The sequence below is a fragment of the Equus caballus genome, chromosome 17 (assembly GCF_041296265.1).
Source record: "Equus caballus isolate H_3958 breed thoroughbred chromosome 17, TB-T2T, whole genome shotgun sequence".
Lineage (NCBI taxonomy): Eukaryota > Metazoa > Chordata > Mammalia > Perissodactyla > Equidae > Equus > Equus caballus.
Window position 1 is genome coordinate 94690603 of NC_091700.1, and position 72089 is coordinate 94762691.

A 72089-nucleotide genomic window follows, 5' to 3' on the forward strand; every position below is an offset into this window, starting at 1 on the left:
CTAATACATCCTCTTCCCTCCACCACTCCTGGCCGGTTGTTCTATTCCCTGGGTGTGACTTAATTAGAACATTCTTACTGGTTGCAGTGTTTCTCTCCCGGAGGGAATTCTGAGTGAACATAAGCAGTTCTTTTCTGGCCTGTATTAGATTGCGCCTGGGAATGAAAACCATTACGAATCTTGTACCTTAGAATAAAGTTCCTATTTACTTGTCCGTGAATAAGTAGTTGCAAATGATTACATCTGCAAAGGAGATTTGCAACATTCTACCTGGTCCAGGAGTCGGATGTGAACTGTTAGAAGCCAGAGAGAGAGAGAGAGAGAGAGAGAAATGAGTATTGCTTGTTTTAGAGAGTAATAAAAGTGACAACTACAGAATATGAAAACCTTGACCAAGTGTACCTAAATTGTTTGTTGTAGGACATTATTGACAAATATCAATAAATCTATGTTCTTATGGTAATCCCATATACAATTTGATTTATTTGCTTTATTGCTTTTTCTACTTCATAACTGGTTGATTTCTTGATGTGATTTTTTAGTCCTAAAGAATTCGGAAGGCAGGGTCAAATGTGATACTTGTAAGACTAAATAAAACAAAATAATATGACTAAATATCAGACAGGTTATGTTGCAAGGACACACAGAAAGTGTTGCAGAGACACGATTTCTTTCTGAGGAAGGAATCTTCACACTGTCAAACTCAACCTGGAAGAAGCTCTTAATTTTTACTGCCTCTCCCATCACAAGAAGGACAGATGAGGTGTCTGGAACACGGGCAGCCTCCTGAGAAGTATTAGTCTGAGCATCCTGGAAGAAAGCAAGTTACTTTAAAATAAAGTTAATGATAACTCTGTAACAAAGGATTGAACTTGAGTGAACTAAGATAACTTTCTTGAAATTATCACTAAAAGTCTTAACGCTAAGAAAAGAGTGGGCAACCTTGAATGACGGAGCAGATCGCAAACAGAGGAGATAATCTGAGAAAGAGAGGAGCTAGTTCTCTGAGCAACAGCTGGCCAGAGGGCTCAGCAATCCCTAGAGACAGATCAGGCTCAGCCACACAACTGCAGCACGCAGCAGCAGCAGCCCTAAGTCGACCACATAGTTATGCTTAAGGACACAGATGCTAAAATGTGTAGGGTTCCCATCCTATAGGATGGGTGCATCGTCTACTAACCCTTTTGTTGTTTTAGCAAAGCCCCAAGTTTAGAAGACTTTTGTATATTAAAAATGATTGCTTGGAACAGGTCCACCTCACCTAACAAAAACCAAGTGATGCTGGTCCACAGAACTAGTGCATTCTCTCCCGGAGAATGTCGACTTAGCAAAGCTCTTTCCTTTCAGAATATGCTATACCTCATGTTTGCACCGAGGAAGACAATACATTGGCATAGCCACAACCTAAATTCTTCATTAGGAAGAGAAATCTTAGGGCTGAGTATTTTTATAAATATGCCAATAGATCCTGACTTTTTTGTGTGATTCTAATGAAACTTTGGTGAGGCAGGAAATGCAGCCATTAATAGAGCAGGTATGATGCTTATGTAGAAGGTATAATTTAGCAATAAATTATCCCCCTACAAGAAAAATCCCATTTCTTTGTTGTTGTTTTTCTTTGATAAACTTGTACCTGACTCTAACCTCCCCATCTGAGCTCACTGGCAGGACACTCAACGCTCATTACTCCTGGGATTCCTCTCAGGGATTTGCTAAGATCCCGGAGTTCTATGCATGACCAGATACCTGGAGAGCAGTTTAGAAAAAGGTTACCAACCCGCCCTTGTTATCATCAAGTGTCTCAGTCTGCCTGGTCCTTTACGTCTGGCAGCTCTGCTACCTCCAAGCCGTGGGCTGAGGCATTGGAAGTCTTTGGGAAGCCTGGGAGATTGTCCAGGGGCTAGCTTGCTAGATGCATCCATCTCTTACCCTTATACAGGGCCTTGCTTCCCCCTACACTGTACCTAGGACCCCCTACTTTTTCATCCCTCGCAGTCTGAGGGGAACATTGCTCCTCTACTGGTCCTCAAAAGCATTATTCCCTAACATCCTCACTTTAATAAATTTAAGCTGTTACAAAAGATAGAAACTGTTGTATTTAAGCAGTGTTTGCTTTGAGGTCTATAAATATCCAAGGCAAGAACAAAACCTAAATCCTCAAAAGGAACCTGGTTACCTTATAGTCTTGAGGGGTGGTGTGAGAAGAAGGGCTTGTGCAAGGTGTGCCACAGAGAGAAAAATATCAGAAGGACAAATTAATTTATCAACAAATTACCCCCCACAGTAGAGCCTGCCTTGCCCCCAATTGTAGGACCCTGAAAAGGCATTGGTCTAGTCTGCTTCCCCATTTTCCTCTTTGTCATAAGTGGGAATCAAAATTCCTGCCCTTTAGGGTTAGGGTTAGGGTTAGGATTAGGGTTATATACCCTCTTGGGATATAATCTCTTTTATTTACTCTGGCTCTCTTGTTTAAAAACTTACTACTCAAATCCATATATATTTTTTACAGCATTAAGTAAGAAGTCAAATACAGTATGCAGAGACGTGGAGGCACTGCTGGCTTTATATTACCGCCATGCTTCTGTCGATTAATTTAATCATTGAATACTTACTATGAGCTGGACGCTGTGCCACCTATGTGCACCTCCCCATCAGGGCAGCCACGTCCCCTGCCCTCAGGGTACTCACAGTCCTCCATGTTGCCCAACTCAATCCACCTCCAAAGCGGCCACGAGGAAGCAAGGAAGAAGAATTAGGAATGATCGCTATGAATCTGTCTGTAGAGAGATGATTTAATATCTCAATATTAACAAAAATGAAAAATGATGTTGAGGCAAGAGTTTTAAATACACGAGACTATGTTTAAACTTATACCAAGATATGTCACTGTAAATGGAAGACTTCCTAGATAGTAAAGGAAATGTGTATTTAAAACGTAGAAAGAAATTTAAAAATTGAATATAAAATATTAAGGTGAAAGTTAAAACATAATGTGAAGCTTGATGTTCATGAATAAATGCATAAAGTTAACATTCTTGAACTTAAAAATCTGCTTATAATCTTCTGAGAGCAAAATACAGGACAGTTTCTAACACAGGGTGTGGGAAGAGACTCAAAAACACTTCATCAAAAATGGTTAGTGGCAAGAGACTTCTGAAAGCAATTAAGAGAGGAAATTGGAAGATCAAAGACTGAAGAGAAAAGTGTGATGATGGTATGAATGCAAAGGTGGTCTTACATATGGAGAGAGAGTGCCATGTCAACATGGGGTAGGAAGGAACAGAAAGATGAAAAGTTAGCCAATGACTGCCCTGGGAGTTCCCGGCCCACGGCCCAGCTGCAATAGCAAACACATCAGAAATAAGATAGGACCAAGGAAACAGCAATCATTTTAATTCAAGTAAGTGGAGGAATGGAATTAGAAAGATGACCATTTCTACAGATGAGAAGTAGAAGAAAAGTTAGAGCATAAGAAAGGAAAAGGTGATAAATTAAAACTTGATAAAAGTCTTCATCAGTTCAAATAGATTTAGTTTTGTCTAGATTGTAATTTTGCATATGTCCTGGTCATAAAACTATAGGCTTTAAAGTGATTAAAGCAAGTTAAGGTTAAGTGAAATAATATGTATACTGGGCTTGTTTCAATTATTTCATAATTTTATGTGAAATACCTCCAAAATCTTCTAAAAATTTTGTTTGGAAAGGATAAGGTAACACATGAAAAAGCACTTGATATTTCCAAGAAAAAAAGGGATATAAATAATTAGGATAGTATTATAATACAAATTTATTGTGAAGTTAACTCCAACTTAACTTAAAATTTTTAAGAAAATTTTTTTTATAATTCTATAGTATTTTAGAATATATATCTTTTTTAAATAACTAAGTATTTGTATACAGTAGATATTCTGATATTCAAATATTTTTAAATGTTTGATTACTACCTATCCAAGAATAAAACCAAGCTACATGAAACATATTGTTTCCATTTCTCTGTGAAGTGGTAGCCTTTCTAACTATTCTGCTTTTCAGACAATAAAAGATTTAAAATATGTTAAAGCCAGAAACCTGTGATTTATTATGATTAGTTACTATCATTTATTATCAAGAAACTCTCATAATTCATGAAGTTGTAACCAAACTGGTCTATGTTCCATCAACAGAAACTCCGAATCCACAGAAGCCTTGAGTCTCTTTGAAGGAAGAGGATCAGAATATACAAATACACCAGCATTTTCAACAACTACAACCTTAGCAATTCTTTCACTCTTTTTAGACCGCAGTATGAAAATTCAGAAAAGAAAAAACAAAATTCTAGGACCCTGATAGGTATCTTTTCCAGGGTGAGAGAGGACAACCGATAGAGAAATAGTTTTCAGCTCCATTTTACTACTTGTTGCTTCTTGTTCAAAAAAGAATATGCATAAATCTAACACCTTTATTGAGTAAGTTTTATGTTCCTATCTTAAATAACTCTTCCTTCAAGGCAAGAATAAAGAACAGCCCTGTGGACTCATGGGTGTTGAAAGAGGCGTCTAACAGCAAATCAATAGGGTAGTGACTGCTGAACAGTGAGTGTGAAATGAGAGGAATTCTGAAACACAGCCTCCTTATACCGAGTATGTAAGATTATTCACACATATTTGCTAAGAAAAGGATGATAAGTGTAGGGTCAAGTTTTCATTTCTTAAGCAGTTATGTTACTGATTTGAAACTCCCAAACAGGGCCATGTTTGGAATTACAATGAGTTTTAAACTGGATCAGAGTTAGAATTGTATCTCTGAAAATTTTAAACATACTTCAAATGATTTTAAGAATAATTAACTTCCCCTATAAAATGAGCCTAAGTCTTCAATATGTGCCTTGAAGCTCTGTATGGGCCCCAATACTGATTTAATCTAATGAACTCAAGTTACACAGAAAATAATCTTAGTTACTCTTCCTCCGTTTACATGTTTAAACACAGAGGAGAAGTTTGTGGGGCTGCCGATATTCATCCTAAGGAACATTCTATAGACAAACAGAAGACTTTGTTCACTGGATCTTTTTATTCAGAGCCTTTCACGAGCTGTGAATTCCCTCTAAAAGCACCTATCAGCATGAATAAACTGATGAAAGCAAATGTGTGAAATGCCTTTCACTTAACTAACAGGCATGACTCCAAATTCTAGAACTCCCACTGCTTTCATCTGAAACCCTAACCCATGATGATAGTAAACATGATTTGATGGAAGGTCCTTCACTAACGTTACAAGATCTTTGGCCTATTGTGAAGTGATAGTTAATGGAAAGCTTTGTCAAGCATAATCCATTCCTGTACAGTCTTTCAGATTATCCCTTGTGACTGTGGTATTCCATTTTGCACAAAAAGTCAGACTGATAAATCCGTTCAGCCTTCCCAGAACATTTATTCATTCATCTGTTCATTCAGCAGCTGCCACCCTGGGGGACAAGGAGGTGACAGTTATGCCCCATGCCTTCAGAGTTCAGTAAAGACATTATGCGTAGAAACAGCTTTATAAAAAATATGTGGGAAAAACTGAGAACTATAGAGAGATACATATTGGCAAATTCACCATAGTGGGATATCTCAATTATTGATAGGTCAAGATGACAAAAAGATTAGTAAAGACACACAAAACTTGTAAAAGGTAAATTAAAAGCTTGTTGCAATGAATTTGCCTAGAACCTTGCACAGAGACGATATGCATTTTTCTCAAGCATACATGGAATTATTTTTTAATTGTCACACACTAGTTCACAAGAAAGTCAAAAATTTCAAAGGATTTATATCCCAAAGAAAAATAAGCTAAAAATAACAAATAGGTAACTTAAAAATCCCCATGTTTGAAAAATCTGAGACACTTCTAAATAATTGATTAAAAAGAAACAATGGAAATGAAAAAATGCTTAAAACCAACAACGAAGATAGATTTTAACCCTTGTCAGGTTCAGCAAAATAGCATTTCAAGGAAAATTAGATCCTTAAATTATTACAACAGAAAAGAAATCATTGGCGCTGGCCCTGTGGAGTAGTAGTTAAGATCACGTAGTCTGCTTTGGCAGCCCAGGGTTTGCAGGTTCAGATCCCGGGGGCGGACATAACACTGCTTGTCAAGCCATGCTGTGGTGGCATCCCACATAAAATGGGGAAAGATTGGTATGGATGTTAGCTCAGTGACAATCTTCCTCAAGCAAAAAGAGGAAGATTGGCAACAGATATTAGCTCAGGGCCAATCTTGCTCACAAAAAGAAAAAGAAAAAAGAAATTACAGGATATATATCTTAACTAACAAGTTAAAAACAGTATAACAGAACCAACCTAAACAGATTTTTTTAAAAGGAGATAATGCAGAAATTAATAAAATAGAAAGAATATGCAATACAGAGAATTGACAAAACCAAGAAGCTGGCTTTTCAAGAAAACTGATAAAGCAGACAATCTTCTGGTGAGAACGGTAACATGAAGAAAGTAGAAATGCTCCATACCATGTCTGAAAGGGAGGCATACTCACAAAGAGGAGACTAACTGGATAATAAGAGAACATTAAGAACAAATCTATATCAGTAAATTAGAAAATAGACTAAATGCACAAGTTTATTGGAAAAATATAATTTTTCAAAATGGATTTAAGGAGAGATAGAAAGCCTAAAGAGTTCTTATTTTACAAAAAGCTTTCATAAGTAGTTTAAAATCTTTCCACAAGAGAAACATCTGGCCCAAATGGTTTTATAGGACTTTCCATATTATTCCACTTTTAGATAAATTCTTCCAGATAGTAAAAAGGATTCCCTCTCCAACTTGTATGCTGAAGCTTGTATAACCTTGATCCCAAAGCAGACAGGACAGAGCATGGCAGGAGAAGCTCAGAGCAATCTCACTCAAGAGCTTAGAAGAAAAATTCCTAATAATGTATTAGCGAACCAAAGTGAGCCATGAAATTGAAAAAAAAAAAAGACAAACAAGTTGGGTATATAACAGGAAAGCAAAGGAGGGAGGTTTAAATAAGGAAAATTTATAAATATAATTCACCACATTAAAAGATCACAGCAAAAATCCACATGCATCTTAATAGATGCAGAAAATGTTTTGGATAAGAAAACATCGATTTTTGCTACAAAAATGTTACCAAACAAGAAGAGAGATCTCTGAATGAGGTAAGGCACCTCTGAAAACCTACAGTAAATGTAATTCCTAAACATTTTGAAGCATTCCCGTTAAAATAAGCCTCTAATAAAATTGAATTCTGTACATTAGCACAAGAATATGGAAGACATAAAATAAACTGAGAGATGATATTTTCAATACATATAACAAAAAAGTATTAGTTTCTGTAACATATAAGAGAATCCAAAATATCTCTAAAAGACAATCCTATGGAAGTCCTACAGCGATGGTCATGAACAGCCAGCCAGCCACGCAAACAGCCCAAAAGTGAAGATTCTTAATAGCCATTAAAATGTAAATTAAGACAACAACAAAATACTTTTTACACACCCCTTAGATGGCAAAAATTATGAAATTTGGCAATATTAAATTTTGGAGTGTATGGACCAATGGAAATACTGGTACAGTGTTGGCGGAAGTAGAATTGAGTGCAACTGCTTTGAAACTCAATTTGACATTAATTTTTAATACTTGTTTATCCTACAACCCAGCAAGTTTTCTCACATATGTATGTATAACCTACAGAAACCTCAGCACATACGTGTTAGGAGACAAGTACACTAAACTTTATGGTTGGTTGTGACATCAAAGAACAAAAAGTGGAAACAACCCAAATGTTTTTCAACCACACAATGGATAAACTGGAATATATTCACATAATAAGAAGTATTACATAATGAGAAATATAAGAAATTCTTTATTTACCATAATTTTTTTCCTCCTGGGAGTACTAGCCCTGACCCATAGGTTCAGAGCAAGTGAGATGCTCAGCAGGAAATGCTGAACCTTGCCAATCAAAGAGTGGGCCATGGGACCACCTGGGAACTTGGTAAAAACGCAAAACCTCTGGCCTCATCTCAGACTTATATTTTAACAAGATTTATATGCACGTTAAAACTTAAGAAATACCACCCTATAGTAGTTATGCTCGTTATTCAGTAGAGCATCAGCTACTTAGACCCTCTGCTGCATTCAAATAGTATTTTCAGCAATTATAGAGTGATTCAAACATGCATGAATGTGTGAAACAGAGCTCCTACTCTGTGCCCGGTAACTTATTAACTGCTAAGAACACAAGTAAAGTACTCCTGGGCCTTAGTCTGAAGGAGCTCACAGACTCATATTTACACATACACATACATACGTGCACAAATTATATAACCCTGCATGAACAAATTGAATTTTTTCTTACTTTTCCTAATGTTATGGTAATTTTACGTAATATTCGTGTAATTGCATGCACATATTCATTTTATTCCCATCTTTTGTCTTAATGTATCACTAAGATGAGTAGTGATCATGGCTCTTTCTAGTGATATGAAATATGTTTTGCCTAAGTTTGTATGTCACATCCCATTTAAGCAATGTGAGAGCTTAGGCTATAACCTAAGCTCTGGTTACCTTTTGCTCTTAGACTTGGAACAGAGCACAGTTTTCCCATAGATCTGCTGGGCTGCCTGGATCCGCTTGGCCTTTGAGTTGATTTCAGGATGACTAGCTCAAGCACTAACTCAGGCACATTTTGAAAGCGGACTGTAACATCCCTAGTATAAGTTCTACTATACTGCATAATGCCTCTTTTCCCATCCTGAAATAAAATTCACAATACACCACGCTGGCATGTGTACTACCCTTAAAAATTCCTATAGTGTTTGCACTCTACATAGAAACACGGCGGCTGCAACACTTACCAATCCCGACTGATCCAGGTGTGTAACGTTAGACCATGAGTGCTGCTGCTAGCCCTGACTGGGATGGTGAATGGCTCTTGGTAAGGTTTTGAACCAAAAAATGCAAATATATCTCAATTGACACAAGAATCACATTCCTAGAAAAATCCACTATTTATATTAAAGCCAATCAAAAATAAAAGACACAAAATAGGTTTAAGTTCTAGGCTCAGATAATTTTAAGCAGTATTTTTTTTTTTTAACCTGAAAGATTATCTAGTAAGACATTAGAAATTTGTACAAAGCTCAGGACAGTTTTTTGTTGTGCAATAGGGCCCTGAGCTTCACAGGATATCTAATATCCTTGGCCTCTGTCCAATAATCATGGGCCCCCAGCTCATTGAGACAAAAATTGACCCCCCAAATTTCTCCAGAAGAGAAATCCTCCAGGAGGCAGTGCTGCCCCATCGAGCCCGCTGCTCTAACCAGACTTCCCGGGGAAGTCCCCCACTTCCTCCCCACACTGCCTTTGGAAAGAGGCCAATGGTCCCTGTAGCTGGAATGTTACATGTGGACATTTACCTCCATCGCTTCTGTTATTTCCCTTTCTCCAAACACACTGGTGTGCTCCTACCAGCTAGCAAGGGCTGATTATTAAATATTTAGAAGTTTTGCAAGCCAATTGAAGTCAAGTTAGTAGTTTAAATCGACCATGATGAGAATATTTATACAACAGAAATTGGAAAATGCTACAATTCAGGGCTCGTTTTGTGGGGGGGAGGCACAGTTGGTAAATATTTAACAGATTTTATATGAAGGACCTTTGGCAACTTCCTCTTGGTCTCAGTTTTACACATTCAAGTTCCCTTCACTGTATCACACACATTTACTCTTTTGACTGATACTGTTGAGTGATATTACTCTCAAACAATCCATGCTACTTTTTAATACATTATGTCAGAAGCCACCAGACCCCTTACTGGCCTTCATGATTGAAAAACTTACCCTTAATTTCAAGGTATGAAAATTGCTTGCTGCTCTTTTTAAGACACTGATTGAAATCTAATTGTAACAAAATATACACACACACAGTCATATGCAAAAAAGAGCCTTTTTTTAACCTGTGAGTGTTGATGAGGTTTTGGTGAAGGTAGAATTTAAGAAGGGGGCGATAGAATGGAGACACTAGAATCATTTCTCCTCCATGCTCTGCCCTGCAGCCCAGGGTCAAGCCCCCTGCGTTTGGGAGGGTGAGGTCACAAACTGACCCAGCTGCTAGGGCAACAATAGGACTTTGAGCCAGCAGCAGTAATATGACCAAGGTTGTAAGTTTGCTCAGAGACATTGAGGAGAGACTGCACTTGGGCCTAGTCCCGGAAATGAGCACCATGAGAATGAGGAGTCTGGGACAGCACTGCTCCTTACCTTGAACACTGGAATTGCCATGGTTGGGGGTGGAGTGAGTCTCCTCCCAGAGGTGGGGCAGGTCATAAACCCGGCCAGGGAGAGGGAGCCGGAGAGGCAGGACGATAGGGTGGCTGCCTCAGGGGGACTGCTGCGCCTGCCAGACTGTCTGCGGACATCTACCTAAAGATACTTTTTGGGACTTCCAGAAATAACCAAGAGTTACTGAAAAAGGAAAACTAAGTTAGGTGGAAGCTGTTAATTCAGCAGACATTTGGGTTACCCTTCAACTAGGAACACCCCTTCTGGGACTATTTTGATATCTAGCTCTGACTTTGTAAGTTACTGTTAAACTAGTGGTTTCCTAATTAAAATATAATTGTCTCTTGGGAAACTTAATTAAAATACAGATTCCAAAGCCCTAACCCCAAGATTATCATGTTAAGGGCCAGGTAGGGTCCAAGAAGCTGCGTTTTTAATCATCACTCTTTTAATGCAGATAATTTCAAATATACAGCGTAACCCCTTGCTTTTGCTTCTGAGCAAAATAACAGTTGCTTCTATTCATGAAGAAATTCACCTTCACATGATCTAATCAGGTCAGTATATTAATTCTAAAAAAAAAATTTATACACTTCCCAATTGCTCTTCTCAATTCTTAAGAATCTTCCCAAATAATGTTTTCTAAATTTGATTAAATCAGACTTTAAGGGTTTAAAATTTTGCAAAGAAAAACATCACACCACTGGAGGGACCAGCACATATTCAATCAACAAAATATTACAAATCATTTCCATTGGAATCAGTAAACCAACAAACCAATTGTAGCCAGATTAGCCAATCAGGAATATAATGAGCTAAATTCTTCCCTATTTTGAAGGGCATATTAATCCAGGTAGAATGAAACATGACAAAGATGATGTAAATATGTGTTTCTACTCTTCATTCCTTTCTCTGTATCAAAAACCCACAAACCCGGTCTTCAAAATCTGTCTATATGACCATAACATAATCCAATAAAAATGTTAGAAAATATTTTTTCTTTTTAACCTAGAAACAAAGAGTAGTTTACCTAGTCACTCATTCACTGAATAGATCAGTTCTGGCATTGTTTCAAAACAGTAATGGCAAATTTGGAGAAATAAAGCATAGTGTTCATTATTGAACTTGCAACGCAGAACAAGATACACCAATGTCAGATAAAATGTATTGATCTTGCAACAAGAAAAAAAGGACATAGATTCCCAGTATCAAATCTCTGACATCTTAATTCTCAATCCTGCTTTTTAATTCCATAAATCTAGCTATTTCCAAGAAGAGCATAAGAGGTTTTTTTCCAACTTTGTTTGAGGCAAGTGAATTTTTTCTTTTATGTATGAATGAGCAATGTCCTTGATCAAATGGACACTTAGATGAAAGACATAGTGTGTGCTATGTGGTAGAGCAATTTCAAAGGGCAGTGGGCCCTCATCCCAACTGAAATGTTGTAGGTTACTAGGCTATCATGATGATTACAAAAGGTATGAGTTGAGGGACATTTTATGTCACTTATGGCTATAATTTCAATATTCATATTATACTGCCATGCATCCTAGTGCCAAAGTTGTATTTCATCATTCTACTAGAATACTTCACAACTACCTAAAAAAATTAAGACAATCCAAGAGATGTGTAACATTTGAATGCTTACACTGAAAATGGTTATAATTGACTAAAATAGTTGATCTGTTTATGATTATTGACTAGCTTCGAAAACATTATAAATCGTTCAAATACTTATTCATCTCCCACACTAAAAATTCTGATAGATAGGGGCCAGCTCCATGGCACAGCAGTTGAGTTCAGTGCACTCCACTTCAGCAGCCTGGGTTCGTGGGTTCAGATCCCCGGCACGGACATATACCACTCATCAGCCATGCTGTGGTGGCTCACATACAAAGTAGAGAAAGATGGGCAGAGATGTTAGCTCAGGGTTAATATTCCTTAGGCAAAAAAAAGAGGAAGATTGGCAACAGATGTTAGCTCAGGGTGAATCTTCCTCAGCATAAAAAGAAAAAATCTGATAGATCATAACTGAAAATTAAAAGTGTAAATCATATGAAATATGTTAACATAATCACAATCTGGGCTCACAAGGTATGACTTAGGGGTGTGTAGGTTTGGAGAAGCAAGAGCAAGGAAATTGTGTTATGTAACTCACATGGTGTCAACAGCCCCTGTGATAGCCAACCATAGGATGCTGTGGATGTGATGGCCTGGGAAACGCTAGGAGAACAGAAGCATCTCCTTATGACTTATGATGTCATTGCTCTGAAAACAAATAGCATTGGGCTACTCAACGTGATTGACTTGCCATATGTGCTGATTTAATACTGTGCTAGCGATTCCACAAAAGTTTATTACATTACAATACAAACAGTCATACAATACCATCCTCGGCAAAGTCTCTTTCTAAACCGAAAAGAATTAAGCACATCTGGACAACACCTTTAATTCATGTGTTTTTCAAAAGATGATGTATACAGACGCGAATTATGCTAATATTATTTTTCTGCACAAAAATCCATTGTAAATAATGTAAATAGCACATCAGAATAAGAGGTTTTTAATTGATATTTTCATACAATATTTTTCCTCTTTACTATATTCCATAGCCTGGAGGAAACTGTACAAACAGTGGAAAAACAGAAAGAAAAATTAACAAATTAAGAGGGAGACAGCCTGCCAGGCTTCATACGAACAAAAACGGCAGAGCGTTTTCCTAGAATAGTATGGTACACCCACTTGGCACTTTCCTCATTCGGGGGGAAGGAATAGCATTTTCTCAGAGGCATATTATGGTAGTAACCTGCACAAAATTAACTTGACCATAGTACAGGAGAGCTTTTTGTCTAGTTGTAAAATGTTTGTTATTTTGCTAAAATTCTTATAGGCAGTGGTCTTGAATTTTTCTTGAAATAAAACAAAACTTTCAAAGAAACGCTTCACAATTACAGTGTACTGGGGACATCCAAAGATAGAGGAGCAAGGTCCCTGCTCCATAGACATTCAGTGTCTACTAGAGGAGAGAGAGATGCACACACAACTGACAAGTGTCACAACTGTGACAATGCCACAGGCAGACAATGGAAGGGGCTTCCGTAGAAACGGGTAGGATTTCTGGAAATAATTCTATCTTATTACATCAGGAATCACTGTATTTGGATGAGTCATAAAAGGGAGAGGAGGATTTCACCAGGCGATGATGCCTGAAGACAACTTTCTAGTCAAAGGAAACAAGAGGAGAGAAAAAGGCATAGAGGTCTAGCAAAATGGGCTGACTTGGATAAGTTATAACGTAAGAGTATAAATGAGGAGGAGAGGGATCTGAGAATCAGTGATGCCAACAGGCGATAGAGATCCTTAAAGCTGCATTTAGAAGTTTGACATTTATCCTATTAGGTTACAAGAAGGCACTGTCTATGAGACAATGAGTTTTATGGAGAAAAGAGAGCAAATAAGATTTCCATTTCGCGGGATGAAGCAAGGGTTGAGCTAAGGATTAGGATGAGATACAAGGTGGGAGAGGATGGATGGGGATGGTCAGGGATGTCACAAGAATCAAGGTCAGGTAGATCTCAGGGTGACATCAGGGTGTCTGGTGAAAGTGATCCTAATAAATGGAAGGAGCTTTGTCATTTGATTCTCAACCTGTCCCCACACCACAGTCACCACATCAAATGGGTCTCTTCATGCGATCCGTGTCAAGATGACTGTAGCAAATTATTATAACATTTAAAGAAAACATTGTCTAATAGAGGATAGATTGAAGTAAGGGTTCACCAAAGATGACAAAACCAACTAGGAAGGAAGAGTGGTAATAAAAAGGGAGGAGGATTTGTAGTATATTTTGCAGGTGGTGTTGTTCAACTTAGTGACACAGTGAGTATGAGAGGATGAGGAGTCAAAGGGGACTCCAAGGTTCCTGGTTTGGTGACCAGATATACAGCTAGACCCACAGGTGTTCATGTGACAGAAACCCAATTCCAACTAATCTGCTTAACCAAACAAATTATATATAGACGGCGTGCCTATAAACATGTTAGCACACCTTCAAAAAGGAGTATTGCTCTTCCCTGTAGACAGGAGCTCAGTCTCACAACTTACAGCATCACCCCTACATAGAATACACATATCTTCCATTGCTTTCTGGATGAGGACCCAAGTCCTTGACATGGTCTACAGGACACTGATGGTCTGGCCCTTGCACCCTCCAGCCCCGCACCTGCCCCTTGCTCTCTCAACCCAGCACCATTGATCTTCAGTCAGTTTTTCAAAAATGCTTTGCCGATGCCTTTGCCATGACCTCACTGGCACCATCTACCCCAGACGCTTAACCTTGTCACCTGTGAACATGAACTCACCCTTTAGCCCTCTTCTGTTCTGATTACTTTCTCAGAGAACCCTTCCTTGGCCCTCCTGCCAGTTTCCTTGGAAATATATCTTTATAGAATTTCATTCCTCTCCTTGGAAGCAACTTTTACAGTTTGGGACAATACATTCAACAGTGATATTATTTAGCATTAGACTAAACCGCAGAAGATTAGGGCTCTGTCTGTTTAGCTGTCCAATTTATCCCTCAGCAAGTAACATAGGTGCTTGATAAACCTTTTGAGTAAATAGTGAATGAATGAGTGAAAAAATCAGCATGGAGGAAGATCTGTCTCCCGTTAACACGAGTTCAGCCTTGCCATTGAGGGGAAACTCTCCCCCACCCAACTTGCCCACACCACGTTAGACGAAGAAGCATTGGCTCCATCTTGTCCTGACCAAGGTTTGGCTGTGTTACAGGAGACACTTTGGGAGCTGTCACTGGTTGTTGTCTTTGCTATCCAGAAGGAAGAGTGCCAGATTCAGGATGCCAGCTCTGATTAAATTCTTTTGATTCTGGGCTTCCCTCTGACAGAGAAAGGAGGAAAGGGGTTTGCTGGTTCATGCTACCGCTGTGGAAAGTGAAAATACAGTTTTCATTCATTAGAGACCACGTCTACCAAATAGCACTTAGAACTCTGCAATACCGTCTCATTATAACATAACAACGCAGTTTCAAGAGAATTCATCACTCTTTCCTACTTCATTTGGCTCCTACCATGACCACACAGCTTTTCAAAACTCTGTCGTTCTGGTTTCCAAAATTCACTTGGAACTCCAACAGAGCCTTCCCCTCCCAGCGGTTGGAGAATTAAGGCACGAAACACATGGAAATACAATGTTCCAATCCATCTAATTAATGCATTAAGTCCCTCATTTGCATAGTACAAATTTCCCTTTATACTTTCAGTTGCTTGGCAATTGCTTGCCTCAAGAAAATATATTAGCAGTTTAAACACAGCTTAACAATAAGAGAAATAACAAAGACATCAGTCCTATTTCAGAAAGCATATTTCAGAAAGGAAAGGGAAAATCCATCATAAAAGAGGACTTCAAATCTTAAAGTAGCTGAATCACTTGATTTTGAAAAATAATTTAACCATAGTAATTAAAGTAACATCTATTATGCTGGCAGGCAGGAGGGGCGTCAGTCAATGTCTGTAGAACAGATGCTATCAGCAAAGGCGTGCAGCATCTCCCCAAACATGTCTTTGTTATAAAGGACACAGAGATTGAAAGCCCCTCTGGCTTTACAAGGCAAGAGGACAAACAGATCTGACTCCAGAGTTACTTTAACCTAAGAACCAAAATGCTCCCAAATAGGGGTAAGATTTTGAACCAAACTTCACAATGAACCGACAAAGTGCTATAAACCATACTGAATCATTGGAAAGAGGCAGATGGGCGGACAACTTTGATCCTAAATTAATCCCAGCTTGTGTCAAAATGCCATGTGCTCTGCAGGCTTCTGGAGGGAGTGGCTAGCAGAGGTGGGCTGCGCATGCTCTTCCAGGACAGCTGACCTTTGAATGGGAAAGCTGATATCCCTCCCTGCATCGTGCTTCCTCACCATGTGTGCAGAGGACTCCCCAGAAGTCAAGGCAGAAGGGACAGCATGATCTTTTCTAATTCAGATTTTCTATAAAAACAATAAATGCAAAGTAGCATTCAGATACACATGCCATTGCCCGTGGTAAAGCAAGTGCTTTTCAGCTCAGAGAACCCTCACAAGAACAGTTCAAAATGCAGGATTGAGACTATGTGATGAATATATTGAAAGCCCACCTCAATGAATCTCTCACATTCTTTCACATATTATCAAAATTCAGAAATACATTTCAACAATATTGCTTTTCTGCAATGACATTCACAATTTCCAATACTTTTAAATAGCACATTAAAAGACACAGAAAACTTTTGAGTATATATATAAAATTCCTACTGATATTCTAAAAATACTAGGAAGTAGGAATTTTGACTATCATCATTTTTCAGGTAAGTGCACTCTTTCAGAGAACTGAAACTGTTTTTTGTCCAACATATCAGAACAAGAAAGTTGCAGAGTTGTGATAAAATGAGATCTATGATTCCAAATCCAAGCTCAAGAGGAGGAAAAAATTAACACCTGAGATTAGGTTATACTAAGCGTATGCTGGTAGACTTCAGGCACATGATCTGATGTGTAGTATGTGAAAATCAATATAAAATGGCTTATTTTTCTACCGCATCACTAAACTGAAATGGACATTTTCTCAGAATGTTGCTTTTTGGCGTATATATATATAAATATTAATAAAACAAAGAAGTAAACTGTGAGATGGGGGGATAAAAAGAAGTTATGATGCCCCAACAAGAAAAATACACCAAATCAAGACAGACAAAAACATCAAACAGCAGGAATATTGGTCACCAGTTCCTGACTAGTCACCCTAGTTTGAAAGCATCGGATTCAGAGCCAAATATTTGGAGGGCACCTAATAAACTGTCCTTTCCTTCGATAGAATAAGAAGCAGCTGTGACCTAAGAAGGCCGCGTTTCCTGGGACTGCTGTGAGGGACAGCTCCCAGCTCCTAAAGGCAGGCACTGAGCTGTTTGAGGAAATGTTTCTACACGAGGTTTGCAGGTTCTGATTTAAGTTTCCCAGACTCCAATTTTGGAGTCATCTGCAACTTCATTCTCTGATTCTTCACATCTCAACAGTCCCCAGATCCTCTTATATGAGTCTCCCATTGCCTCCTGGTTGCCAACCAACCAATGATCTCAAAACCTCCTTAGATTTCTTCTAAAACACCAGAATCAACTCCTAAGCGTCATCCCTACGTTTCAGTCTCCCAGTACTGCTCTGATTTGTCACTCCCCATCAAATCCCTTCAAACACCTGACGGAAAGACGCAACATCCTTAGTCTATCACGGAGCCTTCCATCATATGGCTCGAACCCACCTTCTCCCCCACTTCTGCCCTCATATGCCTCATGCTTCCCCCAACCAACCAGACTTGCTACCTCCCTCACATGCCTGTTTATCCTCCTCTTTCTGTCACTCCTGTTCTTCTTGCTACACTACTTCCTTTCACACAGCTTCATGTGTCTCAACTGGACCTCTCTTTGAAGGCCAAAAGAAATTGCTACCTCCTCCATCAACCTTTCTCCGAGCTTGTCCTGCTGTCCAGACCCCTCCCTAATCTGAAGTTTCCTAACGCTTTATGCAGCACGTTATGCACAGAGTTAAGGGGTGTGGTTACCAGTGTACAAAATCGTACTGCTCCCCCACTAGACAAGTATAGACCTGGTATTCAGCAGACCATGTGCAAATCCAGTGGTATGCTAGTAAATGCTTAACAACTAGCTCTTCATGGGGGAAGAAAAGGGCCCAGATTTGTAGTGTTTGCCAGTTTCTGTGGTGTAAATACTCCCATCATCACCAATTTCAAGCAGCCAACAGGCTATCCCTGAGTGTAGAGTTGGAGAGAGACAAACAAAAGCGCACCATTATGCAGTATTTTCATTACACAGATAAAATAGACATAACTTCAAAAGCAGAGAGAATAGTAAAATGCAGTAAAATAATTAGGAAGTGGTAAATTTTGAATACTTTTGTTTTCAAAATATAACTTATGTAAGTTTAAGTTTATATCATTTAAATTTTAATAATGGCTATGCTTACTGATCAGCCACAAAATTGTTGGAAATTTAAAAATCTGTTTTTGTAAGCTAATACCCAAAGACTCTAGCACAGAAATCCCTCTTCCACACCTTCGCAGCTCCGTCTGACCTTGAAGAAACTACTTTACTTCTGGAGCTTTAGTTTTCTCATCTGCAACACAGTGATACGATATTAAGTTAGTGAAAGGATAAATATCTAAGACCATGCCTCATAGATGGTTAGATCTCAAAAAATGGTAGTTCACATTGCAGTATCATTAGTTCCATTTTTGTAGACCCCATAGCACTTAGCACTGTATGGTTTTTTTTGTAATAAGAGCTTAATATATCTTTGCAGGATAAATCAAGTTGTACAAATTAAAAATTTCATTTTATTCCTAGACATCTCTTCATGCGTAGACTTTAGGGAGGACAGCCAGACTATATTGCCACCAGGGCATAGGGGCTGCCTTCTTTTTTGTCTAGGAGTAAATCAGTGTCCACAATGGGGACGCAAATCCAATCTGGGAGACTGTTACATTAAATCCAATGGAATTTGTTTATGGAACCAACACAATGTTTCCAGAAGTTTCATTTTTCTAACAGGTGGTCTTTGAGTATAGGCTTTGATTCATGCTTCACTCATAAAAGCCATGACAGACTTTGACCTTGAGTGTGAATAAATATTTCATATTTAAAATAACTTTTTAAATCTGTAGGATGCTTTGGGTCCAGTCACCAAAACACAAATGCTAAAGGCGTGTTTGCTTGTAAAGCAGATGACCTACCTCAATGAGAACCAACTTGACATAATTTCTCTTTGCACTGAGAAAAGTTTGACGTGGTAACACTTGCAAAACAATAGCTTGTTCAAATTTTATAATGAAGTTGCTTGTTGTCAAGTTCAGCCAGAGTTTCTTGCTCTGGAGGCACAGAGCCATATAAGGAATCTTATGCCCTGGACTTTTGAAGTCATTCCCATTTCATAGCTCACAGTCTCTTCTGCTATACTCATCATCTATTTGTACCCATTCTTCTCAGAGTGCTTGCATATTGCTATAGCACTTCGCTTCATCAATTATTCCATCTCATGCCTCATGTCTCCAATTTCTCTTCTGCTTTCTTCTGTCACTCTGCAAACAAGTTCAAAGTTCCTTTAACTTAACCCTGCACAAACACGCACAGAATCCCATTGGTCCTTATGTCATTGTTCTTCTTCCTTTCACCAAAAATTTTCTTGCCTTTTTGTGTTTTTAAGGACTTATCCATGTTCATTACCTCTCTTTACTCACTCCCCCATTATCCCTACACTCTATGAAATGAGTATTTTGGCCTCAATACTACTGGAACTCTTTTGGTAAAACAAGCCAATGCCTTCCCAAACTCACAACACACTGGCCACCATTCCATTCTCATCCAGGCAAACCTCTGCAATATTTAACACCCTCTGTTCTGGCCCTCTTCTTTTGTCAGTCTTCCCTTATTAAAATTTGTTATATGACTCAACTATTACCAGTTTGCAAACGACATCTCTGTTCATGTCTCCTGTCCTCATCTTTCCACGTTCACATTTCGAGCTGTGGACTAGACTTTTCCAAATGAATCCTAAAAACATGCTTCAAAATAGAACACAGCTGCCTCTCCTCCAAAAAAAAGAATTGTTTAACTCTATTCTACTCCTTGGTTAATGGCATCGTTAATTACTCAGGAAATTGAAGTATCTTTGATGTATCCCTTCATTTCACAACCACATCCAATCATACATGAAATCCTGGCAAATCCCCTGATGGAATTATGCCCCTCCCCCTTCCACTCCATTGATACACTCTCATGGGCTCTTCATCTTGTCCCATCTGGACTTTTTCAACACGGTCTTCTGTATCATAGATTTCTTCAGGGTTTTCCTTTCCCAATCTGTCAGACACACTGCTTTCAAAAGCCATGTTCCTAAACCAGAATGTGATCATGTTACTCTATGCTCACAAAGTTCCGATGACTTCCCACCAGGTAGGGAGTAAAGTACAAATGCCCAGCCCAGCATTCAAATATTTATTTGGCCTTTACCTATCTTTCGAGTATTGTTGTCCATTATCCTCCACGCCCCAGTACCACCTATGTTTGCCATAATGCTCTACTCCCTGTCCCCAAACAGACCCTTGCTCTTCTCCTTTCACCCTTTATCAAGCTATTTTCTTTGTCTGCAAGGATTTTCTTCTTTCCTCGTTCTCCCTCAGTTTATCTATTGGAGAACTAGCTCAACCCAGCTTTTCCAGAAGCCCTTCAAATCTCCTAGTTGGAATCAATCTTTCCTCCATGAATGCTCAATGCCCCATGGCATTTTGAACTGAAGTCTATGTGAATCTAAAGCAGGTCTATTTCTTTCTTATGTTTTTGTCACTCGCACTACCGCCAAAGTGTTTTTCACGAGATAAGGTCCTTAAGAATCTGATTGAGAACCTGTTAAAAATCCTAACCTGTAATTCTGCCAATCCAGATTCACCTGTCCTTATTGTACCTGTAACTATTTGAAGCAATAAAACTTGTGCTTTCTGCACTTTTCTTTGCAGGCTTAGTCACTTTTACAGTACCTATTTCCTGGTCGCATATTTATTTTGTGGTCAGATGTTTTACGATAAATTGGGCAAATTTCAGAACGCAGCCATTCCAGCGCCTGCAACATCTCAGAGTCCCTTGAAAACCTCATGAAACTTAAAGACCCTCCCCCCGGCAAAGCACAGAAGTAAATACAAACATCTCTATACAATTTCAGAAAGTTCGCAGACACGCCCCTCCCTTTCAAACCTGTTGACAGGACACCTAAGAGGTCGCTGAATCTCAGTTAAGAATCCTTGCGCTAGGGGGACGTTTACAGTTATTCCAACTATAAACACAAACAAAATTCCTAAAGCTGCTTAAAACTAACAAGAGGACTGAGAAATTAGCAGTTAGCACGATTTAGAGATCTCCTGAAATATCAGGACAGGCATATCTCACCATTCCCCCAGAATTCTAGAAAAATCAGGAAACATATTTTCTTTTAAATATCTTATTACAAAACATAACATTTTTTAACTAGTATGCTAGTTCAGTTTCTGAAGAATTTTATGAACTCCTTATGGGTAGTTAATATTAGTTATTAGTTCTAATTAGTTAATATTTACCTTAATTAAATGATCTCTAAATGCAGGCAAAAAATATTTTAGAGCTAAAAATTAGAATGGTACTTAAAGCATTTGCCCTTCTTTAGGCTAGCCTTTCGAATCTGAGGGATATACTTAAAAGGAGTCATAACAAAAACCATTTTAAAATATTCTTTGACACAATTTAGTTATAATCTCATCAGCAAATTACAAAGTAAAAATTCTATTTAAAAAACTAGTTATTACACTCTATCTAGCAAAAGCTTGAAAATCAGTTAGACTCTTGCTGTTTGTAAATTTTGTTCCTCAGTCTTTGTCGATTGTAGAACCTCAAGGGGGAGACATTTCCAGTTTCCCTTATTCATTCGTTCTTTCATATAATCATTCGTTCAAAGGTGTTCATAGAAATTTTGCTTTGTATTGACATGATACTTGGTTCTAGGAATACAAGGTTGAGGAAGACAAGTTAACTCCTATTTTCACAAAGTTTATTGTCTAGTAGGGAGAAGACAAACAATTATTTTAAAAGCACAATAATTGCTAGGAGATCACAAAAGGCAGGCTTCTGGGCCAGACTGCCACGTTAGGGAAGTCCTCCTACAGGAAGTGGTCTCCAGGAGTCCCAGGAGAATCAGAGTAGGAGAGAGATGGAGGGGAAGGAGTGGGTCTGTCTGAAAGCTCAGCCATGAGAGGAGGTTGAGACGAGCGGAAAGAGAAGGGAAGTTTCAATGTAGCTGCATCCACGTAAAAAGGGGGAGGAGAAGGGATGAGATGGGAAAACAGGCAGGAATCTGATCATGAGCATCTTGTGTCAGAGCTTAGATATTTTCTTAGAGATAATGGGGAGCCTCTGAAGTATTTTAAGTCAGGAAGTCACATGAGTAGATTTGTCGTTTTAGGAAAATCATCCTGACTTCAATGAAGAAAAAGGACTGGATGAGATGGGCAACAAGATTAGCCCACTGCTAGAGTAATCTCAATGAAAGGTGGTGATGGCCTGAAGTGTCATATTGGTGGACAGCCCTGGGCTTGAAGTCAGGGGGCATGGAGAGTTCTCCTAACTGGGGTAATCTTTAGTTCCAGTGGTACTCAAAGCTGATCAAGAGTCAACTAGAGGATCTGGAGAAACGGCCAGCCGCCGTGCTATGCCCCTTGCATTATTTATTGGTGACTTGTAAGCTGATGAGTTTATGCTCAAGGCAGTCACCAACCCATCTTGGTCCACTCTTGACCATTGCAGCTTTCGAATCCAGCAGGCCATCTCACAACGGGAGACGCCACACAGCAGCCTACAAACAAATTCAGCTGGTGGCCTTTTCCAGCAGGGATCAAATTATCCACCTTTGCCTCTTACGACATTCCTAATAAGCTTATCCTAAGTGTGTCTTCAACAATTTTTCTTGATCATTCTAATCAGATATGATGTCTCATTCCTCTGTGTTCCCAAAGAACTTTGCACTCTATAATAACCTTTATCATTTTCCATATAATAATATAGTTTTTGTTTAAGTTTTATTGAGGTATAGTTGATAAAAAATTGCACACATTTAATATATATACCTCGATGAGTTTGGACATGTGCACACACCTGTGATACCATCAACACAATCAAGGTACTAAACATACCTATCACCTCCAAAGTTCCCTTGCGTTCTTCTGTGAGTTTTGTTGTTATATGCTTTGTGGTAAGAACACTTAACATGAGATCTAACCTCTTAACAATACAGTATTGTGCTCTTTAAAATATGTTAACTATAGGTATAGTTTCTAAAGTCCTCAGACGTGTGTCTTGTTTTTGTTTTTTGTTTTTGTTTTTTTTTTTGCCTAGAGTAAGATGTAAGAGGAGAGGGTGGCCCCAGGAAAAACATGGCATCCAAACTCACGTTTGAAACAGGCTATCCCTTCTGTGAAGTAAATATCAGTGAGTTAATTATGTGATAGTTTTACTTGATCCATTTTTTAAATTTGGTATTGGATTTGAAGTGTTTTTATTGCATGTTATATGCAGAATTCAACAAAATACCAGAAAATAAAAATAGAAAAAAAACAGCCTATATCTTTGCATGCAAAGATGAAAATCAGGATGAACCTTAGCTCAAGAGAGGAGCAGAGATGGTAGAATATCACGTTGTCACATGTGGAGAAAAAGCAACACTTAATTTCCAGATTTTGCACTGGGACTCTAAAGCCCCAGAATAAAGCAAATTGTACTCCAAGGGAACATAGAAGTAGGAAGGTGATGGGTTCATGCAAATAACCCACCGGAGGCAAAGAAGAAAGGGCCTTAAAGGAAGCAAAACATCGGCGCAGTTACGGGTGTAATATTTACCATATGTCCCATATGCTTTCAAATTACAAAAGTGCAACTCTTTCCCACAGCCCATTTGCAAGTGGACCTGACAGCCGAAGCCCACAGAAATCAAAGACTGTAATCTACTATAAATTCTGCCACGCTAGATGGAACGAATATCTGTCAGATTTTTTTACTTAAACTTCTCTTTCTTTAAGAAAGCAGCATCTGGCTCTAAACTGCACATTTAATTGAAAAATCCTTTAATAATAGCATTAATTTTCATCATTTTGCATTCCAGCAGTCTGTGACAAGGAAACATGCTCTGCATGCTGAGGCAGCCGGAACGCGGAGGAGCGGGCAGGGCGGAAGGGGAGAGGCCAGGGTAGCTCGCTCGCAGCAGCCCTGCCCCCAGATAAAATGGGGCGCTGGGCACATGTTAGGATTAAGGAACCAAAGTTCAGGGTTTTTTTTTTTAAATTGATGATATCCTTCAAACAGGACAATGCACTTGAAGCTTATCAAAAGCAAACTGGGCACTTAAGGAGGATCACCCAGCAGTGGTGACAAAGTCCAAGGACCTCAATATCCTTAGACAGGAGTTAGATTAGACGTTCCACCTCAGTTTTTAGGGATCTTATCTTTGTGTTCTTTTTTAACCCCATCTCAGTGCTTCTCTTTCTAAACGGTGTGTTCCCTGCCACAGAAAAGGCAAAAATGGGAACCCATCAGAGTAAATGAGTCCCACATGCCCCACCTCCCAACCCCGTCCCTGGTGGGGTCACAGCAGGGTATGGAGGAGGGTCCTGCCAGCCCACCAGCAAATTCCTCGTTAAAGCTTAGAGACTGACTTAAAATGGACGAGTAACCGTAATCCAGAAGCTGAGGCTGTCCGCAGGGATGCGCTAAGGGAGGCCCTGCGTGATGCGCTGGGCGCCCGGGAGAGGGGGGCACATAGACTAACAGCATGGGGGCGGGGTGGGAGGGGTAGGCAGGAAGCGAAAGAGATTTGAAGAAAGTGCCCTTTCTAGCGAGACTGGGTAAGCACAGAAAAAAGCCAGTCTTTTGTTTGGCCTCCCCAGTGCCTGGGGAACTCGCAGAAGATAAAAGGCCAGACTTTCCCCCTTGAAGACTCCAGGGCAGCACTTTTATTTGTGAACCACACACACCCTGGGGTGGGGATTCCTCTGCTGTTGCCATGACCAACTGCCTGTCACACTCGTTACCTCCTGTCCTCCCCGCCCCCCACTCCATGCCAGCTTAGCATGGCCTAGATTTTTACTTCTCCATTTCAGGAGAGAAAGAACTTTATTTCTTTGAGTTTCTAAGCAGATCTAATTTTAAAGTCCGTTTCCCTCGGTGGCCAAGCACATCTACACAAAGGGCAGACGAAGAATATTTTATTTTTGTATTCAGTGCCTTTCAGACGTTCCTTGTTGTTTTATTTAAAGCTATGTTTGGTGCATTAGCAATGCATAACCTAACTGCTTCACAAACACTGCAAAATGGAAACTGAAGTAGGTGGCCCCCAGGGTGGGGGGGAAAAAAGGAAAACAGACAATTCTCTGGGACTCAAATATTTTCCTGTTATTTCACAGAAATTCTAATAACTAACCAAAAATGTGTTTTTCTTTTTTAAGCGGTCTATGGCCTGACCCCTCTTCAGATTTAATTTTATTACTAATGTTGGGTGACCAACTAATCCTTGTACTACTCAAAATCTCATTAACTGGCTGAAAAAAATCAGCCGAGTAGACTGTGCTTGGCTTTCTGCTCAACCTCAGAGAAGCTTGAAAGTTCAAGTCACCAGGTGATGACATTAGAACTGAGATCACCTCAACCAGCCTGTCCTCATTCAGTCCATCGCTCAGCTCCAGACTATAAACCTCGTGGGATGTGGGCTTTTCTACCACAATATTCAGAATGACTAGAACAGTCCCTGGCACATAAGAGGTGGTCAGTAAATATTTCAGTGTGAAAAATTGAATTATTTGTACATGAGAGAGATCAAAGTCACAAGCTAAACATGATAACATGATACAGCTTTCTGGAAGATATTAGGAGAAAAACATTTGTTTGGGGATTTTTTTTTTTTTTTTTTTTGGTGTGGAAGATTAGCCCTAAGCTAACATCCGTTACCAATCTTCCTTTTTTTGCTTGAAGAAGATTAGCCCTGAGCTAACATCTGTGCTAATCTTCCTCTATTTTGTATGTGGGAAGTCTCCACAGCATGGCTGATGAGTGGAGTAGGCCCACACCTGGGATCCAAACCCACCCAGGCTGCCAAAGCAGAGCACATGGAACTTTGACCACTCAGCCACCGGCTGGCCTGTGTTGGGATTTTTTTTTTTTTTTCTTTTTTTAAAGATTGGCACCTGAGCTGTTGCCAATCTCTCTCTCTTTTTTTTTATTCTTCTCCCCAAAGCCTCCCAGTACATAGTTGTATATTCTGGTTGTGAGTGCCTCTGGTTGTGCTGTGTGGGACGCCACCTCAAAGTGGCCTGATGAGCGGTGCCATGTCCACCCCCAGGATCCGAACTGGTGAAACCCTGGGCCACGGAAGCAGAGCACATGGACTTAACCACTCAGCCACGGGGCCGGCCCTGGGATTTTTTTAAATAAGACGTTAACTTGTATTTTGTTTTCTCCCTGTATATTAGAGATCTCTTTTCTTCTCACCAACTCTGTATTGTGGACTGAGTCTATTTTTTCAAGGGCTACACAAGGTCAAAGTCTAGCAAAAACCAAGCATTTTGTTTCCAAAAATGCCTAACAATCAATGGAGGCAAAAATCTCCTTACAACAACGCATGAAGAAAGATTTTCTTGAGATTAGAGATTCTCCAGGCTGGCTAGGAGGAGGCTGGTAAGACAGAGCTTTATGGATCCTGGATGCTTGTCAGAGGCAGAAGGGTGGAGCTGGTGAGAGCCCAGGGGGCAAACCACTCGAGATGGTTCCAGGGAGACGACACCAAGGGCAGCCTGGGGAAGATGCCTGTGCACCAAATGTATGACACAGGAGCCCCAAAGTCAGCTGGATCTGGCATGGGGGCACAATCACCCTCAGGATAGATGGCAGAAATCGATTCATACATGGTCCCCCACCCAACCCTCCTCAAATTCCCTTGATATGGGTCTAGAAAGGTGGGAGGGGAAATCAGACACTGAGGTCAAGAGATCCTGCCAGCCACGCAACAAGAGGCCCTAAAATTAGTTTACAGAAAATCAAGTGTTCTTTCTTTCTTGCATAAGTTGAGTTTGTGGACTGAGAGTCACTCCAAGTATACATGATGCTTGTTTTAAAGCAAGCACAGATGTACTTTATATTTGTGAATTTATAAAAGGAAGCTCATACTTCAAAGAAACATCATGCTCCTTTGGGCTATGACCTCTGCTCATTTGACTATAAGTTTGACAAGGTTTGTTTTGCCCATGATGTATCCCCAAGGCCTGGCATGTTACCTCACTCAGAGGGCACCAGATAGTTGTTGAATGGATAAATGCGTACACAACTTCCTCCGCCATTTGGGATAATTCAGTAGAAAATTTTCAGATACTTTCAAGAGGATGTCAAATGTGTGTACATACTGGGCACTGTACCATTGTCTACTTTTAGAATATGATTTCCTTTAGGCAGATTAGTATCATTAGCTTGTATAACTCTTACTGATGACATGTGTCTTAGTCTACTCAGCCCGCCTAACAAAATAGCACGGTCACTCAGATTGAGCAACTTAAACAAAAGTTTGCTTTCTCCGAGTTCTAGAGGCTGGAAGTCTGAGACCGGGGAGCCAGCATGGTTGGGTTATAGTGAGGACTCCCTTCCTGGCTTGTAACAGCTGGCTTCTCCCTACACCTTCCCATGGTCTTTCCTCCATTCCCTCTTCTTCTTGAAAGGCCACTAATCCCATCATGAGGGCCCCACCCTCAAGACTTCATCTAACCCTAATTACCTGGCCAAGGTCTCATCTCCAAATACAGTCCCATTGGTGGTTAGGGCTTCGACATAGATTTGGGAGGGCTGGGGGAGACAAACATTCAGCCCACAACATGAGTACATAAAACACCCACTCCCATTCACTGCTGTTCTATTGCAGCCAGACCCTGATCCTTCTCCCAGTGAAGAAAATCAAAACTCCATGCCTTCCATATGTTGGTTGGTTTGTTCTTTCAAGCCATCCTGTATCCAAATGGCTTTATAGTAGTCTATCTTCAATGTGCCATTCTTTTCTCCTTTTCCAACTATCCCCATACGTCAGTACTGGACAAGACAGATATATTTTTCACGTATTAGTACAGACATGTTATTAGTTTCTTTTCAGAACAAAGAGTGGAGAAAGTGACCTGTGCTCCTTGAGCAAACAGCTGAGGGAAAGTTAGGACACGGGTACAGGTGGGGATAACGGTAGAAGTATTCGCCCCAGTAGGACCTGCATACCTCCAATCAGAGCACTGACCATGACCAAGAGACAAGGGCACCATCTCAATCCACCAGCACAGCCCCGCCGCACACACCAGGCCAGGCACATGGCATCACCCCAGCTCATGGCCTCCAACAGAACCACCAAGCAGTGCGGGTGTCATCAGTAGTGGAGACCTGCCTCCCATCTTTCACCACGACAGTTCCACGGCCTTTCCCTCAGCACACACCTTGACGCTGCCTGTCTCCAGCCTTGCTGCTCTTTTAAACTTGGTTTTCTTGGTCTGGTGTAATCAGACCACAGGCATTTGCATTTAAAATATGTCTTTTATCCACCTTTCCCCATCATTCCCCTGCATCTACCCCCATCCTAGCCCTCTGCTCCTACTAGAATTACCGTCAGTTTCCACACCATTGGTCTTCCTGCCCCGGTCTCTCCCTGTGAATCCATTCTTTACACCTCCTCGGGGTTGGTCTAATTAAAATCCTGCATCTGTTCGGTCCCTCTGCTATTCAAGACGTCTTAATGGCACTGACTAAGGAAACACTCCAAATTCTTCAAACTAACTTTCAAAGCTCCTTCTTCCGTTCATTCAGTCAACAAATTGTAATTCTAACGGCTACTGGTTCCAGATAGAGTTTTAGGTCCTGGAGACTCAGGCAGGAAAAGGGACCAAGTGCCCTCCCACTTTGTGGAGATCTAGATTCTCTGTGATGACAGGGCTGAAGTTAGAAACACACACCAAGCCCATGACCGTTTCTGAGTTTTTGCTCATCTTGCTCTCCGTTCTTCCTGCCTCATTTGCAATACTTTTAAATTCATCCTTCTCTTTGGAGTACGAGGACAGTCTGGACATTGCAGTGGGGCACCCAGAAATGTAAGACATTGTGTCTGCCCCCAGGGAGCAAGCAGCCTCTCAGAGGGGCTCCTTGCTCACAACAGGCTCACCATTCCAGGACCAGAACGAGTGTGAATCCTCCAGCATTTGCTTTTTCACCCCTTTTTCTTATTGGACTTACTGCTCATTTTAATAAAACCATGCTTTCTCTCCACTAGAATATAAGCCTCTGCCCACAACAGCATGGACCCTGTTGGGCTGATGCCCGGCTCTCTACCCAGCACCTAAACCAGTTTCTGCCATATACTGTGTGCTCAACAGGTATTTGTGGAATAGATGAGGGAAGGAGTGAATTCATGAATTGCCATTCTCAAATGGTGCCATTGCAAATACATTCGATTATGGGAAAAAACCCGACGTTCCTGAGAACAGGAACAGAGTATAAGATTTATTCAGTGTCTTCCTTTGTATCTAGTATTACACACAACATTTTCCCACAGATACTTATTGAATTAAATGACTGTAATCTCTCCGTGGGAATGTCTACAAGTCATAATGATAGTAAACACACCATAAATATTAGCTAAGTCCTAGATATCATTCTCAGCATTCACCTGTCTGATTTTGTTTAATCCTCACAACAACCCCTCGATGTGGATATTGCTGTTGTACCCATTTTACAGAAGACAATGCTTAGGCACAGAGCAATGCACTGAGTCCAAGATCAGTTACAAAGTGGAAGAGCCGGTGTTCAAGGTGCAGTTGGCTCCCCCACTGTACAAGCTTTTCCCAGTATAATGGCAGACAACCACTGCTGTAGCCACAGGTTCTTCCTTCAGTCCACAAATAGTTCTCAAGCACCTACGACATAATGGCACTTGATAAGCTGAATGACTCGAACTGTCTGCTTTAAAGGATGTCACCTCCTAGGGAGGAAGACAAGATTTAGTTCAATGAGATCAGGCCCTAATGAAATCTTGAAGGTGGAGAGCCCAGGCTGAGAGACACATCTCTGACCCCCTAGGAGAGGTCAGATGGTTACAAAGCCATATCTAGGCTTCATCTTGATAAAAATGTCTAACACTATGCAGTTGAAAGGCAGTAGACAACCCAGGCCGTAGGAGCAGCTCTTGCAAAGGCCAACCACCACAGGAGCATGGAAACTTTGGAAGTGTTAGAAAATGTACCACCAGTTTGGTATAGCTCAAGCTGAGCGCACTGTGTGAAAGGATTAAGCTATAATTAGAGGCAACGATTACAAATGGACATTTTTGTGTGCCATGAAAAGCATAGGGACTTTATCTTGATGCATTTTAAACAGGAGAGGGATGTTGCCAGAGATGCCTTTTTGAGAAGTCAGTAGGGTGATGTGGGTGGGAGGAACAGAACACCTGGGACAGGCAACTACTGAGGAGGACACAGACACAGGGAAATGTTATACATGGACAGCAGGAAGGGAAGAGAGGCCATAAATAAGGGTTTGTTAGGAGGATGGGTTATCTGACTTAGTGACTAACTGCCGGGCTGGAAAGGAAGGAGTGAGGGAACACTCAAGGTTTCCGGTTTGAATTCTGAATACGTGAGAGCTCCTTCATTTGAGCTGGGAAATGCCTTCTTGAGCTCAAGAAAGGAAGATAGTGCTTTCAGTTATGAAATGTTACCATCCTGATGGTGATGGCCTTTAGGTTATATAGATGACATCTGGAGGTTAAGGGTGACTTTTGGAGTCAAGATACAGAGTTTGAAGTCATCAGCACATAGGTGGCCGTTTATAGGGCCCAGTGCAGCCCCTCATGCAAGAAATACTAAGCATTTCAGGAAAGTGATGGCAGAGCATTAAGCGAAGCTTAGGGCTCTCTGAGAGGGGGGCCCTGTGTGACTGAACAGGTCACATCCTCATGAAGGAGGGGAGAAGAAATGGAGACAAAACAAACGGAGATGTAGGAATTGCTAAAGGCAAAGGAAATGCTTTTGTGGATGAGGGGACAATGGCAGTAAACTCCAGTGCAAACGGTCAGTAAGTGTAAGTCACATGGAGGCAGAAATCTGTAATGTCTTAATTATGGGCATTTTCTCCCTTGAGGTTTTTAACCAAAACCTGCAGTAGATTACGAAGTTTATTAAATTCCAAGTCAGAACAGACATCAGACCTATTATGTGAGACTTCCAAGAGAGTGGAGTAATTTGTACTCTAACAACAGCTAGTATATGTAGACAACTAAATGCTGATTCTTACCACGCAGTCATGTCTAGTTAGTGCCACCGAGGACCAAGCCCAGTGGTCTGGCTCCCAAGGGCCCCACACATGGCATTAAGGGCTCGGAGGACTTACCACGGTCCGAGGTTTGGCCCTTAGCTTTACAAGCAGCTACTCAGGGGCAGAAGCACATTTTCCAAGCTCATTAGACTAAAGTATAAAGCAAGAATGCCAATTTAATAATTTCAGAGAAATAAAACTGCCACACAGACTCAGCATGACCAGCACATTTGGTCCCTAAGGTTAAGCTATAGGACAAATCAAGTCATAGTCAGGAGCTCCTCACTGAAGTACCAAGGAGATTGACTGCACTCGGACCGGGTAGAGCTGTGTGCTCAGCTCACTATAATAAGCCAGCTTACTCATTAACTATGAGAACTTACTGCTGCAGAAACCAAAATACTTGAAGTTGGCAGACCTACCCAGGGAAAGCCAGATCCTGATTAGAATGTTGCTGTGAGCACAGACTCAGAACCACGGGGTTAGAAGAATTGGGCATTTTAATGGTATCAGGCGAAGATGCATCAAGATGTGCACTTGCAAGAAGAGATGACCTCTTCCATTAGGATCACAACGCTGGAGGCTTCTTGGCTAAGGCCGCTTCCATCAGCATTGCCCCTGGGACACTTACCAGTGGAAAAGGACACTTGAAAGTTTCTCAGCCAGTATACCACTCTTCTCTGGAGGGGTGCTATCGACATAAGCATGTGAGACTCTGAGTCCATCAGACTCACCAGTTGTCTAGCAGAAACACTTTCCTCTAGATATGGATATGAATTTATTCTGGTTTAGAGCTCTGTTCTGCAGGCTCAGTAGCCCTGTAGCTTCCATCAGATGGTCATTTTGCTTATCTAGCCTTGGCTTCGTTAGGTGTTGATATCACAGCTGAACAAAGGACAAGTATATTTCCTTCCTTTCCAAAGGAAGCTGGGAGTGTCTTACTGTGTCCTCTAATTTAAAGACTTCAGAAATTAAGTGCAGAGTAGAGGCTCAAAGCCTTGCGTGCTGGATCCTAGCCCATGTTCCTTCCTCGGAAGACACTCATTTGCCCTCCAGTTAGGCTTGCTAAAATGTTTTGCTCCACAGTCTTTTCCAACTCTCAGAATCTCTGGTCCTGGAGGATTCTGACCAGGGTCTGTGAGTACGAGTGATTATGGGGAAGGAAGTAACAGGGAGAGTCTACGCTCAAGTGCTTGTAGTTTTTTTAGAACTGTATCCTCGCATTCTGATTTAGATTTGAACCCAGCTTCTGGCGTTTTTGAATCTTAAGTCTTATTTTAAGTTATATTGTCATTTTTACATCTATTCACATAGAGCTAGGGTTAGCCTGCCCTTCAGTTTTCCCTTTCTCCCCTTCAGTCCACCTCAGTGGTTTTCCAGTGTGAGCTCCAGACCAGCAGCATGGCCTCACCTGGGAACTCCTTAGACTTGCCAAGTTCCAGCCCCGCCCCCTAGAATCAGACCCTGGGGGCAGGACACGCAGCCTGGTCACCAGCTCTCCACGGGATTGCTCACACTTGGGTCTGAGAACCAGTGCTCCAGCCTTTGCATATTTTACTGAACACAGATTTTTAATAAGAAAAGTAAAACGAGGGCAGTTTTAATAATTTGGCTCTTGAATGAAGTTGTGGTGATCTTTAACTTTACTAGGTTGTAATTAGTTAAAATAAGAGCTTAACCAAGATAATCTGCTTGTTTTCACATAAAGAATCCCTGACCCACATTATCTTAGGCAGAGTTAATGTTCTAGAAAAGTCAGTTGACACTGTTTGGCAAGGCTCAGGCCATTTTCTGAGAGGTAAGGTAGATCAACAGGTTTAAAAGGAACCTGACTAGATGGATCAAACGAAATAACGGAACGTCCTCTAACTCCGCTTTTCAGCATCCCTTCTCCCAAACCTGAAGTCAATACACTGATCTACATAGTTTGATATAAAGGTCAAGCTCCAAATAAATGCTACAAGGTTTCCTCTTTCAGTGTCATAGTTGCACCCTTCACAAATAGGAAGACAAAAGTCCTCAAAGAATAAAAAATGTGAATGACATAAAAAGGAGTAATTTAATATCATGTTAACTCATTCTAGATGATACAAGGTAGTGCCGCATCAGGCAAAGACACGGTGTAAAGTGCTCCCATATGATTTCAGAGCCATTCACACGGGAATTCCAGATCTCGTAACATCAACAAACCAGATGAACCTCATCTACTTAAAGTAGAGAACAGCGAAAAGAACAAATGTCTTGTGAAGAGTGGAAATGAGAACAATGTGTGCGAGGTCAAACAGTGGAAATAAGTTGCGGATGCTGTGCGTGAAATAATTATTTCTGCAGTGCCATTTCTGCATTTAGTTTATAAGCATGTCAGGGTGTGCAATCCAGGCATATTTCAAAAAAGAAATCCTAATCCACATGACGTGTGGAGAAAGTTGCCGCATACAAAGCGAGCTCCATAAAAGACTTATTAAAATTGAAACGCTGAGAAGAAAGCTCGTCTGACCAGAGTATACACATGTAAGATGTGCCTGTAACTCATTTAGGCCCACCAGGAGCTTTTATGAATACTTTTTTTTGACTATTTGATAACCTAAAGGGATTATGAGATAGGAATTTATTTAAAAAAATAAAATGAAAGCAAGCTCCTATGAAATTTAAAATTGCTACCACAATGCACAACAGTAAAATGTGCTCTGGTTTTACTAGGTTGATCTTACATGTTCTGGGTATTTATCATTTAGGTAAATGATATATGAGGTGCTGTACTAAAGCTAAGGCTTTTTCTCCCCTCACATGAGTTTCTGAAATAATGAGCGATGGTATGAAGAGTCCTTAGGTACTTAGTCACACAGAGAGTTTGACATTGCAAAAGGAAAGAATTCTAGGACTGGGTTGGTGGTATTACAGAGTATAGAACTGCAGCTCAGGCTGGTAAAGTGACTTCTCCAAGGTCAGAGTTCTGTGCATAGTTAGATCCAGGACTTACCGCTCAATCTAGTTACTAGATAAGCCCATGCCGTCGCCTTCAAAGTAGTCACTTAGGACAGAGCTAAGAGGAGGGAAGGTTGGATACCGACTCCCTGCAGAACAGCCTCTTAGCGAGCCCCCTGCAAGTCAGCATGGACCAGTGCTTAGGAATCACTCAGGGTCAAGGGCTGAGCTAGCAGCTCAAACCACAGTTTCTGCCACTACAAGTCCTGAGCTTCAGTGCCCTATTCACACCAGTAGAGGGACTGGGGCATCCTCAATCATGCTGTCCAATGTTGGGGTCCCTCCTCTAGCACCCCTGCACTGGGGTCTGATGTCTGGCCGTGCCAGATTGCTGGGCACTGGCTTAAGAGGCAATGGGGACCACACCCCTCTGCTGCTCTAGTCTCCCTAAGTTTTTGGAGAAAAATCCCCATCCTATCCCAGCAGACCTGGCCTGTCAGCTGCCTGCACATTCCCACTATGGCTTCATGACAGTGTCATCCCCATGATGCTGCCATTACTCAAAAGCATTTCCATGTTTGGCATTCTTCTTTTGAATCATTTCCTAAGCCTTTCTTTGGAATATTGTCAGTGGTGGACAATCTTCACACTTTGTGGGTTTTATTTCTGGAAGGGGGAAAAAAAAAAACACACACACACACACAACGGCCATACAGAGGCAAGTCTGTTGACTAAGGGTGAGTAATCAAGCTGTGCAGTGCTACTTGGTTGAAATAAGTGCTGTACTCAAAAAGAAATACAGGCATTATGTTATTTAGTTCATAAAGTGACTCTGAAGTCAATTCCAAGAGATTTAAGTAACATCATTAAACAAATTCTAAATCTCAAGGAAGGTGTTTGAAGGACAGTACTTATCTGCATGGATAAGTTTTGAAGTTTTGTTTAGAAATACTTAAGAGTCTACCCACATTACAAAGACACACATGATAGATTAACTATTTAACTCATCCATTTGTATCCTCCTCATTGCGCTATATGTTCCATACACCTACCTACCTGCTTAGCAAAACAGAAGATATTGACACCTTGAAACATTAAAATAAGCTTCAATATTGAACCATGTAATGCCTCTGTGCCAAAAAGATACATTAGACATATTGCTCTTACCAAGTCCTATAAACTCAAAATTTATGACAATTCCATGTAATGCTTTCTAAATCTGTGCTTCAATAAATCCCAGTGCAAACATGTGACAATGCAATCAATAATATTTACAAAGACTTTTCCATTGGTTATTTGTTAAGCTACATTGTGCTCTGAGGTTGGTGAAATTAACTAGTCAGCCTGTTGCCTCATGACTGCTAAAACAATATACCGGCCTGCCATTCCACACGGGGTTCCATAGTCCCTACATCAGAGCTCTGGAGAGCAGCCACAGTGGCTCCCGACTCAACTGTTCTCATATTCTCCATTGCATTTTCCCCTCTGTGGTTTTATGGGGAGCAGAGTCCTGAGGAGTGGGTGACAAGCGAAAGAAAGAACACAAATATCAATTGCAATATAATTAAAAACATCAAGTCTCCTGAACCAGAAGTGGTGTTAATAGAAGCAGCTAAGTATCAGACATCAACTAAGTAAATATAGTGAATATTAATATCCTCCTTCTAAGGAAAAAACTTCAATGGAGAAAACTCAATGGACCTTCACTTTCAGTACTCTCAAATTTCTTAAGCTACTTAGTGTGCAGCAATGCCTTCCTCATTCTTTTTATATTTACTTTCTCTTTTCTAATTTCCATGTTTATCTTGCATATATCAAAACCATTAATCATTTGCTTTGTGGTATTATACCTTTTCCTTTGACAGTAATATGATACCCTTTTCTCTACTTGTATATTGCATAAATTATATATTAATTTATACGGTTACATATAAGATTATAACTTTATTAAAAATACATAATTACACTCAAATGCTAATGATACTAGTGCTATTTCTCATCACTCATCTTCAGCAAATGAGAGCCATCTATGTTGACTCAGAAGTGAAACCCAAACAATTCTATTTTACTTTCTCATTCTTCTTGCAGAAATAGTATAAGTAACTACATTTCCAATTAGAGAGAGCAACTGCCATCTCCAATTTATTACCCAAGGTGGTCATAAATTCTAGAATCTGACTGTGACTTATCTTTACTCGTCTGTGCACAGGCTTTAAATGAGAACTTTACACTCAAATTAAATACCCTTTGGTCAGAAGTTTATATTTTTAGTTACTATACATCAATATTACAGTAAAGAACTTTGTTGATTAGTTTCCGTGTACGAGACATTAAGACGTCATTTTCATAAACTGTTAAGAATTAATCCTACACGAAATTAACAAAAATTCAGTCACACATCATTATAACGTTGAATCATGGGTCTTTTCCCCCCTCATCTTTATTTCTACTTAATCATCATTTCAATTTATAGTAATTTCCCAGATATTCTTAGTTCTAAACACATACATTGATGCAGAATTACTTTAAAAACCCAAGAATTTACATTCTTAAGAATATTATCCTAACGTGGTTGACAGAAGTTACAATGTACTTGCAGTTGAGATAAAACATTTTGTTGAGATATTTGAAACATTTTCAGAAGGCAAAACTGAAAGATCTGCCTAGATTTAATTCTCAACACAATTCAGTTCATGTTTCTCTAAGAAGTAGAGCTTAGTTTTCCTTTTAAATGTCCGATGTATACATCTGCCATAATATTTTAGAGACCTCAAATCTACATTAAGTGGAATAAGCATTTTTAGATATAAAATTTTATATGACTTACTCTCGTATTTTTCATGTGCTTTTAAAGTTGCACTCTAGTTAGTGGGATGAAGATATATTAGGAAAGAAGGAAATAACTTTAAAAGGGCAAACTGAATTAAAATCATGGTGGCTCAAGCTAGTAGTCTGTAGGACAGAACTTGAGGAACATCACAAAGTCACAGGGCTTACAGGACAGTTTTCACTCCTTTGACCAAAGCTTAAAAAGCCCTCCATTGTGAGTTTTCCTTCGGGTTAGATCCGAGTCAGGGATCTAGTTTTCTATGACCACATTAGCCTGAATGAGTCTATCAGGTTTTAGTGGTCACCTTAGGAAGCAGGACCTTGAGGGGATGCTGCACAGGACGGGTATCTTTTTGATGGGGATGAGAAAGATACAAAGAAATAGGAACTATTTGGAGCTTAGGTCCAGAGAGGGGAGAGGGGTCGCACCTGTGTGAGGAGCAACACAGATGCTCAGAAGATTAGAGACAAGTTTCCTGGGATGACCATCTTCCCTAAGGCCAATCCGAGAAGAGACATGATTCAGGACAGAGAATGAGCCGGGGAAAGATCTGCAGAAAATGAGAATTATACCCGAAGCTCCTTCCAGCATCCTGCCTTTGTTCATAGCTATTTTGTTCTCTCCCTGTCCTTTCATTTTCTTTTCTTTAACGTACTTTTGCCAAGCCAAAAAAGGGAATTTGTTCAGCAGTCAAACCAGTGTTCCAAGTAAAAAAGTACAAAGAAATTCATTCTGGGAAATTGTTGACTTTTTTAAATTCCAGAGGGTAAACCCAAACATATTAACTGAACTGTTTCCCTGGAATAAGCCAGTTTCACCACACAGGCAACTTACTTACTTACCCAGGTCCTTAAATTAATAAGTGATTCCCAACCACAATTACTGAAATCTTTACCCATTCCTTCCCAGCTGTCTATGGTTTTAAGTATTGAAAAGCCTTGGAGGGTGGAGGACTTGAAAATATTAACAATAAGAGAGGGAAAGAGGAAGGGAAGCTGAGAAAAGGTCAGGTTGAGAAAGTGGTGTTCTGTGGGAGCAGCTTACACTTGCTCAGAAGCAAGGAGGGTGGACATTACCAAAAATCCAGCTGGAATGCTTCCTCTCTCTTCTCCTCTTCATTCCAAATGCCTAAGCCACGTGGAGAACACCAATTCAAACTACCTCCATTTTTTTTCCCTACAGTAGAACAGCTTCATAGGATACAATCCTACACTGTCATAATCCAATCTAGCATAAATCATTTTTATGCCTAAAATCTTAAAGCCTCCTAAGAGAACTCCCTCTCCTATCTCGGATCTGGGGAAAAGCAACCAGCCTTGTGACTCCAGAAAGCTGGGAAGAATGGAGTTGCTTCAACACACTTCAGTTTCTCTTCTGCGTTTCCAGGAATGGTTCCTGGGACAAGATGTTTGAAAGGGTGAGATAGCTGATCTTGAAGAGTTTGAGATATCTACTGTAGGTACAAATAAATTTACTCACTGAGCTTAAAGTATTTCAATAACTAAATATTTGCAATGCGTAAGAATTCAAAGAGAATGCATGTTTTCGGCAACCGCTTTCACAGATCTCTTATTTGAATTTCTATACCCCATCTTCCTCTCAATTCTTTAAACCATATCCAAGCCACATAAAAGAATAGATTCCACCAGGCTTTACTTATTTCCTTCAACACCTTCACTAAATTACAATCAGAAACTAAAGAATCCCAGATTTCTTTCCTCCTCGGCTTAATTCCAGTTTGACTCAAATGTATGATACTTAAGTATCTTGAGTCTTCAGATCCTTTTCTGACCTAACTTCCTTGTAGATTATTTGGGGGAGGAAAAGAACAGTGCTGACCCTTTCACCCCACATGATAAAGCCCTTCAGAAGTCTAAAGGGGAGTCCCTTCTGCACTTTGTGGTGAGGAATCCTCCTTAATTTTGGTCTTTGAAACGTCTCCCTATAGACTAATCGCTTCATAAATTGAATGCTTTTCTTTATTCATTTGTGCTTCCAATAAATATAGTTGTTACTTTATTAGAGAGCCTTTGAACAGTTAATGTCCAAAAAACAGTTCAAACCTGTTTATAAAACATTCCAACAGTATCAGGATATGCAAGACTGTACCTACAAAAATTTTGTTAAACATTAACTTTTAGATGACCTCTTTTTATGAAAACTAGGATACACACATGAATTTTAATAGGGAATGGAGTTGGGAAACACATGGGAAGCTTTAGGATAAAAGTAGGACAAGTAAGTGTACAGAGTAAGGTAGATTTGTGTTATGAAACAGTTATATCGACTATGCTTGTTCAAACTGCACGTGACCCTCCCTGCCACTCACTCAGAGGCGCATGCTCTCCCATCCCCCCGCCCCAATCACTGGATACATAATCTGTAGGATACATAATCTATATAACAATAAACCTATAATGGACAGGCTCCTAGCTTTATTTATTGGAAATCTCTAGCTTGTCCCTTGTTTTCAGGCAAAAAGCACAAAATAGCTATCAACTTTTGAAGGAAATAAGAGATTCGAGACAGTGAACATTTGAATCTCAGTTTCTACATCTCTGGACTGTGATGCAGTTAAATAATGCCTCCCACTGTAGTTCCTCAGCCCGGTGCAGAGTCAAGCCCCAATGGCTGAATGAAGATCTGAAAGGCTTGGAGAAAATAAATGAACTGCCTGCTTTTCATTATGCTCCAGTCTCAGGATGGGGATACATCTGGTTTTCTGATTACACTTTCCCGTAGTAAAGAAAATTCTAGCCTAGCAGGTCAAACCAGCTGATGACTAGCCAGCTCCAATTACTGACCTGACCTGCTTCTAACCTCAAAGGGGAAAAAAGAAAACCCTTTTTGCTTGTTCTTACAAACCGAAACATGGGTGTAGAAGGTTGTTGGTTTTTTCCTTGATTAATTAAAGTTGCTTATTCAAATTGTGCTTTAGTACATAGTCTTTAATTATAAACAAAATAATGCCTGACTTCCTCTATAAAACACTCAAAGGCAAAGAGAAAGACTAGACTCTTTTCTTCTTGTAATAAAAAACAACAAAAGCACAGTGATTTCAATATGGCATTTGGAACTTGATTTGTTCTATTTAGTGAATAAAAGATAATAGTATTTCTCAAAGGAGACAGTGTCTGCTAAGATAAGGATTTGAGTTTGTTTTTTTTGTTTTAAATGGGCATCACTCTAAAGCCATTTCTAACATCCAAATAAACTTCACCATGGGTTTCTACGAACTCTGCTAAACAGTGCCTGTGGCCTGGCTTGTATATTCTAAAACGTTAATCTGATCCAACTTTAGCTATACCTCAAAAAAGTGCCCCCATAACTTCAATTTATGGGGGGGAATTATAATTTCTGTCAAGTATTTGAAAGCAATAGGAAAAATGCCTATCTCCATGTTGGATGGATGCTATTTGGGCAAATGCTTTACAGGAGAATGCATATGAGCCCATCCTTTCTATTTGTCTGTCACAATTTGAAATGTAATGTTTTTCTTAGAAGAATGTAGTTTCTGTCTGAAGTAGAACCAGAAGAAATTGCCTATACTCAACTTTTGACCTATAAAAATGATGCTTTCAAATGGTTCAATCTAATTTTAAGATACTGGATATAATGAAATCATTGTATTCAATACATCTAAACAGTCATTTTTTTTTTCAGCCTATTACCATAGATAACTTCTGAGGATAATTATTTTCCAACCAAGGAGGATGATGAATCACCAACATTGTCCCTCCACTCTATCAATATGCAAAAACACTCTCACTAAAGTATTTCCCAAAATACTCTACAAAACAAGCAACCTCAATCCCTCACTCCAGAGGAAGCACACAAATGTTCCTTTTGTTTTACGTTTGGATCGTCCCTGTGAAGCAGGCGGTGTGTTGCCCATTTTAGAGATGAACCAATTAAGGAGAAGCTATAAGTAATAAAGCAAGAGTTAACTCTTTGAATCTGTAATGGATTCTATAAAGCCTGAACTCCCCATTTCCTTTGGAGAATTTAAATCACGCCCAATAAATGAATGTTGGAAGCTTAGTGACAATAGACCCGAAAGTCCAGAGATTCTTGCTTTATAGGCTTTTAAGTAAATCATAGCAGTAAAAATACCAGATGTATACATTCATTTTTATCATATCTGATTGCTTCTCCTCCCTTTATGGTGTATTCTAGTGAGTATATTTCACTTCAATTTCAAAACACATTTTTTGGCTGCCTGTTAAGTATCAAGCACCTCAATGGATGCTGTGAAGTATGAAGAGTTACGAGGGTAGGGAGAACATTGTATCAGGTAATTAGAATCTAAAAGGTCAGTGGAAGAATATTAACAAAAGTTTAAACAACACAATGAGCAGCATAACGGTATAGGATGGCTAATGAAGAACTACATCGTAGAGGTCACACCGAATTCTTTTTAACAGCCGCACATTGAACGTATTATCACAGGTCTTTGCAACCATCTCTCTCTCATTTTAGTTGAGGATGCTTCAGTGGAACCTCCCATCAGACAGCATTCCCACAGCCAACTAAATGCTTATAACTGAGTCTTCAGCACGCAAAGTAGGAAGTTACTTTCTGGTCTGGCTCCTGCTTTTCATTTTGTCACTAAAACTAGGAAGAGTTTTAAAACACAGTACTTTCCATCTTGCCGCCTGCAGCGCAATTCACAGTTTACTTCTTTGTCCTTCTGTGCTTCCCACCCCCAACAGAAAACAAACGGCACCCACACTCCTCTCAGCTGCTTGTCTCTGACCATGAACTGCTTTCCCACCCGAGCTTCATCTAATCTAAAAGGAATGTCCCCCTTTTGTTGTGAGGAAACCGAAATGCTGAATGTTTTCAATCAAGTCCACATCCTTTCATGCACTTGGTATTATGTCTAGCAGAGGTTGATGGTTCAATACAGTCTTAGTAACAATTATAATCTCTCAAAAATAGCAATATCAAAAACCATAGAAAAAAATCAGAGGAGATAGTAAAACACTCCTGGCCTTGCATCTCAGCAGAGAAGTATGTTCACTTCAATTCCAGCCTTAAGCATCGCCATTTCTCCTCTAGCTCTCAGTTTATGGACAAGTCTCCTTAAAAGGAGCACTGTCTCATGTTCCCTGCCCCACCAGGCCCTCCTTAACCCCCTTTAATCTGACATGACCTACCACCACAACTGTTCTCTCAGACGTGACCAGTGACCTCTATGTCACCAAACTCCATGGGCTGCAAGCAAGCTGATCACTATCATCTTCGACACTGATGAGAGTACCCTTCCAGAAACGGTCCTAATTAGACTCCCTGCCTTAGTCCATTCAGGCTGCTATAACAGAATCCCAGATTGGGTGGCGTATAAACAGAAGTTTCTCACAGTTCTGGAGGCTGGAAGTCCAAGAACACGGCCCAGATAGCTTCGGTGTCTGGTGAGGACATACTTCCTGCTTCACAGATGAATGTCTTCTACCTTTGTCCTCACAAAGCAGAGGGGGCAAGAGAGCCCTCAGGGGTCTCTCTAAGGGCACTAACCCATTCAGGAGGGCTCCTCCCTTATGACCTAATCATTTATGATTATGACCAAAGGCCCCATCTCCAAGTATAATTACATTGGGGATTAAGTTCAACATACGAATTTTGTGAGAACAGAAACATTCAGTCTATAGCACTAACAACACTCTTCCTTGATTCTTCACCTCTAGTCAATCCTGTTTCCTTCGTGGACCCACCTATGGCTGCCTTGCCTCAAGTCTGTGCTCTTAAGATTCCTGTCACTGAATCCCTTTCCTTCTAGATTTATACAGTTACTCCTGAGTACTCACAAGTACAGCCATAGTTTCCTTTCCCCAACCTTTCATTCCTGACCCGATGACCCCGAGGTAGCAGCGCCAAGTCCAAACCTGAATTAGCCATCTTTCTCAGCACTTATTTCTTATTTCATGTAATGACACCAGTATCCACTCAGCATCTTAAGCCAAAAACTTCTGGGATGTTTCTGACTCTCCTCTCCTCCTCACTCACAGTAACTTCGTTACAAAGACCTGGTATTTCTGCCTCCTAAGTATCTTCAAAGATTCCTCATCTACCTCACTATTTCTCACCTGCTCTAGAAAATTAACTGGTTCCAATTATCTCAGTCCCAAGCCATGTTCCACAGAACTGGCAAAAGGACCTAAGACTCAATGTAATCAGGTCACTGCCCTGCTTACAATTCTTCACTGCTTCTCCATTGGTAGAGGTGACAATCCAACTTCACCAGGTAGCACCAAGCTCTTTACCATCTAGCCCCTCACCTGGATTCAAAGTTTGATTCACGTCACTCTCACGTGGATCTAAGCTTCAGTTCTACTAAGTATGCTATTCCCCAATCATTCTAGAATATCTTAGCTTCTATGACTTTGCATATGAGATTTCCTCCATTAGAAAACCCACCTATCTTCATCCATCAAGCATATTCCTACTCAGCATTCAAGCCCCCACTGAGAGCATTTTGTTTAGGAAGCCTTCCACACAACCCCACCTCCACCCACCATCATCAAGATCAGGTGCAGCCTCCTCTGAGCTATGACAGCACACCTTACGTGACAGCTCTGTTTTAGCACTTATTTTACTGAGTTGAAGCTGTTAATTTACACCCTCCTAGACTACAGGGTCTCAGTCTTGGCACTGTTGGCATTTTAGTCTGGATAATCCTTTGTTGTGGGGGGCTGTCCTGTGCATTGTAAGATGTTTCACAGCATCCCTGACCTGTGCACACTACATGCCTACCTCCATCATGACAATCAAAACTGTCTGCAGACTTTATTGAATGCCCCTGGGGACAATCACTCTCAGTTAACCACTGCTCTAGACTGCAGGTTTCGCTTAGGCAAAGCTCTTACTTTGTGGTCCCCAGTATCAAGCACGTGATGTGGAAATACAAATGCTCAATGCATGTCTATTGCATGATGCTTATTGAATAGATGATATTCATAAGATTTATGAATCAGCTATTTGAAGACAAACTTTGAAATGACCTTTTAAAATAACTATGAATATGCCATCCTTTATGTATGGTATTGTAGATTTGTGAAAGGAAATAAAATAACAATTGTATCTTAGTTGATTTGCAAAAGATGACTCAGTTTCTGCTCTAAAGTGGACAATAACTTATTATATAAACTAATAAAGAACTTCACAAAACTTGGTTATTTATTTTAGTGGGAAAACAGGCAATTAGAATCAGGATATTTCAGTGTGTTGTTTCCATTTTTATGCAAAGAATACCTTAGCTGAATGTATCGTGTTTCAATTGATATTTTCCCCTGCATTAAGTTACATTAAATCTGGCTAAAGTAAGGAACTCCAGAGATAATGTAACACACTTGAAATACACTCGGAGTTATATTACAACCAATCATTGGCAGTGACCCTTATGCTTTTTAAGATCTGTGCTTGATTAAAACTTGCATTTTAAACCTTAAATGAGGCCCACCAATTTTAAATCTCTTTCCTCCTCATCCAAACCACACAACCAATTACATATGCATTTTCCTTCAAAAAGCCTCATCTCTCAGAAGGATCCTGCCTGCCTTTATCCAAGGATTATGATGAGGCAAAAAACATGGGATTGATTCTCTTCTGAGAGAACTACTAAGTAATTAAAAGTTTCACAAGTGAAGAATCTATCCATTAGGTTAGGACAAAGTTTTGCTTCAAGCAAAGAACCAAATTAAATTAAAACCTAAAAGTAATTGGTTGTAAATGTGTATTTATTGAATCTTACCCCTGGTATTTATTCTCTATAATCAATGATAACATTCTTTTATGTTCTCTGAAATGGATTGACCAAGTAAACCAAGCCTGACTCTTTTTTTTTCCCAGTTTCTCAACTAGACGTCTTATGAAATAAAGTTCTATGTGGGCTGGTGGAACACAATAACATGAAGCTCTCTAATTTTGAGATTAGTTAAGTAGTAGTTACAGAAGAACAAAGGGCCACTATCAGGCTTTGACAGAATGTGCCTAGTTGTCAAATGTCATTAATAGTTTCAAGTTTGAGGCATAGCTACTTCTCTGCTTTTAAAGTCATACATTTCTGTTAAATAGTTTTCTAGTATTTGTAATCATAATGCCACGTTAAGTGCTCTGTGTGACATGGTGAGTTTTATTCAAATAAATAGGATTCTTCGAGATGACTGAAAGATCCCTTAGATTATGTAATTCCTCCACAATAAGTGCACAAAACTAAAATACTGCTACACTTGAGATAAAGATATATTATAAAATATAACAATCTGCAAGTTAGAACACATAGCAAACCGAAGAAAAGATCTGAAGAAAATCGTGAAATGAACTGTTTAATAAAATAACCTGTTCGATAAGATGAAAAAATAATTTCGACTCTTTCAGAAGTAGTAGCAAGATCCACAAAAACCTTGTGGTCAAATGCGTATTACAAGCGTCAAGACTCAGCTCAGACATGGGCCCCACTGAACAGCTTTCTCTGACACTGCTCCCTTCCCCATCATGCCTAGATAGTGTCTGTTCCCATGAGTGCCCATAACATCTTTTGCCTCCATAAAACCATCCATGACACTATAGCATTTACAACATTGTGACTCCAACAATCCCCTCTGAATGCGAGCTCAATTGCAGAAGCCCAGACTCTAACCACCTCTTACCTTTCCACTCCTCTCTCTAATGGCCCATCTTGAAAATTCCATCACCCCCACCAGGGTCCATAATCTCCTGATCTCACCAACTTTTCCCTCTCCCTCACCCCCTTTAGGTCGTCACTTCTCTCCTTCCTCTGCTTGGATTGCAGCTCCCTCATTATAGTCACTGCTGGAATAAACCCTGAACTCCCTGCCGTCCTCCATACTTGTTGGCAAAAATCCAACCCTGGTTCAGTCCAAGTGAACTTCATTCCTTCTCCAGAATGGCTGAAGGTGAGTGAAGAATACACACAGGCATGGTGACTGGCTTTGGTTTCAGTTGTGGCCACTCAGTTCCCGGGGCCCTCAGCACTGTGAGCAACCTCCTATATTTTCCTGGTCCATCTCTTTTTCTATCTCCTAAAAGACTATACCTCACCTTCTCTCCCCTCAAACATGTATCATTTTATCTTCTCTATTTTCACTTTCAGCAAGTCTTTGATTTCTCTGGGAAGAACAAAAGAATTTCCACACCCTCTCAACCACATTCCCAACTTCACCTGCACCCACCTCCTTGCTTTCCTGCCTGTGATGGTGGAAGAACTTCCTAGGACCACAGAAGACCCAGGCTTCCATGCAGGGACTAGATCCCATCCCTTCTCATCTACTCAAGAGCAGCACCCTAGGGATTCTTTCCTTTCTCCTGCATCATCGAAGACTTCCCCCTCTCCGAGATTGCTCCGTATCAGCAGAACACACTGGAATGATTCCAATCTGAAATAAACTCCAATATTCCCACAACTTCTTTCAGCTACTGGATTATTTCTATGTTCATTTTCACATCACTCTCTCTTGGGGTCCTTTATTTGTTCTTCCTAACCTCTCTGATATCTAAGTGTTAGGAAGCCCCAGACTCTTGTCAAGTTGCCTATTTTACATTTTGAGTGTCTAATAGACAACTCAAATTTCACGTGTCAAAAACTAAACTCCCAATTTCCTCCTGCCACCCAAGAGTACTTCTGCTTCTCCTTAGCGTATCTCCATCTTAAGTGATCAGCAAGTACATCCTATGAGTTGCTCAAACAAATACCTAGACATATACATGCATAAATACATAGAGGGGGAGGAAGGAAGCAAAAAAGTTATTTTTGAGAATATCCGTGTTCTTAGGAAAGACACTGATGTATTTAGGAGTAAAAAGCCATGTTAAGTGTAATTCTCAAATGATTTGGAACAAGTTACATACACACATACGTGTAGGTGTATTATACATATATTATGTATGTGTGTGTATGTTATATACATATATGCATCTATCAAGAGGGAGAGGGGACAATGAAGCAAATGGGGTAGAATTTTGACAGGAGAATCTATGTAAAGGGTAGAACTGGTGTTCCTTGAAGTAATTTTGCAGCCTTTTGTAAGTTTGAATTGCCTAGTAAAAATTCTTTAAAAATGGAGTTGTCGCCAACTCCTCCCTCCTTCACCCCACACCCAGGTCATCAGGAAATTGTGTTGACGCTACTCAGATAATCTCTGAGACCTGGCCTCTTGCCGGTGTTTCCAGCATTGGCACCCTAGCCCCGGCCCCCAACCCCTTGCGATTCTCTTTCCTCTACCTTCCTCTGGCTCTGGCCCTACGGTCTGTTGCAGCAGCAGGTGAAGGATATTGCTGCTCTGCTCACAATCTGCTGCAGCTTCCCAGACCCCACGAGTAAAGGCCATGCTCTCCTCAAGGCCGGACAACACCCTGAGTGCCTGGCCTTATCTCCCATTACTCACCTCCCTCCACTAGCTTCAGGCACTCTGAGACACATCCAGCTTGATTCCCTTCTCAGGGCCATTGGTCTTGCTTTCCCTTCTGCCTAGAACATTCTCCCCTAGCTGTCTACACAGCTGGCTCCAGCAATTCTTCAGATGCCTGCTCAAATGTCAGCTCATCAGCATGGGTTCCTCTATCAGCATCTCTAAAGAGGAACCCTTCCCTCTGCCACCCCTCCTCAGGGCTCACCTCTCCTCCCTTATCTGACTTATTTTTCTAGATCAGGATTTAGCAAACTTTTCCTTAAGGGAAAATATTTTCAGACATATGATCTGTGCATACAGTTATTCCACTCTGTTGTAGCACAGAAGGACTCAAAGACAATATATGACACAAATGAGTATAGCTCTGTTCCAGTAAAACTGTTTACAAAAAAAGGCAACAGGCCAGAGTTGACTAATATGCCATAGTCTGCAGAATCCTGTTCTAGATGAAGGCTATCACACGTTTGCTTGTTATCTGGGCTTTTTCCCCATCTCCCATTATTGAATGCAAGCTCTGTGAGAGAAGGCACACACTTTTGTTCACGACTCTATCTTCAGTGCTGAGAAGAGCAGCTGGCACTCGCACCAACACTTATTGGATGAACGAATCCATCAATGTCCTATCTTCTATTCCTACTGAGCTTCATGTATTTCCTTCCTCTCATGCAATAAGTTCTCCTTCTGATCCACCTGTCCCCTCCATATTGTTTCCTTGCATTTTACTCTAACTACACTCTGCTCTCCTTTATGCCAGAGATAAGTTTGTCCCATTCTTTAAGCCCAATGTGCATCAAAATACTTAACATGCTCAATAGATTTATATTGAGTGAAGAAATCAATCATGACAACAAGATTGAGGTAAGAATAGAGAAGGCTGAGCTGAGGTTGGTGAGAGGAGCTTATAAGAAAAAGGGTATCCTAGGAGTGTAATAGCTAGCAATTTTCTCTCATTATAGAAAATGGAGATGATATTCTGCTCTACGTTTTACCGATCAAACACCACCCAGAGGGCTTTGTTCCAACTCTGGTGCCCATACTTTAAGATGTAACAACGTGTGGTGCTTTAAGAGAAATACAGGCAAGATAGTGAAGAAGGAAAGTTGACATTTGAAAAACAATTGGGAAAAAAAAACAAAAACCTGATGTTGACAAATTGTGACTGCTTAGCCCAGGAAAGAGAAGATTTCGAGAGGCCCATGCTAGCTGTCTTCAAATACTTCAAGTTGTCAGATTTAAGAAGGATTCAGTTCTCTATGTTGCACCAGAAGTCAAGCCACCTTGTGAAAATTGTGGAGAGGTTCGTTTTAGTTCAATATAAGGAAGAACTTTCTAGGGATTAGAGCCATCTGAAAATAGAAATGAACCGTCATGTGAAGACATGCGATTCCCATCACCAGAAGTGTTCAACCACATATCAGGAAAAGCCTAGAAGGATTTGGGCATGAGGTCAAGATCTTTGCCCAGACAATCAAAGTTCCTTCCAACTCAGATCATATAATTCCACAAAAAGGGAAGGGAAAGTTGGTCCAAAAGCAGAACTGATGAACCAATGTGCCAACTGTTGCCTCAGAAGGTTGTTGGGATTATGAGACAGGGGTCCAAATTAGTCCAGTAGACAACCTCCCCAGAGGAAATCGTCTCGGTGGATCATCTTGAAGACAAAACACAGGAGAAGATATGGGGGGAACATATCTTAGGACAAATAGGAATAATCAGCTAAAAGCCACAGAAGAATATTATATTTAAGTTTTTAAATATTAGTTATATAGAGACAAAGAAAAAAGGAGGAAATGAATGCTATCTACATTCTTATCCCATGTAACAACAAAAGAAAAAAGGAAACTCCCAGGAAAAAAAGCCATCTAATGACAGGCCCAGGACAGAACGTCATAATAGGATCGCTGAAGAAAGGGCAGGTGCTCAAACTGCCAGAACTGTGTCCTTGGTGCGGCAGGTACAACCAAGCCTCTCCAGAAATCAAGTCCAATGTTAAAAAGATCTGCTGGCCATTCATCCATCTACTTTCTCTTCTCTTTGCATAGATGTTTAAGTTTCTCAGAAACCTTACTTTCGCATTCGAACATTAGAGTGTCTTCCTTCAACCTTGCGCTCTTCCCCAACAGCATCATCCTTCTATTACCTCAAAGAGAAGACTTTTAAATGGCTTTCATCCAGTTTTTCATCTTCCACCTTCTGTTCATGCTACTGACATTACTTTAACTCAAACCACACCACTTACCAAGTCTCTGGTGTTTAGTCCTCTGTGTGCTTTACAGTTGCTGTCTTTGAAATTCTGAGAGCAGCTGACACTGCTGGCCTTTGCCTCTTTGTGGAAATGCTCTCTTCCTTTTGTTTCAGTGAGAATTCATTACTTTGAGCTCTGTGTGGCAGGCACTGAGCTAGCACTTGAAGACAACTCTGAAGGTGATGTGGTTTCTGATCTCAGCTTACAATTTAGTGGATAATATGTACAAGCATTGTGGGTTGAATTGTGCCTCCCAAAAAGATATATATTAAAGTTCTAACACCTAGTCCCAGTGAGTGTGACCTTATTTGAAAATGGTGTCTTCACAGATGTAATTAGGATGCAATTACAATGACATCATACCATGGTAGGGTGATCCAATAGCTGTCCTTATATGAACATTTGGACATCGGTTGTATCAGACACCGACACAGAAGCGTGCCATCTGAAGACGCAGTAAGACAACAGAGAGAGGGTGATATGAAGACGCACAGGGAGAACACCATGTGAAGATGGAGGCAGAGGTTGGAGTGATAGACTTCCAAGCCAAGGAGCACCAAGGATTGCTGGCAACACCGGAAGCTAAGAGAAAGGTCTGGGACAGGTTCTCCCCTAGAGCCTTCAGAGGGCATGACCCTGCCAACTCCTGATTTGGGATTTCTAGACTCCATAACCGGGAATAAATTTGCTGTTTTAAGACATCCGGTTTTTGGTACTTCAAGACAGCCCTAAGAAACTAATACAATCAGAAATCAGGCAGTTACTGGTAAAGCATGTGAGGCGCTATGAGGGGAATTACAAGGAGCCACAGGTGAAAACTAATAGTGAAAAATCTTTTCTTCCAAGTGACAGATGCCAAACCCAAACCGAACGAAGTGAATACCGCAGGGTGGACTAGCACGCAGGGGTTCAAATACTGACTTCAGGACTCTTTCTCAACTTGCTTCATCCTTGTCTCTTCTCAGGCAGGCTTATCTCCTAGACAAGCAGTCTCCCAGCAGTTCCAGGCTCACCTGGTCCTTACAGCTCTCCCTTTGGGGAGAGAGGCTCACTCTCACAGCATCCACGCTAATTCTTGGTCAAACACTCTAATTGGCCAGCCAGGGATCACAGGTCTAACCTTACAGGGAGGAAGCAGGGTTTTGTGATATTCATCCCCACCAGGTATGGAGAACAGGTGTTGAAAGGAAAAGATTTCCAGGTATCAGAGAAGGGAGAAAGTGATATCAGGCAGGCAAAACCAACAAATGTCCACAATGGGTACCCATGTTTTCAGGGAAGACTGAGGGATACAAGTGCCTTCCTGAGTGGGATCCTAAGGAAGCTAGTTACTGGTCAGGTGAAGAATCTGAGGGACGCTGTCTCAGGCATAAGAAATGAAGTGTACAGGGTTCCAATACTCAGCTGGGCCTTCACAGCTGCCCGTTGTTCTTCTGTGTTCCCCTTGAGCAGAAATTCTAACTCCTATTCACAGATGACACCAACTTTGTTTTCTTCCTTAGAATTCTCACTCTGGATCCTCTAACCCGTTTTCTTTTTTTCCAACAGATGACTTTACCTCCCACTTCTCAGAAAACTAAGAGGCCATCAGAGGAAACATCAATTTTCTACCAACAGACTGCAAAACTCACCTCTACTCCTAGGTTCTCATCTTCGGGAATTTTCCATCATTTTTGATGCCGCCCTTTCTCCTCCCACATGTGAAAACACTCAGCAAGTTGTGTGGATTCTAATTAATATTTACCAAATCAGACTTTCCCTCCTGAAAGTCTCTTAACTATTGTGCCACCTCTAATTTTTTCTGCTGCCTGAGTAACATTTTTAGAACATATATCCAGTCCTATGGTTCCCCTACCTAAGCCCGTCAGGAGTCCCCCATTACTGTCAGAATAAAACCCAAAATGCAGAGTGGACATACAGCAGCCTCCCAGGCCTGACCCACGACTTCCTTTCTCTCCCCCCTGCTCCTCGCTCTGCGCTTTCAAGATAGTCTTCATTTATATTAGTTTGCTATTTTTGCTGTAACAAATTACCACAAGCCAAACTGAGTAGCTTAAAACAACAATACGAGTTCATTACCTTATCATTCTGGAGGTCAGAAGTCTAACACAAGTTTCACTGAGCTGAAGTCAAGGTGTTGACAGAGCTGAGCTCCGGTCTGGAGGCTTCCTTGCCTTTTCCAGCTTCTAGAAGCTCCTCACATTCTGTGGCTTATGGCCGCGCCTCCATCTTCAAAGCCAACAGCAGGATGAGCCCTTGTCAAACCTCATGGCTCTGACTCCATCTTCCGCCTCCCGCTTCCACCCTTAAGGACGCTTGGGATACATTGGGCCCACATGGATAACGCAAAAGCCTCTCCCTATTTTAAGGGCAGCTAATTAGCAACCTAAGTCCACGTGCAACCTTAATCCCCCTGTGCCATGTCATCGGACATAGTCACAGGTTTTTTTGTGTGGCCATCATTCTGCTGACCACACAATTCACATCTTACCTGCAGTCCCATGAACATTCACGGCTTTGTTCGCCTCAGGGTTATTTTGCAGGCTGGTCCCCTTCTTGGAGAACCTCTCTTGTATAACCCCACTCTACTCCTATGGCTCTTCAGAATTCAACCTCCACAGCCCTCACCACCTTCCCTGGTAAGCCCCCTCTGAGTGTGCTAGGTGGGGATGGGTAGTCCATTTCTGGGTTCCAATGAGCCCTCTGTACTTACACATCTCATAGCACCTGCAGTGGGTACTTTATAAGCCATTGCTTATTGTATTCTCCATGAGGAGTGTCGTCCCATTGATCTCCACATCCAGAGTAACTTGCACAAATCCTCACACTTCATAAGTCCTCGAGGCCTTGGCACAGACCTAGCCATCCAGATCCAGTCTGTGCTGGAGGATTTAAACCATGGATTAAACCGGACTCCGAGGTCTGCAGCGATCAATCCAAAAGTTCTCTTGATCTTATGTGTTCCTAAACCACTTCTCATTTTTCTCCAGTTACTTCGTTTCTTTTTGCATAAGCATATGTGTATATAATAAAGATTTCCTTCCTCATAGTTCAAGTGATTTATCTTAAAAAGGAACCTAGCTTCATATATCCTCTGTAGATTCTTAGCAATAACCTCAAAAGCAATGACAATCCCTTCATGTTATAATATTTATTTATGTCCAAATTTTGTTTACTGAGTGGTACAGATTCTAAGCCTGTAGGCCAGAATTCTTGTATAGTGTGCTGTGTTTATTTATAAGCACACCAGTAACAGTCTACAAAGAGCTACAATGGTTATAATATATTATTTGTACAAACCAACACATGCCCTTATAATTATCACATTTGTGGCAAGTTTTGTTATTTACCAAAGATGGCTATCATTTACATCTAATTTTCTAGAAACAAGGTCATGTTATCAAGTTTCAAAATATTGTGTTAAACATATGGTTCCGTTTAAAATCACTGTTTTCTCTACCCAATATTATAGTACTTCACAGAACTCAATTTATTAATTATGTATGAATTAACAAAATTTGAGGAACATAATTAGCATTAATGATGATATTAATTTTATATTCTTCAAAATCTAACTATTCTGCATTGCATTCTTCACAAAATTGAGCATATAGTATAAAGTCATTATAAAATTAAATATCAACAAGTGTGAAATGCTGCAGTACAATCCAGAAACTAAATGCAAGTATTAATGTCAGCTATATTTAAAATGAACATATAATTATGTGTATACTGAAGAAGATCGTGAATAATCAGATTAAAATAGAATTACATCTAGCAAATATTCCTCAGGGAGAAAAGTTTCTTCTAGGGGTGAAGTTGTGGGTTAGGACAGTGGGGTGGAGCTGGGCTGTCATGTTATTTAATGATCAGAGGAATAAAAAGAGAGCTAACTCCATGTGAGAATTGTGTGTCTAAGAAGGTGAAAAATACACAGAAGCACAATGCATTCAGGGAAGGACAAGAAGACTGAGAAACTCTTAGCAAATGCAGAGATATCGTTGGAGACGGAAAAGAACATTAAAGAAGTCTTAAGAAGCCTATAGTTTAGATTTGATATTTAATCTTTGTGAAAATGTTTGTTGATCACCTACTAATTGCCAACCACTATGGAACTGCTGTGAAGGCCCAGCTTCTTATCTGATGCCTGTGGTACTGACCTCACAGGATAAACTGTGGTGAGAGCTTTATATTACCCACCTAAGTTTTAAAAGTTGAACTACAAGACATTACACTTAGTGTCATTAAACTTCATCTTTCTGGTATGATCTGTATTTCCACCCATGGGCACATCTGTTTGGCCTCCTGATACAGGATCCACTGTGTTAGCTACTCCCACAAACAGAAGCATGGGCTTCTTTGGTTTGATGCAAGTCATTAACAAGAATTTGAAATTGCACCTGACTTCAAGCATGGGCTCTAATCAAGAATGAGAAACACGCAAGTCTCCCATGGTCCCCACTGACCTGACAGATGAAGTTCTTGAAGACAAACAGCTGGTTATTCTGCTAAAGCAAACCAAATCAAGGCCCAGAGAGGCCGTAAGCACTGAAGAATAGAAGAAAGGAAGCTCCCAACTACAGGCAGCCTTCCCGCTTCCAAGAGAAAATCATCAGGCAGTACCCTTTCCTTTAGGAGGGCCTATTCCCTTCTTCTGGATGATACTTAATAGAACAATATGTTTAATGTTCAATGACAACATGTTCCTTGTTGCTGGCCTGACGTTCCTACATAGTGATCCACATCCCTTTCAATAAGTGTGAAAGCTTGGAATTCTGTTCTTCTTCAGTAGACCACGCCTTTTCTATAAGCCAGGGAGCTCAGATCTCTGCACAATTGATAAAGCATCTGTCTCTGTCACCCTGGGGTTCCCTAGTTTAACACTAGGTAAGAATGGACCCTAGAACTAAAACTTACTATAGAGCCTAGACCCTGAGGAATTTCTGAATTTCCTTGTTTCCGAGCTGTAGATTTACCCGGCACCTCAAAAGCTCTTGGAAAGGTCTAAAATGACTTTTTTCTTGTAACTCTTCTAAACCAAGAAGAGAGCTATGGAGTAGCGCATCTCTAAATTATGACCAGCTGTTCAAAGAGAAGGCGCACAGAGCTACAGTACTTTAACTAGGTCCATACCTATCTAATTTGCCCCAATGAGTACTTTTTCAAAGATCTCCTGAAACCCATTATATGTAAATTCAACATATTAAAAATATCCTCTGCCTTCAGGCAAGACAACACCTAAACCTGTATTAAAGACCTCCAGAGAAGAATTCACCATCTCCTTCAATAACTGGTTTCAGCATTTAACGAACTTTACCATCAGCCAGCTCTTAAATCTAACTTAAATCCTGCTTCCTGGTGTTTAAGTTGGGGAATATCCTCTATGAAGGAATTTTAAAGTTGGAAACTTACTCATCAACCTTGGTATTACTGCCAGTGATTAACTACACATGGAAATATCTGAAGCCTGATGCTTTCAAAAATAGGATTCCAGTATTCACACTTTCTGCGACACAAGACAGAGCCACAAGATATTATTGTAACCTATTTGGGAATCCAGTCTGGCTCTCGGATCCAATCATGGGACAAGCTCTAACCTTAACACTGACCTCAGTCCAGCCAGCATGATTCAGAGAAGCAGTTTCTACTTTGTAATATAGAATAGTAGGTCCGTTACTGTCCTGTTTGATTCCTTTGGTGTCGTAGTAATATACTCACATGTCTTTTCAGAGCTCAACAGAACAAACACTAGGATAAATGATTACTTACCACAAAGTTGCCAGAATTTCTCCTGGGAAGCCTTCAGACCCGAGTTCAGCTCATCATTTTGCTCTCCCTTCATCTAAATGACCCTGTGCAAAAAATATCGTTCTATTTGCTTTAAAGTCCACTGGGTAGACAGGGCTAGCATCATCCAATGGTTGTTTCTCATGAAGAGAAAATCATTATCTTGTGTTCTCCACAAAATTCTGAAAGATCCAATATCTCTGAGGCAACAGTGCAGTGTTACTCAACAGTTATAAGGGTGAAAAAATATTGTCTGTGAAGTTTAGTTCTGCAGCCATAATACCATAGGACTTTTTTCTATAATCCCTTTTAAAGGGGAGCCTTTACATATTTCCATGAAACCCTGCGATGAAGAAAATTTAACAAATCCTTTCAGTAGGTGCTAAATACCATCAACATGTGAGTAATCTTTTTTTTTTTTTTTTGAGGAAGATTAGCCCTGAGCTAACATTGCCTGCCAATCCTCCTCTTTTTGCTGAGGAAGACTGGCCCTGAGCTAACATCCATGTCCATCTTCCTCTACTTTATATGTGGGATGCCTGCCACAGCATGGCTTGCCACATGGTGCCATGTCTGCACCTGGGATCCAAACCAGCGAACCCCAGGCCGCCAAAGTGGAACAGAACGTGCTCACTTAACCCCTGCACCACCGGGCCGCCCCAGTGTGAGTCATCTTTAAGTCATTTCGTTAACAATAGCTACATTTTGAATGGGACAAATTACTTGGCTAAAAGAGACAAGAAGAATGCCAGCATATTGATAAACTCACAGAGCCAAATGAAGTCAGTGTGGCTATCACTTCATACATGCTCAGCAGGGGGATGGTGGCGAGGCCTCAGAAATACTCACAACTTTTTCTTTTGAAAAATCACCAGCCTAAGTTAACAGGACTGCTTACTAAGAAGGTTTTCCCAAACTGGAGGGTGCTATATGCCTCTGTAGGAACACAGTCTTGTTAAAATGGTCTCCCCTCTTTCATTGCTCATCATCATTGGTATGGTAGACAGAATAATGCTCCCCCAAAGATGTCCTGATCAACAGAACCTGTAAATAGGGTACTTTACATCGCAAAAGGGACTTTGCAGGTGCAATTAATCCTGGATTACCCAGGTAAGTCCAATGTCATCAGAAAGGTCCTTAAAAGAGAGAGGCAGGTGATGAAAGTTCGAGGAGATGTGACAACAGAAGCAGAGGTTGCACCGATGAGAAGAAGGGCCCATGAGCCAGGGGAAGAGGGCAGCCTCTGAAGCTGGAAAGACAAGGAAATGGTTTCTGTCTTGAGCCTCCGGAAGGAACACAGGCCTGGGGATACCTTGACTTTAGCCCAGGGAGGATTCTGGCCTCAGAACTGTAAGACAGTAAATTTGTATTTTTGAAGCCACTAAGTTTGTGGCAATTTGTTACAGAGGCAGTTGGAGACTCATACAATTGGCATGACATACTGTTCACAGGATAAAGACATAAACCAGAGATTTATACAAATATTTTCTTTTTTAGAGAATTAAAGCTTATCACGTGATCTGGGTTCTCTTTTCCTGTCTTACTTATCATTCTTTTCTGTTCAACTAACTCCGTGTTCTGAGGCCTTAAGTCTACCAACATTATCTATGATGACAATTTTCCTGTCTTCTCGAACTTTCAAAAACAGGAAGCACTAAAATGGAATTTTATGCAACGGTATTTAGTCAAACTTTCTAAATGAATCATTAAGTTAGTATCTTCTACTTACCCCATAACTTAAAGGAGAGAGCTCCCTCCTCCAAGTAAAAGGAACAGGAGAGCCTAGTTTACAGCAGATGTTGACACTATAGCCCCCGGGCCAAATCCACCTGTTTTGGTAAAAGAAGTTTTATTAGAACACAGCCACACTATTTCTATTTGTATCATAAGTGACTGCTTTCATGCTACAACCACAGAGTTGGGAAGTTTCAAGAGAGACAGTGGAGTACACCAGTACCTACGTAACAGCCTCAATTTTGTCTCACAGCCTACAAAACCTAAAATATTTACCATCTGGCCCTTTACAGAAAACGTTGGCTGACCCCTGGATTAGAGGACTCCTTTTGGAATCAGCCAGACATAAATAATTGTAACTCAACCCCTTATGAGCTATGTCATTTGGAGCAAAGTATTTATCTCAGTGAGCCTTATTTTTCCTTATTTGCAAAAAGGGGATATCAACACCTACCTGAGAGGATACTGAAGCCTAGTACAATACATGGGACATCTGTCAAAGGGAACACATATTTTATTATTTATATTAGATCACATATTAATTATTTTTGATTCTATAAAAAATTAAACACATGAACAAAAATTAACTTACAAAAAATAGCTAAGTGATAGATGCTTCTAACAATAAACCTGCTCTTTAGTACACTCCATAAGTATTTTTGAATGAATAATCTGAATTTCCAAGCCATAAAGTGGAATCATGCAAAGACTGAATTATGTCGGGACACTAGAAGTCATCTGCTCCAAGACTTTACCCCTGTCTGAACTGACCCCAGTGGCATTAGGGAACTCTACCAGTATCAAGAAGACACCATCTCTACTGAAGGACAGCAGGCTGCAGTAATGTCACGGGCAAGGAAGCTTTAGGCTGATCATCTGAGAGCAATCACAGGGTTAAGGGACAGCATTAAGTGCCCTATGTGAATAACTACTGTATCCCAGCGATCGCCTCATGACTTCCTCACATCAGTCCAAGAACGCACAGAGAGGTCCTGAGTGAGAAGACTAAGTGTGCCGTCATTCTATGGAGAAGCAATCATTCTACTGTAATTCTTTGTCAGTAGAACACAGATAGGATTTTCCTAATCCTAAAAGTTGGCATTAATGGTAAAGCTTTTGTGTTCTTTCTAAATCAGGAAAATCAATTTCTCAGGTTGGTCGAGCTTTGACCATGCCTCGCTCCAGTGCTCTATTGCAGTTATCATTTTCTGGGCACGCCCTTGGCTATCGCCAGCAAACAAGTTAACCGAGCTTGGAGTCAGGAGCTCCTGGTCTGAATTCCAGCTCTGTAACTTGCTCCTTTAGCCATTTTAGGCAAGTCCCTACACATCCCTAACTTTCAATTGGTTCATCTGCAAAATGGAGCTAAAAATACTTAAATCATGAAATTGTTGTAAATATTAAATTAGATCGCTTATATAAAAACGTACAAAAATCACATTTTGCATGTTTATTAGAATAATTATGTGGTAGAAATTAAGTGAGGGAACAAATTTGCAAAAATACTCTGTAAATGCAAAAGGGCAATATAAAATTAGCCATTTGTGAGCAGCAAGATATGGAGTAAAATTGATCACATTTTAATGTGACTCAAAAGGTCATATTAAAAACCATCTAATTGTCATAGTTCATAGCAGCATTTCTCATATTAGACAAAAGCTTGAAAGAATTCAAATATTCATCAACTGGTATATGGATAGATCGTTGTGATATATTTATTCTATGAAACACAACTGAACAATATAAAGAATAAAGTGTGAGTACATGCAATAGCATGGATAAATACCATAGACATCATGCTTGAGTGAATGAAATCAAATACAAAGGCTGTGTGATGATTAATTTTAGATATCAATGTAGCAAGGCTATCGTGCCCAATTGCTTGGTCAAACACCAGTCTAGATGTTGCTGTGAATGTATTTTTAAGATGTATTTTTAAATCGGTAAACTTTGAATAAAGAAGATTACCCTTCATAATGTGAGTGGGCCTCATCCAATTATATGAAGAGAAAAGACTGAGGTCCCTCCAAAGAGGAAAGAATTTTGCCTCCAGACTTCCTCTGGACTGACGAGTATAACATCAACACATCAACTTTTTCCAGAATTTCCAGCCTGCCAGCCTGCCTTGCAAATTTCAGACTTGCCAGCCTTCACAATGGAATGAGTCGATTCCTTAAAATAAATCTCTCTCCTCAATAGATAGATAGATAGATAGATAAATAGATAAAATCCTATTGCTCCTGTTTCTCTGGAGAACCCTGACTAATACAGATTGCAAATCATATAATTCCATTTATACAAAATTCTAGAAAATTTAAAACAGCATTGACAGAAAGCATAGCAGTGCGCATCAGTGGTTCCCTGGGGCTGAGAGAATGAGAAACTTTTTAGGATGATGGAAATGTTCTATATATTTGTAGTGGTGTTGATTACATGATTGAATCAATTACCAAAATTTATCAAACTATATATACGTACTTAAAATAGGTGAATTTTATTGTATTTAAAATATAGCTCAATAGAGCTGGGAGGAAAAAGTCATATTGCAAGCCGTGTAATATAATATGACTCTCTTGTACATCATGAGTAAACTTAATTAAGAATTGTTTTGCGTATAACTTTATTTTTCATGAATATAGAAATACGGGGGCTCACTGAATTGGGATTGTTGTCTAATATATTGAAAATGCTCAAGGTGAGCAAACACTGACTAATATATCTGTCAGGCAGAACCATGGGTAATTCACATATTCATTATTATGAACAAGTTAATTAAAGTCATAATACTAATAAATTACATCCACTAAAGCCACTAGTTGATTCACTTCTGATTTATATACAGTCCCTCTCTTGAGTAAATGGGAATTTTTATGTGACGATAAAAACTTAATAACTAATATATCAATCCATAGTAAACATCAGCCAAAGGCAACTGTGATAAAATTAACTCCCTATAATATCAGAGAAGGACAACAGTATCAAAAATAAAAGTGTTTCGAACTTCAAATGCAGCAACAGCGTTATCAGTTCTGACACAGTTCCTCTGATCTTTGGCTTTGAACGCATTTTACAGCAGTTCTGGAGTTATCAAGAAGAAATCACAGGCTCAGGACGAAGCACTTGACAAATGTATTAGGGCAGCAGATAAAACAGCTGAAAGCCTTTGCTCAGAAGTTTCCCCTCTGCTCCCTCAGCTGCCCTTCTGTCTCAGCAATTCCACAATAAACAAATTGGTCTACCACGGTTAGCTACCAAATTTCCTAGATGCGCATCAACTAGCAGAATCTCTAAGTGCGACTGTGAATAACGACCACCCTACGAATCAAGACATCCCGTTCTTCGACTACCAATACAGCTGAGCCCATCTAAACCTATGAAATAGTTTATTGTTGCTATCGAGGTTTATTCAGAACATAAGGAAATATTCGATGTGGAGAATGCTGTGTCGGTAAATGCCTAGCCACATAGTTTATGGCATAAAGTCCATCTCCTCTCCGGAAGTATGGAATGGTGGTAAAAACACGGGTTTTAGAGACATATCTGGATTTTAACACCAATTCTGACATTTTTAAGCTGTGGAGTCTTAGACAAACTATTGACCTCTCTGAAACTCAGATTCTTAATTTGTAAAATAAGCATAATTATACCAACCACGCATGACTGTAAGGTTCTACTTCTAACACCCAGCCACTGCAAGATCTCAATAAAGATGAGCGATATCACTGTTATTATTCCTAAAAAGCGAAATTTGTTTGGGCCTGCATTTGGTTCCTAAGATAATAGCCATTCACCTAAAACCTTGACATTATAGATTTCAAGAGGTTCCAGTTGAAGTCGGCATGTGAAGCCAACCTTGTGTGGAGATGTGCCAGGTTATGGTCTCTTCTCCTGAAAGAGAGCAACAGGCATCTCCTGAAGTGCAGGGCTTTCCAGGGAATGTAGAACCGACCATCTCAGGTGCCTCTCAACACTGATTCCCCGACATCCCAATCTAAACTTTCATTTTCAAAGATGCTAAATCAATAGATGCCCACTACACTTGTAACTGAACTTACTCCTAATAGGAGAAAACTTGAAAGGGTTGATCGGTGTCAAAGGGTGCTGACTGATCTTTAGGAGATACATTAAAAACTGAAGGTGCCAATTTATTTTCTCTGCTGCTAAGTGATCATGGTTTCAGTTGCCTTGAAATACAATTGCATTCCTTTCAGACACTACTTTGATTGTTCAGGGTTTCTGTACACTCCTCTTTCTCTGCAGTTTTTTTCTCCTCTGTCTAGCACATCATTACTCACCAGTCGATAACAGTTATGTGTTTATCATCCACAATGAAGCTCACTTTTTGGAAACACCACCACACCATTAGCACCACCAGAATCCCCATTGTCAACACTGATGACTTTTCTGGCAACATCCACTATACTAGGTGTAAAAGCAAATCATAATGTCAAAAGTCTTCCTGATAAAGATATTAAACTGTTTCATAAGAGTTCTTATACCTAAAAGTACGCGTAATAGTGAATAAATAGGACACATATTAGCACATATAAGTGTACTACAAGCTCTTTCTGGGTGAGTGTATTATCTTTCTTTGTGTGCCTTGCACTAGCAAAATACCTGGCACAGAGTAAGTGCTCAATAAATACTTGGTGAGAGAATGAATAAGCCACGCCGCACACAATTTGCTGAAGAGTGACAGAAACACAAATAACATGTTTTGTGTGTCAAAGGGAAGATTTTTGAAGAGTGTGCAGTGGAAGACCGAGTGACAACACGAGTACTGAAGTGCTTGATTCCTCTCTCATATTGGCACAATTTCTCTTAAGAACCTCCATGGTCAGACAGAGGCACTAAAGCTGGTCTGCATCTCAGGCCACTAAATTAGGGGGCTTTAAGTACAGAGAACCAAAAAATAACATTTGAGAAAGAAGCAAGGAATGTACAATGACAGCTGCTCTCTTTGGGGCCATGAAAACAATTGATTCAATCTTTGAAATGACTGATATTGATGACTTCTTTTCAAGGAAACTATTCAGGTAAATCTTCTATACATTATCTGTGCAGTGAAATTTATATGCGCTGAAGTGATATGGAATTTACACACAGTCCTTTAATTGCAACAGCCAAATCACACCTTGTTAGAAAGTTCTTACATTCTTCCAATATTTAGAACTTGGATGTTTTTAGGGTGAGTTGGATATAATTAGATGTGTCTATATAGTGCCATTTTAATCCACCACATGTGCATTCTCTGTGATATCTTAAGCTTGATGTCACATAGACAAGTCTAGTTGAAATTGCCTCAACTAGGGAGAAAAAGAAATCTGTCATATCCTACCAGGATGCGTGCATCTTTTATCCTTGTCTTAGCCAGTGACTCCCATGCTGCCAAATGAAATGATCCTGACAAATTTGGGGTATAAATCAGAGGACAGGTAAAATTAAAATTACAAATTATGAATTAAAATTACTTTTGTCTGGGGCCTTTGGTTTTTTTATAACTTTATGTTAAGAGCTAAGCATAATTATAAGTGCTAATAATGAACAAAATTCTCCTTATTGCTATTTTTATTGTATCTCCTAACATCCGGACTTCTAATTGTGGGTTTTACACATCTGTCCAACAAAAACTTGAAGACTAATCACAAAAACATTTATAAACACCAAGAGGCTTAGCGTGTATGTAGAATATGAATTTGAAAATGTTTACCTATGCAAATATTTGGATGCTAGAATTTTATTCTTGGCATAGGAACTAAGGTTTTTTCTAAGCGTGTTGCTACAGAAAAGTGATATCCTGGGGGGAGTGTTGCTTGGAAGATGCTTCGGGGATATGAGTTATACTAGCATTTAGTGAGGTTGACCAAATGTTGTTTTTATGTTAAAAAGAGCTGAGGAATTTTACCTTAAACTTTTACCTTTAATCTAACTGTCCTTTTTCTTCATTTTAATAGTAAAAAATATAATTTTAAAGGTGGAGTGTTATAATATGGCGTGTGTTTCTTTCTCCATTTCACTGACATCAGTGAAGGCAAAATGGAATAAAATTGCCTGCTCCCTTGGGTCATTAAAAAAATAAACCATGTAATTTCAGTGTTCAGTCAACAAATGAATTTAATAATATTCACACACTCATTTTTGAAAGAGTCATTTGAATTTTTTTCTTGTAGTCAAGGAGAGCCGAAGCCTCTAGTCCTATAGGTCACGCTCAGGGTTGCCATGAGCACAGCACGTGGGGGAGAGGACGGTCTGGCTCCCCGGGCTGCACGCTTGGGCAGCTGGGGCCTCGCCTGAGGTCGCCAGCACTGTGTTTCTGTCGTGACTGAGCGCTAAGTACCTGAAGTATCTTTGTTTTATTCTCAGATATCAATTCCATGCTACTTTTGAATGTTCCAAAAAAAAAAAGTCTTCTGGTCACATATTTAATGTTTACCTAGTCATATATGAAAATGAATACCTCAGATTCCATCTGGGAGCTACCATTTGAGTTGATTTCTGCTGTTGAGGGGAACCTGCTTGACCAGTTTTACCAAATCCTCAGAAGAATGTTTTGTTCCACAAAGAGGTATTGTTCCACGGGACAAGATAGGTAATTATGAGATCAGGGATAAGTTTGTCTTTCATTGTGAAATTACATAAAAGAGAAATAAAATGGGTGATTACTGATTACAGAGGTTCTCTTACTTACCAAGGAACTTGTAAGAAAAACAGAAGTTCCCTTTGGAAGCTCACTTGCCAAAAAGGGCATTCAAAAAATGCTCAGTTTGTAACCCAAGCTAATGAAAACAAGGAAATGTAGAGTTAAGGCTGATTTCCAATACCTGCGCTCCCCAGGGTGTCCTCCTGACGGCCTCCCTCAGATGTCCCTTTGAGGCCATGGAGGGGAGGTCGGCTTAAACTGTGAATTTCCTTATTATTAGTTTCTGTCATGACCTTAATGTACCTTGAGTGACTTTCTGGTTAGTACATTTAATTTCCTCTCTCTAACAATGTAGGTATGACCCTGGTAGGGTAAGCTACCACAAGCGAGATCAAAGGATCGCCAAATGGAGAGACGGCAAGCATGGCAAGTTTTCCTTTACTGCAAATCCCACTGATCATCATGAATGGACTTCTGGATGCCACATCTCCATAAAACTTTTTTCTGATATTAACATACAATTTATTTTATGGTGTAAATAAAAAATGTGTTTTTGAAGGATTTTTAACTTCTTGTTTTGTTTCAAAAACAAGATCAAGAAAGCTACCTTCTGTGTAAAATTACTACTATGATGTCCAGGAATAGATCTTCCTTCTCTTTCTCCTGTCCTACCCTGTCCCCACTATGCTGCCTTCTGGCTCTTCCTGGGCTGGAGATCTTCAAAGCTAATTCCTTTTGTCTTGAATGAATTTGTGAGTTCCTTGGGGACACCACTCCAAATGAAGATCTCTCTTTGTAGTTCCCTTAATGAGGTCAAAATTCATTCCCTGGCTGTTACTTAAGACACGCCTCAGCTTCTGCATCAGTGATACCCCTCCAAGTTCTTTCCGTCGGCAGTAAGTGCTCCCTGACAGGACTGCTATGGCAATGACCTTCAAGCTGGTTCCTTCCCAGTGGCTTACCTCTGGTCTTCCAGCTTCCAGTGTAGCTACAGCCCTTCCTCAGGACCGGCTACACAATTTGCAGGGCCCACTGCAAAATAAAAGTGCTGGTCCTCTTGTTCAAAAATTAAGAATTTCAAGATGGCAACCATAGAGCACTAAACCACGTGCAGGTTCTTCTAAGTGTGGGGCCCAGTGTGACTGCACAGGTGTCAGGCCCAGCTCTTCACTTTCCTCCAAACTGGCAGCCATAGCCTCTCACAGTCTAGATTTCTCATGTCTTCAACGCCATTGCACAATGTTTCCTAACATAACACAGCCCCTTTGAGTCCTGCCAGGTAAGCAGGAAGCCAGGGGAAAACTCCCTCTGCCCCTCTCTTTGGAACACAGAAGGCAAACACCAAGTACTAGCTTTCTCTAAAGAAAATTTATGAATCTCATCAGCCTCATTCTTTGCTACTCTCAAGGTGAGCCCTGAACCAGAGGTTGCCCAAAATCTCCAAAGTCCATACTCTAGTGAACATCCAGCAAAGTCTTCCAGTAACTGCACCAGATTCCTCCGGGAATCCATCCCCTCCACTACCCTTGGCCCACTTGCTTCAAGATCATTGTGGAGCATGTGGCTGAGTCTAAGCCATCAGCACATAGCCTTCCCCTCACCAGAGTCAGTGACAGGCAATAAGAGTTGTCAGTAGAACTACTGAGAAGAAGACTCCTGTTCTTCTCCCTTGGTAGAAAGAGGAATGGCGTGACATGATGTAGAACCTGCTGGTCGCCATCTTGTGACCACAGAAGTGAAATCAAGGGGTGTCAATGGAAAAAAGGCTGAAACCCAATTGTATCTTTTGAGCTCCTTCATCCAGCTGATATATACTGTAATGCTAAGTTAAATGAGCCAATGGATGGAACCCCTTTTTGTTTAAGCCAATTGAATTCGGTTTTCTGTAATTTATGACCAAAAGAGGTTTAACTGTTAAATTTACCACTATTAACCTTTTGTAGTTAATCATTTCAATTGTATTCTTAAGTAATAATTGCTACAAATATAAACTTTAAATAGTATTAAAATGCCATATTTTTTACCATTAACCTCCTATATCTTCCCACTGTTTTGTTATTATTCAAGTCCGGGTGACCACATTGCTCCTTCATACCCAAGTAAAAAGGAACTAACATGATGTATAAAACTATACAACTGACATGAGGCCACATGTTAGAAGCATGATATTTTGCAGATAATAGTAACAAAGAACATAAGGTCTTTGAGCCTCTCAGAGACGTGTTCTAGAAAATATCAATGAATGAACATGAAGAGTAGTTATAATTCATTATTTGATGCTGGCAAACAAAATAGAAGGTCATCACTTATATAACTTACAGAATGTTCTCACATAACTTTAGTAATATACATGTCGTTTTTTAAAAATGGTTTTTAATGTTTTTTAAGTTGTTGCTGTCCTTAATAATTGTCATTTTTGAAACAAAAGACAAATGAAGAGAAAATTATTAGCAAAAACAGCACAAGGAATATTTAAAAGCTTGACCTTTCATTTCCTCCCACCCAGTGGAACTCATATGTTAAGGTGAAACTATAATGTATCTTTCATATTTTCTATCCATCAAAGACACTGATACTTACGTATTGTCTTTTCCTCATCAACATAAACACTTCCTTGAATCACAGCAAGGACAAACCATACAAATATCTAAAAGCAAGAGGAATGCTCTTCTTAGAAGAAATGCAGCATAGTTGGTCTTCTGTTCTAGGAATGCTACTGCCCTAACTACTCGTAACGACAGATTAACATTTGATTTTTATTATTTTAAAGACAAAGCTGGAGGAGACTACTGTGGTGGAGATAATAATTTAAATGCTCTGCAGCTGCATTCATGAATAGCACTCTCTTTGAAGTATAGAATTAATAGTTAAACTATACACCTCAAAGAGGGCCCCAAAAGGTGACCAGAGCATGCTAACTCTGCAATTTTAAAATGAGAGCATTTCCAGAGGTGTGCACACGTGGATGCCAAGAACATCCCATCTGGGGCCTGTCCCACCCACCAGCTCTCTACGGTAGTCTTCTTTGAAGTCTAAGGAGGCCGTGAGGGAAGATGGAGAGGAATTTTTCCAGGATGATGGGCCAGGAATATTCTTGCAAATTGCTCTATAAACAAGCAAAAACAAAAAGACTGTGAATCCCAACTGTACTGTAACTTAAATGCAGCATTCTTCCCCATGAAAACTCTAAAAGACTTTATATAAGTTCTCCTAACAAGAGTAAAGCAATCTTCCTGATTACGATGACAGTTTTTAAAGGATTCCTTGAAAGGATAGAGGAAAAAAAAGAAAGTGCTACAGATTTAGCACACTTTTGGTGGAGACATAAAAAATGGGATCATGAAATGACGACTACGGGATTAATTACCAAGTGTGCTGGAGTCTCAGGATCTCTACCCACCAGGCCACCCCGCACAGACACAAATGGCCGAGAAATTATCTCACTGATACACGAGTCTGAGCTGGTCACTGTCCTGCTCAAACCCCTGCGTGAGCTCCCCACCACCTACAGAAGAGGCCCACGTCTTCAGCATGGTGCACAAAATCCATTCAAGGTCGTCCCCTGCTCTCTCTTCAGCCTCATCTCCTGGCATATCCCGCCCCTTCCACACACACACACACACACACACACACTTCCACCACACACATACACACCTGCACGCACGTGCATCTTACACTCCAATCAAGCTGAATAGCTTGCAAATAGAGCTTTGTACATGCTATTTTCTCTAACCCAAAGGTCAGCAATTTTTTTCTATAAAGGGGCAATAGTGAATACTTTTGGCTTTTGAACTACATGGTTTCTGTTGCAACAAACCTGCTTTTGGACATCAATGAATGGGCAGGGTTGTGTTCCAAAAAAACTTTAGTTATGGATATTAAAATGTGAATTTCATGTAATTTACATGTGCCGTGAAATATTATTTTTCCTTTTTTCCCCCACCATTTAAATATATTTAAGCCACTCTTAGCTCCCAGACCACACACAAACCGGCAGTGGGTCAGCTTTGGGCCCCGTTCTAGATTACAGGGGTGCCAAACTTACCCTTTAAGACAGTTCTGGTGGCTTCCAGGATCAAGCACAGGGCTACCACGATCATGTTAATACTTCTCTCTAATATCACTTATTTCAATATTTTAAATAATTCTTACTACCTTTCTCCCCACCCAGCTCTGAGCCACTTACAAGCAGGAAAAGTCATGCAATTCTGTATCCCACCAAGCACTCAACATGTGCCAAGGGAAGAATTAGATAAAGTGAGGGGACTCTCAGTTTTAGACACCTTTTTTCTCTTTTCCTCTAAAGTATTTCTGAGGAGTCATTCCTCCGTGAATAAAAGCTATTAGGTACAGTGGGAATAGGAGACAGTCTGCCTGGGAGATCAGAGCCTGTCAATGTGGAACCCAGGTTCCCTGTCGATGCTAATTGCTAATACAACCTGGATTAAGGTGTGGCTGACAGTCATTCATTCCAGAGACATTCCGCGGCTGCTGGGTATTAGGGTTAGAGCTGGGAACGGGACAAAGATACTCCTTGCCCTGAGGAATTTACAGATGGGTCAGGAAGAAAAGCTTCAAAAGCTAGTCTGATGAGAAAGTAAAGAGCTACAGGAGCGCTGTGTGGAGGATCCAGTCCTGTGGGAAAGGGAGAGGCTTAGGAAGGATCCCTGAGGAAGCGGTAGGCACACCAACACCTGAATGAGAAGTCAAAATTGGCTAGGTGAAAAGAAGGAAGGGTGTCCACGTAGAAGAAACAGTCTGTATGAAGGCTCAGAAGGACACGAACCAGAGAGGCTTTCTCAACCATCTCCACTCTATTAACATACGCCTTAGGCCTTACAAGGGATTCTCAGGGAACCAGCTGCTGCCTGACCCAAGTCAGGCTCCATCACCTGCAACCTGAGAGCAGCGAGTTCAATGCTGTCCACCGTCCTCCCTGAACATATTCATGCTCACTGCCTCCACCATTCCTTCGCTGCTCTTCGTGCTTTTTGTCTAATGAGAAGTGCCATGGGTCGCACTCTTGCAATTTTTCGTTTGGGTTTCCCTTCTCCCTCCCTTAGTTTTTGAGCCCTGTAAGGGAATAGACATTATTTTCTACAGCATTGCCTTAACTCCACACCTCTTTAAGACGTCATTCATTCAAGAGATATTTATTAAGCTCTGTTCTAGGGGCCTGGGATATGTCAGACTAAAACAGACAAAGATCTTGCACTGGTGGATCTTGCACAGGGTCGGAGCCGGGGGGGAGGCAGGGGCAAGAAGAGGTGATAAATACAAAAATAATGAATGGGTAAATTACGTAGTATATTAGACAGCTGTGAGGAGAAAAGGATGTAGGGCATATAATGGGAACTGTGGAGTTGAGGGTGCATTTTAAGGAGGGATTTCCAGAAAGACCTGGTTGTCAAGGAAACTTTGAGCAAAGACAACAGAAGAGAGGGAATTGCGATGGGGCTGTTTTCAGGAAGAGAGAACACCCAGTGCAAAAGGAATCAGAAAGGAACAGGGCCCATTCTGTGAACTGCAGGAAGGACTTGGTGACAAAGGAATGAGGGGAGAAGTTGCAGGAGATGAGCTCAGATGATAGAGGGTGAGGACAGAAGCAGCGAGGCTGGTGAGGAGCCCATTACAGTAATCCAGGTGAGAGCTGAGGGCAGGAGAAGCCATGGGATCCTGGAGAGCTGTTGGAATGAAGCCAGCAGTCTCTCCTCACTGTCTACATGTGGGGCACGAAATAGAAGGGACAAGAAAGACTCCAAATTTTTGGCTGGAGCAACTGGAATGTTGGAGTTGCCTTTGGCTGATTAAGACATGGAAGTCGGCAGTGGAGCAAATTTGAGAAGCAAATCGGAAGCTGAATTTACTGAAAATTAAATTTTTCTTAGACTTTTAAGTAGAAATATCATAAGCAATTGAATATATGAGTCTGTCTCCAAAGAGAGTTCTGAGCTGGTGGTATAAATTTGGGCATCTTCAGCACATAAACAACAAGTAGAGCAGGAGCTGGGGTAATGTCCCCAAGGGGCTGAATGGAGACTGAGAAGAGAAAAGGCCCCAGGACTGAGTGCCAAGGTCCCTGACACTAGAGTCATTTATCGTCATCGTTGCTGAACTGACGGGTTCACCGACTGGCTTGGGTAAGAAATAATACAACGGTCCCAGTAATGCATTAGAAGCATATGTCCTAACCTCTCATATTACAGCAAATGATATTGCAGATTATTGAGAATACGGTTGGAGCACGCTATACTAACAACAACAAAAATACAAGAATCTTTCAGCAGTGGCCATGAACAAAGCAAAAATTATATACAAACATATACCCATATATATTTCAAGGGAAAGTGCAGAAAACTCTATTCAGGAACTCCAACTCTAACTTGTAGCCTAGATACAAAGAAGAACAAGACGACAAGGACCAAAAAAAAGCCAACTGAAAGCCTGGTGGGAACCGGTGGGGAAAACATGCCATCTCCCTTCTGGGTGAGGGGTCCAGAGCCCGGGAGCAGTATTTCCGGCAGTGCATCCCTGGGCGGAGAGACTTTCTGAAATTGGTTTGATCCTGATGAACTCTAAATGCGGAAGACCAGAAAGAGATCAGAGATCCAAGTTCCTTCTCCCTGCAAAGCAACAGCTTCCCTCTCCACTTACAGTCTCGCTGTGGAAACAGATCATGCAGGAATCTTTACAGCTGTACCATCGGGAAAACCCATTTTTTAAAACAATTTTTTGAGATATCTGGCGGAAACATTTTCTGTGCTCCAAATAGCACTGTGACAACACAAGCACAACCCAATGCCAAAATCTGAGTATTTCAACCCATTATCAAAAGGGTGCATAATCCCAGGACAGCAGAGACCATTGGCTGTTCAGTGCTCACCCTTTCCAAGATCAACTTCCTGCTCTTCCTGAAAGAACACTGCCTCTTGCACTAATGCACAGTGCAGGATCAGAGGGGAAGCTCCTAGTGTGGTAAGAGAAGGGCGGTTGAGGGGTGGCAGTAGAGAGCATGAGTGAGAAAACTCCCTATGCACTTAGGGGAAATTGTACCAGTACTTCAGTAGAAATCTTTGAGCGGTACTCAAAGATATAAGAGCAATATGTCCTACTAGAATCCTAAACATTTGGAATGAAAGTTGATTTACTTTTTTTCCCACTCTTTCTTCCTTTCTTTCTTTTTTCTTCTTAAATTATAGCCCTGCAATTTACTGGAGCTGAAGACCCTTTCTTCCTGACAAGCTAAGATGAGTTTTTTTGTAGGGGGATGGAGCGTTGTTAGAACAAGAGACTAGAAGCTAAATTCCTGGGCTTTGTTCCTAGTTCTGACTGTGCTGATGGAAAAGAACCATGTCTGGAAGCCTATAAATATATGCCGTAAATGTGTCAGTTCTACTTACACTCTATAGGAACAGTGCTCTCTCTTGACAGAATAATATTACCATCATTGCAGTGCATATAAGCCAGTTGCAGTTTCTAAAATTAAAAAACAAAAACAAAAACAAAAACACAGTTGGGAGGAACATCCCCTGAATGGCAGCAATTGTGTTCACCCTGGGAACAATTGTTTAGACAACATTTAATCAGGTCCATGACTACTCGTAAACTACTTGACTAGTACTTTACGTGACAAATTTCAGAAAGTTCAATCTTGTGCCACTAGGGAAAAAATCCGTAAAAATTTCTGTATTTACATTATCAATAGTTATTATTTTAGGGGCCGGCCCCGTGTCCGAGTGGTTAAGTTTGTGCGCTCCGCTTCGGCGGCCCAGGGTTTCGCCGGTTCGGATCCTGGGTTTGGACATGGCATCGCTCGTCAGGCCACAGTGAGGCAGCATCCCACATGCCACAACTAGAGGGACCCACAACTAAAAAATATACAACTATGTACTGGGGGGATAAGGGGGAGAAAAAGCAGGAAAAAAAAAAAAAGATTGGCAACAGTTGTTAGCTCAGGCGCCAATCTTTAAAAAAAATAGTTATTATTTTATGAAGTGAAAATGACTAATGAATGAAAAATTGAATTATTCTTCAACACTTATTAAGTCATTTATGTGGGATTTTAATGTTCTATGTGCTCTCTTCCACTTTAGATTTGGGAACAGAGGAGTCACAGCAGATTCTAGTCTGCTTCCTTGTTCAAATGAAATGGAATATTTTCAATAAAATTCCTCAAATCAATTGACAATTAGCATATTTTCTTGAAAATCTATTTTTGTGTATCAACCTCATATTCTTCCCTGCTTTGGTTTATTTTTATA

At 40.4% G+C, this 72089-nt stretch overlaps 1 long non-coding RNA gene across 1 annotated transcript; it reads left to right on the forward strand.

Annotated features, from left to right (window-relative positions):
* The first annotated feature begins 10140 nt into the window (after positions 1 to 10140).
* Positions 10141 to 51580, forward strand: LOC138918567 (uncharacterized). The gene is made up of 5 exons (XR_011428083.1): positions 10141 to 10316; positions 10743 to 10842; positions 17155 to 17268; positions 45751 to 45910; positions 51216 to 51580. It is a non-coding gene; the product is annotated as an uncharacterized lncRNA (long non-coding RNA).
* Positions 51581 to 72089: the final 20509 nt, after the last annotated feature.